The 72,089-nt window shown below is 31.3% G+C and overlaps 3 protein-coding genes across 8 annotated transcripts; all 3 read right to left on the minus strand.

Moving 5' to 3' along the window:
• Positions 1-21,004: 21,004 nt before the first annotated feature.
• Positions 21,005-31,522, minus strand: LOC114163121 (ATP-dependent zinc metalloprotease FTSH 11, chloroplastic/mitochondrial-like). Its single transcript, XM_028047219.1, has 17 exons — positions 30,833-31,522; positions 30,343-30,496; positions 29,719-29,811; positions 29,508-29,593; positions 29,298-29,421; positions 28,502-28,621; positions 28,088-28,138; positions 27,248-27,309; positions 26,513-26,570; positions 26,261-26,386; positions 26,095-26,175; positions 24,058-24,187; positions 23,812-23,960; positions 22,639-22,920; positions 22,297-22,386; positions 22,097-22,150; positions 21,005-21,621 (listed from the first exon to the last, which is right to left on the minus strand). Exons 1-17 carry the CDS (start codon positions 31,342-31,344, stop codon positions 21,466-21,468), a joined length of 2,328 nt encoding a protein of 775 aa, XP_027903020.1. The 5' UTR covers positions 31,345-31,522; the 3' UTR covers positions 21,005-21,465.
• Positions 31,523-43,773: 12,251 nt separating this feature from the next.
• On the minus strand, positions 43,774-49,495 carry LOC114163145 (polypyrimidine tract-binding protein homolog 2). Of its 5 annotated transcripts, none has more exons than XM_028047264.1 (11): positions 49,348-49,495; positions 48,636-48,878; positions 48,319-48,528; positions 47,250-47,312; positions 47,092-47,165; positions 46,629-46,724; positions 46,424-46,481; positions 46,086-46,190; positions 45,901-45,982; positions 44,866-44,978; positions 43,774-44,396 (listed from the first exon to the last, which is right to left on the minus strand). In XM_028047264.1, exons 2-11 carry the CDS (start codon positions 48,819-48,821, stop codon positions 44,091-44,093), a joined length of 1,293 nt encoding a protein of 430 aa, XP_027903065.1. In that variant the 5' UTR covers positions 48,822-48,878; positions 49,348-49,495; the 3' UTR covers positions 43,774-44,090. The 5 variants fall into 5 exon arrangements, with proteins under 5 accessions (XP_027903065.1, XP_027903068.1, XP_027903067.1 ...); XM_028047267.1 differs by lacking the exon at positions 49,348-49,495 and adding an exon at positions 48,125-48,182; XM_028047266.1 differs by lacking the exon at positions 49,348-49,495 and adding an exon at positions 48,125-48,185.
• Positions 49,496-58,380: 8,885 nt separating this feature from the next.
• On the minus strand, positions 58,381-60,299 carry LOC114163146. Of its 2 annotated transcripts, XM_028047271.1 has the most exons (4): positions 59,906-60,299; positions 59,272-59,523; positions 58,739-58,882; positions 58,381-58,533 (listed from the first exon to the last, which is right to left on the minus strand). In XM_028047271.1, the coding sequence occupies exons 1-4, from the start codon at positions 60,260-60,262 to the stop codon at positions 58,510-58,512; spliced, it is 777 nt and encodes a 258-aa protein (XP_027903072.1). In that variant the 5' UTR covers positions 60,263-60,299; the 3' UTR covers positions 58,381-58,509. The 2 variants fall into 2 exon arrangements, with proteins under 2 accessions (XP_027903072.1, XP_027903071.1); XM_028047270.1 differs by having other exon boundaries at positions 58,381-58,882.
• Positions 60,300-72,089: the final 11,790 nt, after the last annotated feature.

A 72,089-nucleotide genomic window follows, 5' to 3' on the forward strand; every position in this document is an offset into this window, starting at 1 on the left:
TTATGTCATGAAATTAATTTTGTGCTCGGTTACAAGTTGACTTTTGTGCATGTTTACATTAGGCCGTTGTAAACATGATTCTAGGTATAGTTGGCTTCATTAGGTATTAGGTATTTTATGAATGATTCTTTGTATCGTGTTTAGACGAGAAATTTTAACAATTTCGAGAAACTAAAATATCTAGTAATTGAATTATTAATAATTATTATTTTTTTATTTCTTAAAAGTTTAGTTTAGATGAAATAATTGAAGTATCTTATATTTCTTTTTTTTTTTTGTATAAAGAAATTTATTTTTATTTTACGACAAACTTAATCCTACTTTCGGGTCTAACTTAACTTAACTCGACCTTCAATTCGGTATAACTCGTCTTGACTTTTGGTTCAAGTTGACTTGAGTCGATTTGACCTCAACTGGTTCTACCTAAGCTGATTCGAATCGATTCGACCTCGGTACAATTCGAATGGATGAAACCTTCAACTAGGATAGATTGATTTAAACCTTATGTCTCGGTCAATTTGACTTGACCTTCGACCTGGACCGACCTAGCTCGAGCTTTAACAGGGTCGACTCAACTTAATCATCTCATCTAGACCTTTAACCCCTTCAACCTAGGTCAACTCGTCTATCTTTCGACTCAAATCGACTCAGCTCGACCTTCGGTCCAAACTAACTCAGTCAACCTATGACCCAAACCATCTTGACTCGACTTGAGGCCTAACACGACTCAGTTCGACCTACGGCCTAGGCCTACTCAACTCGAACTTTTGGTTCGAGCCGACTTGACCTGACCTAAGGCTCGGGCCGACTCTTCTCAACCTTGGTCCTAGGCTGGCTCGACACAACCTTTGTCCCGAGTAGGGGCAACACGACCTTTGTCCAGGGCCGGCACGACAATACCTTCATCTTGGGCAGGCTCGACTCAACCCTCATCCCAGACCAGCCTGGCTCGACCTTCAGCCCAACTCAACCTTTATCTCGGTTTGACTCTTCTAGTCCTTTGACCCAAACTGACTCGACTTGACCTTCTACCCGACCCGACTCGACTTTTTGGACCTATGAAATTTATATCTTCTACTAATGAGCAATTTCACAACTAGAGAATTTCAATATCCTTTTTTTTTTTTAATTTCAAATTCTACTGTTTTAGTTATTTAAAATACCTTCTTAAAATTTCTCAATTTGAATGTTCTTTTAATTTTCTCATTCAAACATGTCATTTTCCTTGAAAGAATTTCAAACTCTTCAAATAAATGAATTACTTTCTTAAATTATCTCACCCAAACACATCATTAGAGTTGTTCAAAGTGTTTCCCACACTATTTCTATAGTTACTTGAATTCGTTCAAGATCAGAATCCGATCTTTATTTTAAATTAAAAATAATTATAAAAGGTAAAACCTATGAAGAATTTTTTTTTTAATAAACTTAACAAACACTAAAGATCAAAAAGAAAGTATTAAAATAAACTTTGTGTCATCAACTTATTTTGTAATATTCTTATTTTTCACTTTTCATTACGGTACTCATATTTTTAACATCATTCTCTTTATTTATGTCTCTAGTAATTATAATCATATATTTTTTATTCAATCTTTTGATAAAAATAATTTATGTTTTATTGGAAACTGAATGTATTTGTTCTGAGTTGTTAATAAAAATAAAATCTTCAAACTTTATAGGTCTAAAATATGGATAATAATAAGAAAATAGTTTAATATTAATGAAGTATAAACAACAATTGATGAATGTTCACCTCCAAGTGCTACAGAGAATTTAATATAACCATTCCTTTTATCTAACAAACATACTGAGATCATGCTATAGTTTTAAGCAATAATTTATATACATTTTAGTTTTGTCCCCATTTATATATATATATATATATATATATATATATATATATATACTTTTATTACTAAAAAAACTTATATTTTTTACTAATTTTGTTTTGAATTTTTTTTTGTAAGAAATATTTATAAATTTTGTTATGAAAAAAAAATTGCAAGAAATTGTTGTCAATTTCTTTTAAAATATTTTGTATAAAACACTTTTCACAACAAATTTTGTAAGAAATACTTGCGAATTTTATAATTTTGTAGAAAATAATTACCCACGAAGGAATTACCTGCCAATTAAAATTCTTAGAAAAAATAGCAGGAAATAGTCTTTTCTTGCAAATTATTTTTAACAAATTTGCAAAAAAATTCTCATGTAATATATGAATTTTTAGTAGTGATATATATATATATATATATATATATATATATATATATTTCATCTCTCTTTTCTTATCATATTATAATTTATAAACTTATTATTTTTATTCTCACTCTCATTAATATACCTTTTTAATGTCCATGAATATTTTTCTATATCTTCAAGAGAGTAAATAAATTTGTCATTGAATAGTGTTTGTCTGTTTTTTCATATTCATAAAGAATACATGAATCAAGAATAAAACCAAAGAAACCAGCTCAAATTGCAATAACTCTAATATTTTTTTATCTATAAAGTCTATGAATAGTTATAAGGTATAATGTTTTCACGTATTTAATAAGTATTCAAACATTAATTAGCATTATTATAAACAATTAATGCAGGAAGATGTTGTTAGAGATCTCACATCAATAAAAGACGAGAAATTTATAATATATAAGTTGATGCAAATTTTATATTAAATTTTGTAAGGTTGATTTAAATTTAAAGTTTATATATCTTAAGATGATACTAAAATTGAAGCTTATATTAATGATATTTATTGTTCTATCATATCACTTGCTATCGGACTACTAGCCGATCATTCATTTATGTCTAATTCCATATTTGAGATAAATATTCTCAATATGAGAGAATGTGCTGATCAAATGAGTTTACATTATATTTATATAAGTGGTACAACTCTCACTTTAAAATTGATTTTGTAAGGTTAAATTAAATTTTAAAATCTACCTCTTAAAATATGTATAATATTGTTAATTAATTAAATTTAAAATTATAACTTACGAAATTGTTAAAGTATTAAGAATAGAACACATTAATATATTAAAAATTATTTCTAACAAATTAATATATTAAAATCATTTCAATTGAAATCAATTCTAAATATCATTATTTTTTCTTAAAAAATAAATAAACACAAATTTCTTATTTTTACTTTTATTTCTCACATGCTACTCCATTATGAAGGGAAAAAAGTAAGCCTTCTTGTTCCACTTAATACAAAATTATTAGTTTCATGTATTTTTTGTTTGGGTTAAGTATGTTTTTAGTCACTGAACTTTGGTCAAAAATTGGAATTCGTCCCTGGTTGAAACTTTGATAAATTTTGGTCCCTAAACTTTAAAAATGAATGAATATAGTCCTTTTAACTCAATTACGTTAACTTTTTTGAACATGTCGAATGTGTTTCATGTTAATATTGGAGTTGTTTATGCCGTTTGACACATTCTCGACTCAATATTTACTGAGAAATGCATTCAAAATCTAAAAGAAAAAGTTAACAAAATTGAGTTAAAAGGACTATATTCATTCATTTTTTAAAGTTTAGAGACCAAAATTTATCAAAGTTTTAGCCAGGGACGAATTTCAATTTTGGGTCAAACTACTAGAAAAATGCAATTTAGTCACCAATATTAGTCACCAAAATAATTTAGTCGCAAATTGTGACTGAAATAGCCACCGATTCATAGTAGTCGCAAATAACCACCGATTTAGCGACTGAAAAAATGTACAATAACTTTAATTCATATAGCGACCGAAACAGCGACCGACTATTTTTAGTCTCTAAATATTATGTTTTAGCCACCGATTTAGCGACCAAAATAAATCTTATTCTTTTTGTACTTTTTTATTATTTTTAAGGATTTAGAAGTTACTGTATGTAATTGATTAGTTGTGAAATATTTTATAATTTTGCATTAGTGAATGAATTTTATTATTATGTGTTATTTTTTTTTTACCTTGTTATTTGTTATGTGATTAACTTCAAATTATAGAATTTTGGGATGAAAATAGGAATCGAAGTAGGAGAACACTTAAACCATTCACAACAATAAAAATTAATTAATGAAAATAGGAATCTATAAATCTTTGTATTTATTTGTATCTTTAAATTTATATATGAACACTTTATTTTTAATATTTGTTACTCTTAATTATATATTATAAATTTTCTACAATTGTGGTGTTTTTTTTTAATTTAATGAGAAATTATAATATATTTAGAATCGACAAGGTAGGAAAAAATCAATATAATCAAAATTGTATCAGTAGTAACCTATAGATATATTAGCAAGTATTATCAATTGATTTATTAAATTAAATTAGTAACCTATAGATATATTAGCAACTATTTCACTGATTTGACCATCATTTAATTATTAAATTAGTCACCGATTTAGCCACCAATAATTATTTTAATTAAATTAAAAATTGTATCTATTAGTGACTGAATTAGCGACCGAAAATAGATTGATTAAATTAAAATTTGTCACTTTTAGCGACCGAATTAGAGACTGAAATTCTAGTGGCTAAATTGGTCTCCAATACTTTAAGGTGACCAAATTTTTAGTGACCGATTAGTGACCATAATTTCAGTGGCTATTTAGCGACCAAATTTCGATTCGATCGCTAAGTGGTTTGTGACTAGGGTTTTTGCCACTAGTTCTGTTTAGTCTCTATTTCTGTCACTAAACGATTTACGATCGATTTTTGGTCATTTAGCGACCAAAATGGGTGGTCACTAAAACACATCTTTTTTGTAGTGAAAATTCAGGGACTAAAAATATACTTAACCCTTTTTTTTTCTTATGATTCTTTTGTGTAATAATTTTTTATAAAAGAAAAAGTTAATTATTATGTGTTTTTCATAATCCATTTTTAATTGGAACTTGATTATCATACAATTTTCTTTTAATAATTACATATATTAATATTTAATTAGATTTAGATAGTTATTCTTTGGTTTTTAAATTTTGTTTAAATAAATATACTTATGAAGAATAAAATAATAGATTTATATATTTAAAGTGTTAAAAAGAAAATTATATGTAAAGATAACAATAACATATTCAATTTTTTAACTTATTTTAAAACATGATGGTAATGATTCAATTATTTGTTCTTCTAATAACAACAATTAAATATATAAAATTTAAATATATTATTTTGATTCTTTCAAAATTATTAGTCAAAATACGCTAATAATTTCGAGTCTAACTAGTACTTCTATAGTATCATTGAAGTATAAAATTATCGCAATTGTTCTATGCAAAATTCGAAATGTAAGAGAGAATAAATATATCTAATAAAAATATGGTTTTCCTTATTGAATTGGAAGAAATAGTGAACTTGAGTTGACTCGGAATAAAACAAATATGTTTCGTAACCTCTCAAATCAACATCCATGAACAAATCATTCTGTAAAGGCGAAAGAAAATGAATTACGGATATCTATGAAGAGGCTAGTTGAAATCATAAGAAATCATCTGCATGATAAAGAGAAAACGGTAAAAGCACCAAGGTAAATGACATTAAGCATCATAAATTTAGGTTAAAATATATATTTGTTCTCGATTTTTATTCGATTTTTTTCATTTTAATCTTAGTATTGTTTTTTTTTTCAATTATGTTTCAATTTTTGTCAATTTTGTTCAATTTAATCTTTTTTTGCTAATTTCATTTAAATAGTTAACGATAATGAACCATGATCGTCACATGTCAATTGTGACTTTTTTGGTTTTTTTTTTTTTTTTTTTTGAAAAAATGTCTACTTGTAACCCAATAAGGTGGCACATGTCTGAATCAATGCTATATATTCAATTTTTTTTTATATTCGTTATTTTTATTCAATTTAGTTCTAATTTTGTTTAAAATTGAGACAATTGTGTTCCTTTCATACCAAATCTAATTTTAATGTAAGAGTTATAATTTATTAAAATTCACATTCTTATTATATATTTTGGTTTAGGGTCACACTTAGGGATGACAACGGGTCGGGTACGGATAATGCCTACCCGCAACCCGACCCGCAAAAAAAAAATCCGTCCGTTTACCCGTCGGGTATCCGCTTAAAAAATATCCGCGGGTACCCGATACCCGCTTATATTTAAAAATATATATAATTTATAAATTTTTTAATATAAAATTATAAAAATAAAATATAAATTAAATTAAATTATAATTATAATTAAATATACCGTTAATTTTAATTTTAATTAAATTTAACTTAATAAAATATAAATTAAATTTTAATTTTAATTTTTTGCGGGTAACGGGTACCCACGGGTACGGATAGTATGATACCCGTACCCGACCCGTTTATAAGCGGGTATTAAAATACTCGCTACCCGTTACCCGTGGGTAATAAATACCTGCGAGTAGTAATTATCCGCCGCGGATTTTATCCGCGGATATCCGCGGGTGTGGGTATTTTTGTCATCCCTAGTCACACTAGTTTAAAATTAGAATGAATATTTAATTCTATATCAATGGTGTTAGTTCTGATCCTTAAAATTTTTGTTCTAATTTAAAACTAATCGTAACCTTAAACAAAAGATATTTAATAAAAATATCATTACAACATTTATATAAGAATTAAATTTGGTCTCGATTTGGAGATGGATAAAATTGCTCCATTTTAAACAAAATTGGGAGTAAATTGAACAAAAATAGTGAATATATAGATCAAATTGAATATAAAACATTGATTCAGACACGTGTCATGTCACTGGTTTGACATGTGGACATTTTTTCAAAAAACAAAATTAAAAAAAAAAGAGAGAGACACTTTATAGAAAAGATTAAAGAATAATTCTAATGTATTATTTTAAAGGCTTAAATACCTTTTTGGTCCTCATTTTCGTAGTGTTTGTTGCGAATGGTCCTCATTTTCACAGAATGTTTAAAATGATCCTCATTTTTACCGAATGTTTAGAATGGTCCTCATTTTCGCAATTCGTGTTTTATTTGGTCCTTTTCTGTAATGCCGTTTAAATCATTAACAGAGCATTGTACATGTGGCACGATTTGTATTAGGGTGTATTACGTGTACTGTACATGTGGCTTAATTAGATATTTAGGGATAAATAAGTGAGCTAGGGTTTTGGTAGGGAATGTTTGGGCAGTTGGTGAGTTTTGGCAATCTTGTTCCTCCATTCCCAATTGGTATTGCTGCAATCTTCTTCTTCCTGCAATCCCATTATATAGGTATGTTACGGTCCCAATCTTCTTCCTTTACCTCTGGTTGTAATCGTTGGAGGCAACCGTGTTGTATCACTTCGTGCACTATTGGTGGTTCAACGAGAAACAAATTAACCCCGATTTGTAGTTGCAGAGAGATGGCTGCTTTGAGGATGGCAAGAACTCCAAAGAATATTGGTAGAAAATTTTGGATACAATCTATTTTTATTTTTGTGTTAATAATAAATTGGTTTTAATTTTTGGTTTATTGATTTACAGAGTGGTGGTTCCAATAATGTGGGCTGCAACTTTTTTAAATGGTGGTGTTGATGAAAAGGATGTCATCATCATGACACAAATGAGGCAGATTAATGATTTGGAGAAGTCATTGAAGGTTGCTGAGAAGAGGCTGCAATTAGTAATAGGGTTCACTTGAGTTGTTATTGTATTATTCGTATTGTTATTGTGTGTAATCTTTTAAAGTCCAATCTGTTTTGTACTATTGTTAAATGAAGAAATGAATTAGTTTGATTATGTTGATATTAGTCCCAACATGTTCAAAATGACATCTTAATCTGAGCATTGAAGTAAGTGAAATTGATTTAAGTTTGGAAAAAATTAAATTGATATAAGTCTGGAAGAAGTTAAATTCATAACATTAATTCATCCTCATCAAAATGCACTACATCAATGTTTGGCAAAAGTGAAACTGAACGAAATTTAAGGAAAGTCAAAATGCAGTACATCAATAATGAATTCTACATCAGAAATTCTAAAAATTAACTAAGACGTTTGTAGCTGCTATCATGGCCTCCTCCTAATCTGTAATTTCATCCTAAACTGCTGAGATGGTTCTTCTGGTGTTGGTAGTGGTGTTGCTTGACTCTCCACTTCATTCCTTGGTGGTTGAGTTGTTTGAGTTTCAGCAGTTGGTGCATTCTCAGCAGTTTGTGCATCTGGTGCAGTCTCAGCAGGTGTTGCAGTCTGCTCATCCACAGGCTTATCTGGGCAATTGTTTCTGTTATGTCCAATCTGACGACATATGCTACATTTTTTTCTATGACCTCCTTTGCTGATTTGTGTGTTATCCTTTCTCAACTCTCACTCTTCCAACCTTCTTCTTTTCTTGGGTCTTCCTGGTAAAATTCTCTTATGTGGTGGATGGACGTCAGGGTAGGGAGTTCTTTCCCATAAGACTTCACCATTGACTGGAAAGATGATGGATTAATATATTTCTTCATAGGTGGATCTCCTGAAACATATTGGTATGAAGTCCTCAGCATTGACATTGATGAAATTCATTGCTGCAATAACATGGCAGCAAGGGATAGCAGTCAGAAGCCATTTCCTACAGCTTCACATTCACTGTGTACTTATCTCCAACAATGGATATGTGCCTCACTTCAAATATCTTTTCTCCTGACCAGCTGCAAATATCATTACACATATCAGTACACGAATAAGTTGATTGTCTTAAAAAAAGACAAAAACCTACCCTTGGGATCCAATATTTGGTTAACTCCTTTTCCTTATGTAGTCTGTCAAGGATCTTTAGGCAAATGTTTCCTTCAAAAGTTGTAACCTTTTTTATCTTGGTGATCCACATTTCCATTAAATAAATTCTGATTTTCTCGAGCATGGTGATTATGGGTTTGCCTCTTGCATCCACTATGACACTATTAAAAGCTTCACTCATATTGTTGACAATTGTGTCGCATATGGCTCGACCACTAAATCTAGACTTGGACCAGAACCTGCATAAATAATAGCATCAATATTGATATCAGGTATTTGTACAGAAATCAGGTATTTGTATAGAAATCAGGTATTTGTACAGTAGAGATACCTTGGAGGTATAGCAATAAGGTATCTGTAAGCATCAATATTTAACTCTTTAATTGTTAACATCACTCTTTCCCAAACTGCCTAGCAGCCTTCCACATGAGTATCTTTAATTTTTGGCCAGAGAATCTTTTTCTGAAATTTGCATACAGATGCCTCATGCAAAACCTGTGCTCAGCAGTGTCAGGTTTATAAGAGGGGGTTTCACTGGGGAGAACAATACCAATGAGATCTGAGCCTAACCACATAAGACACTGACACCACTCTCAACCCAAAACCTTAAGGCAATGGGTTTATGGGTCTTTATTCTTATATAGTACTCTACTTTCTCATTTCTGGTCAATGTGGGACTTAGACTCACACTTGTATTCCTAACAAGCAGTGGGTAATAGGTCCTGAATGACAGACACTAATCCTTGTGCAATGATAAGATTATTAGTACTTACAACATTAAACAAAAATTAATAAATTGAACATATATTAAACATACCTTTTGTTGGTCAGACATAAAGGTCATTGTCCTACACACGTCAATACCTCCAAGATCACCAATAAGCAATTCCAAGAACCATGTCCAAGTTTCTTTATTTTCAACTTCCACAACAGCATACGCTAAGGGCAGTAACTGATCATTAGCATCTCTACCCACAACACTCAACAACTCACCTCCGTATTTTCCTTTTAAAAAACAACCATCCAAACCTATGATGGGTCTACGGAAGACAAAGGAATCTTTACATGCTTTTAAACAGGAGTAAAACCTCTGAAAAATTGCTTCATCATTATCATTTTTCACTTTGATTTTTATAGTTGATCCAGGATTACATTTTAGTAATTCATGTGCATATTCGTAGATTCTTTTATATTGCTCTTTAAATGACCCATCTACTATATCTGCAGCCATTGCCCTTGCTTTACGAGCTGTTGATATTGACACATGTGTATTCCATTTTCTTAAAGCCCTTTGTCTTACGTCATTTATCTTTAGCTTTGGATTCTCTATTAGAGTTTGGTCCAAGGTTTCACTAAGCCACTTTGCTTTAATGATATTAATCTTGAACTCCCTGCTACAAGAATGAACATCAAGTAGTTTCCTCAAATGCCAAATCTTACGACTACGAACATAGGAACAATATGCGGACCATTGACATTTATTTTGTGCACCCAAACAACCAACCCTAACTCGCTTACTATCATTTTTCAAGAATTTCATATTTCTCCCTGCATGAATAGCATAAGCCCTAATGGCATCCTTGAAGTGGTTGTTGTCTAGAAAAACAGTTCCTACTTCCCATTTGTAATCCGCCATACTTTTTGGCATTACAAATGTCTGGAATGGACCACATCCTGTCCTTTCATCATTGTTTTCTTCATCCCCAACTGTTTCACTCTCGTTATCTGGCCTACTAAGTAATTCTTCTGAATGTCATTCATCATCAGATAACTCGATTAAATGACGTGCTCTATTTTCAAATTTACCTCTGCTAGAATCATCACTTTCAGGCATAGTTTCCACTTCAATTTCACCTTCCACTTCAACATCACTATTCAGACCACTGGCATCCCCAATCTCTACTTTAGTAGCCTCTTCATGGGCCTCTACTTCACCACCGTGGTGGACAATAACATTGAACCTATCATCACTCATTGCCCTAAAGTAAATTAAACAGATAAAAAAGATGTATTATTAAGCCTACTTTAACGCAATGGGGGACCACTGCTACAATCAATTACAAATAAAATAATGGGAACCATTACACCAACATCGACAACCGACAAACAAACCAACTAAAATAATACCCCACTGAACCCCACCTACAGACACAAACTACACAAAATCATGGAAGTAATTTAGAAACCATGCAGAACATCACAACAATCGAAAGACAAACAAACCCAAAAATAGAATTACGAAAACCCTAACCCACGAGCAAACACAACCCAGAAAACCCTGAACCCACTTACCTCGTTGATGATGATTAACTAGAAAATTGAAATGAAGAGTGCAACTGCAATCCAATGATGAAATGGCAAGTATTAGCTGCTTCCTCTGCACATCTGAACTCAAGAAAGACGAAGATAAAGAAATTTCCCTAATTGCAAAATTTCCCCTAAATTGAAAAATTAACATTAATTAGCCACCTGTACAGTACACGTAACACACCCTAATACAAAACGTGTCACTTGTACAATGTTCCGTTAATGATTTAAACGGCGTTACAGAAAAGGACCAAATAAAACACGAATTGCGAAAATGAGGACCATTCTAAACATTCGGTAAAAATGAGGACCATTTTAAACATTCTGTGAAAATGAGGACCATCCGCAACAAACACTACGAAAATGAGGACCAAAAAGGTATTTAAGCCTATTTCAAAGAATAGGGTACCATATATATATATATATATATATATAAGAGTGCTATAATTCCTCATCTATTAAAAAAATGAGTGATATTTGACATATCTTAACACCCCCACTCAAGTTGGTGCATGGATATCACACATTCCCAACTTGAATAAAGACTCATTAAACACTCTGTTGTAGTATTGAAATACATAAGAATGGTCGGTGTGAAGTTCTTGACTATTATAATCAATCTTTTGGGTTACTAAGAGTTATGATTCAGATGAGTATGAGTAGTCTAGTGCTATTTGTATACAGGGTGAAACCATAGGAGTCTTTAGTGAGAACATCAGCCAACTGCAATTTTGATCTTACAAAAAAGGAAAGGAAATTATTCCAGCTTCAAGTTTCTCTTTGATAAAATGTCTATCAATCTCCACATGCTTTGTTCTATCATGTTGCACCGGATTGTGAGCAATTGCTATAGCCGACGTATTATCATAGTACAAACTCATAGTTTCATTTTGTTTAAAGTCCAAATCTGATAACACATTTTTAATCCACAAAAGTTCACATACACCTAGTGCCATGCCTCTGAATTCTGCTTCAGCACTGAATCTTGCTACTAGAGGCTGCTTTTTACTCCTCCAAGTTACAAGATTCCCTCCTACAAAAGTAAAGTATCCAGAGATAGATCTTCTATCATCTTTTGAACCTGCCCAATCTGCATCAGTATACCCTTCTACTTTTAAGTTTCCATAATTTGAGAACAAAATTCCTTTTCCAGGAATGGACTTTAAATATCTCAAAATCCTCTCAACAACATCCATATGAAGCTTTCGTGGGTCATGCATAAATTGGCTAACCACATTCACTGCATAGGTAATATCTAGACGTGTATGAGACAAATAAATTAATTTTCCTACCAGCCTTTGGTATCTCCCTTTGTCTATGTTTGCTGAATTTGAGCATTGAAAGAGTTTATGATTCTGTTCATTTGGTGTATCAACGGGTTTACTTCCAAGAAGTCTAGTTTGTGATAGTAAATCAATAGTATATTTTCTTTGACATAGAAAAATACCATGTTTTGATCTAGCTACTTCAATACCCAAAAAATATTTGAGGTTTTCAAGTTGTTTCATCTCAAATTCAGATGCAAGGTATTGTTGTAAACTGGAAATCTCATCTTGATCATTTCTTGTAACAATCATGTCATCTACATATATAATCAAAGCTATAATTCTTCCTTTACCTCTCTTCAAAAATAAGGTATGATCAGAGTTATTAGCTCTATAGCCAAAAGCTTTCATAAACTTGGTAAACCTTCCAAACCATGCTCTTGGGGATTATTTTAATCCATATAGAGTCTTCTTTAATTTGTAAACCTTCATTCCAATTGAATTTGTCATACCTGGTAGAGAATCCATATAAATTTTTTCTGAAATTTCTCCATGTAGGAAAGCCTTTTTCACATCAAATTGTAGAAGAGGCCAATCTTTGTTTGCTGCTAGTGATAGAAGTATTCTCACAGTATTGAGCTTGGCTACTGGTGCGAACGTTTCTTGGTAATCTACACCATAAGATTGAGTGTAACCTTTAGTCACAAGTCGTGCTTTATACCTCTCAATAGTTCCATCAGCTCTATGCTTAATTGTAAATACCCATTTGCAGCCCACAATCTTCTTCCCTCTTGGTAAGGACACAAGATCCCAAATGTTATTTTTTTCTAAAGCTGCCATCTCATCAACCATTGCTTTGGTCCATCTAGGATCTGCCAAAGCTTCCTGTATATTACTAGGAATAGAAATTGAAGATAATTGAGATACAAATGATGCATATGACTGTGATAACCTGTAAGATGACACATATTTACTAATGGGATATTTAACTTTGGCTTGGAGGTCTGGTTCATATTTAACTGGAGGTTGACCACGGTTAGAACGGGGTGGAAGATTATACTGGACAATAGTAGACTCAATGTTTGGTGTGTTGGTGGTTTCATGCAGACAAGGATCAATTTCATGATCGGTTTCATCTAAATTAGTATTATCAAGGGTAGGATCAAGAGAAACAATTTCATGATTAGTTTCAACTACATTAGTATTATTAGAGATAGGATCAGAAGGTACATCTGAAAAGTCAAGTCGAACCTGTGGAGAAGATTGAGCCAATTGGTTAGGATCAGAAGACACTGTATTATCCAAAGGAGAAGTTTCCATATTTAGGATTGACTCACTTCCTGCAGAATGATCCTCACACGATAATTTATCTTAACAGTATAATTTTATATCTGGGATATCAAACATACTAACATCATGATTATGCACTTCACTTTCATTGTCGCCCTGAAGTGTAGAATCAACATAAAAAAAACTATGCTCATTAAATGTCACATCCATAAAGATATAAAATTTCTTTGATGGTGGATGGTAAGCACAATAGCCTTTTTGAGTTGATCCATACCCAACAAAAACACATTTTAAAGCTCGTTCTTCAAGTTTTGTACGTTGATGTGGGTGTAAGTGAACATATATAACACATCCAAAAATATGAGGCAATAAAAAGACTATGGAAGGAAGGATACAATGATCAGACAACACATCAAAAAGCCTTTGAAAGTTAAGCACACTAGAAGGTGTTGATTAATTAAATAAACTACAGATCTCACAGCCTCACCCCATAAATGAGATGGGACATTACCATCTATCGAAAGTGATTTTGTCACCTCTAATATATGTCTATTTTTTCTCTCAGCAACCCCATTTTGTTGTGGTGAATAAGGACATGTAGTTTGATGTAAGATGCCTTTGGAGTTCATGAACTCGATTAACTCAGTCTTAAAATATTCCCCTCCATTGTCTGATTGAATGACCTTAATGTGTCTATTAAATTGAGTAACTATACTATCATATGATGAAAGGAACGAAACACATTACACACATCACTTTTATGTTTAAGAAAATACACCCAAGTTACCCGAGTACAATCATAAACAACTGATAAACCATTTTTTCTCATTATGTGTAGATTGTGGGGCACAACACGATGACTTTTTGCCATTACACAAGTTTCATAAATAAAATAAAAAATATTGCATTTATGAAATAGTGATAGAAATAATTTTTTTACATAACCAAAAGAGGGATGTCCCAATCTTCTATGCCATAACCAAATTTTCTTTTTGTTTTTATTGTGTATGTGTTCATTCGCAAGACAAGCCAACGTTTCTTTATGGGTTTATTGTGAGACATTTTCAAGATAATACAATCCTTCTCTCTCTACCACTGCCAATCTTCTCCTTGGAATGGATGTTCTGAAAAAATAATGGGCCGAATAAAATAAGGCAACACAAGAATGTGATTTGGTTAACTTGCTGACAGAGAGAAGATTACAATTCAATGTAGGAACAAATAAAACATCTGAGATTGATAAGGAGGGAGAGAGGGATATAGTACCTACTCCTTCAATAGGAGATGAGATCCCATTGGCATTAACAATAGCAGTTTTAGAACAATTAGGGGAAAATTAATAAATTTATGTGAATCACAAGTCATATGATCGGTAGCACCTGAATCAATTATCCAATCATCACCCCTAGTAACAACAGAAAGATTAAGAGCAGAGTTAGATATACCTGACTTGGTCACAAATCCGGCAACAATAGAACTATGACTCTTGGGAATAGCATCTTGCATATAAGTAGCATCGTAAGTCCCAAAATCAAGTTTCTCCGATTGATTTTTATCGGAAGGAGCCATAATAAATATTCAAATAAAGAAGCACCACTACCTATATTGTAGAGGATGTCGGTGTTTGACTCTGATACCATATAAAAAAGATTAAAGAATAATTCTGATGCATTATTTCAAAGAATAGGGTACCATATATATACATACAAGAGTGCTATAATTCCTCATTTATTAAAGGAATGAGTGTACATATTTGCTCACAAATATAATAATGCCTAAATTATAGCTAATACAATATTTGACATATCTTAACACAAGTAATATGTGATCGTCAATGTTCATTATCATTAAATATTTAAACGATGTTAGAAAAAAATGACCAAATTAAAAGAAATTGACGAAATTTGGAACCTAATTAAAAAATATATATTATGACTAAAATAATAAAATTAAACAAAATTAGGAACCAAACATATTTTAACGTAAAATTTAAAATGATATATTTTTTATTGACATGATAAATAAATAATAAATGAATAAATTATACATCTTTTCAAATAATAATTTTTTCAAATGATATATTTATTACTTTTGATATTCAATTCTCCATCTTTAATAAGAGTTCTTTTATCTATATTAATTTTATTTATGGAGTTGGAATACAAAATCTTATTTAAAATATCTAAACTCACATACAAACAATGTATTAAAAGATATTATTTATATAAGTGAAAATGCATGTACTATATGAGTTCATTTTTTATAATAATAAAAAATAAATAAAATTATAATTATAAAGTAAATATCTAGTTTTATCTATTTTATAGATAATTTTTATTATAAATAATTATTTTAGTTTTAGTTTAAAAAATACCAAAGAAGTAAATCACCTTTATATAATGCTATAAATATCAAAAATTTATTTAATATATAACCTTATATTAAATTCCATTATTAATTTAAAAATGATGTTGTTATGAAATATAGAAGACAAATGAATGTACTCTAACTAATATTATTCAAATTCAACCCGATTTTGACAATAAATATTTGCATTTTGTAAGTACAAATATGAGTACCGGTTATATCTGATTTTTTTAAACTGAATTTGGAAATGCATTCTATTTTATACTTATTCTCATTCTGTCTCGTTCTTGTACATATTCTCATTTTAAATTATTAAAACATATTTAATTTATTTATTTATATAAAAAAATTATTTTAAGCTTTTTTAACTTAACTTATTTTTAAGACGTATATTTTATTATTTTTATTATTTCTATAATTATTTAATATTTATCCAATATTTATATTTAACTGTATTTGATATTAAACAATAAAAAATTATGTATCTTTTTTATATTGAATATTTTATAATATATATTTTTATTTTTATAAAAGAAGAATTCAATTAATATTTTGAAAAAATAAAAGTAAAGTAGAAACATGAATACTGATATAGTAGTTTATTAATGGAGATAAGAATGTAAGAAAGATTCGATACATGTTAAAATGTGATGAAGATGAACCTTTAGTTCAGAGACGGAATGGTGAAACACTTCGTGTTATCATCCCTAGCACTGAAAGAAGTTTTTTTCCTTTAATTTTGGTATAATTATTGCTTTAGTCATGATCATTTTAGTATTGATCGATTCAATTTAGTTCTTCAATTATTTAAAAATGTTAAATTTAATCATTTTTGTTAAATTAGAATTAACACCGTGTTCAACATGTGTGAAGCTGTAAAATTTTTATTAATTAATTTTTTTTTAAAATTTATATACTACCACGTATAAAGTTATGGTCGTATCATATGACAATTTACAATCTTGACATGTGAAAGTAGTAATAGTTATTTTCAATTTAATTTTTTGTTTAAATTTTTGGTTCAATTTAGTATTTTATTCTTTAAATGATCCAATTTTATCTTTCCTAAATTGAAATCAAATTATTAAATAAGTTTAATTACAACTTATATATATATATATATATATATATATGTTATAATAAATTTTTTGAATATATTCACTAAATCACTTTTCACTTAAATGCTCAAATTATTTTATCTTTTATATTTTTACTATTATAATTTTTACACTTAAAATTTTTCACATTAATAATAATTTAACGTATAAATTCAAAAACATTATTTTGAAGATGAACCTTTAGTTCAGATATGGAATGGTGAAACACTGTGTGTTGTCATCCGTAGCATAAAAGGAAGCTTTTTTGCTTTAATTTTCTTTCCTTAACTTTCTTACAATTATTTTTATTTTCTGACAGGTTTTTTTTTTATTCTCTCACTCTTTGTTCAAGTTTCATATTGGTTATTTTATATGTTTAATTACATCATTAACATAGATTATTTCTATTTCATATTAATTTTTTATTCATTATTAGGTTGTTACGGTAAAAATATATTTTCTTAATTAGTCTTTATTTTTTCCATAAAATATATTTCCACATTCCCTTTTAAGTTAATTACTATATATAAAAGTATAATTACTAATAAGTATTTTTGGGTCCATAAATCTGCTTAAGCCAATGTTAGTTTTGTTTTACAGCTCTTACAATAAAGTAAGTTTTTAAAGAAATTTATTATAAGTGAAACACGTAAATAGATAAAGTTCATGCTTTACCTTTTGATGATTTGTATGTCCAGATAAGTAGTTCAATTACTAGTTAATTTAAGGTTTAATTACTCGGATGGTACCCACTTTGGTAGGAGTGTGTCAATTTGGTACCCGCCGAAAAAAAAAAGTGTCAATTGCATCCCCACTTTTGAAAAAGTGCATCAATTAGGTCCCTTTCAGAAAAAAATAATTAACGCCGTTAACAGCAGGACACGTGTCACTCTCACGTTTTTTTAATATTTTTTCATTTTTATTTTAATTTATTTTAAAATTTTTTTTAAATTTTTTTTTGTAAAATTTTGTTGTTGCCACGTGTCAAGTCCCTGTTTTTACACGTGGCAATGTCAGTGCCACGTGGCAAGATAATGCCACGTGTGATAACTGTTATTGTACTGATTTCAATTTAGTACCCATATATACCTAATTGTTTCAATTTAGTCCCCATTTTTGTGCCTTTGGTTCAATTTTGTCCCAATTTTTTTTAATAATTGAGTTATATTTTTTAATTCATTTTTTTATAAGATTAATACTAATTAAGTATAAATATTTTTACAAAATTAAGTACTTATATTTATCTCAAAATTTAGTGGTCAAAGAATACATGGACAAGATATGGGTTAATAATATAAAATAACATAATATGCTAAAAAGTTTTTTTTAATAAAAAAATATTAGTATAACATTTATACAAATAATATATTTAGTCTTGAATTGGACAGAAACAATATTGTTTTAATTTGAAAAAAAAAAAAGTAGATGATTATATTGTTCTATTAGTATAACATTTTTTGTACAACTAAATTTTAATATAAATATCAGAGTACTTAATTTCGTAAAAATATTTATACTTAATTAGTATTAATCTTATAAAAAAATGACTTAAAAATCTTCTTCAATTATTTGAAAAAATTGGGATAAAATTGAACCAAAGGCACAAAAGTGGGGACTAAATTGAAACAATCCGGTATATATGGGTACTAAATTGAAATCAGTACAATAACAGTTGTCACACGTGGCATTATCTTGCCACGTGGCACTGACATTGCCACGTGTCAAAATAGGAACTTGACACGTGGCAACAAAAAAATTTTACAAAAAAAATTTAAAAAAAAATTAAAAAATTAAAAAAAAAAATTAAAAATTAAAAAATATTAAAAAAACGTGAGAGTGACACGTGTCCTGCCGTTAACGGCGTTAATTATTTTTTTCTGAAAGGGACCTGATTGATGCACTTTTTCAAAAGTGGGGACGCAATTGACACTTTTTTTTCGGCGGGTACCAAATTGACACACTCCTACTAAAATGGGTACCATCCGAGTAATTAAACCTTAATTTAAAATGCACCATTGATTCATTCATTCTTCCTTATTGCATATAAAATATAAACATTGAAATTTTTTACCATTTTCCTGAATTTGAATTTTTCATTTGGATAAAATAACTTAAGTTGATTGAATTTTATTTAATTTTATCTAAATAAATTATATCAATTATTACAAAATACAAAAATTTTATTTCAACTCTACACACGTGTGTGTATATATATATATATATATATATATATATATATATATATATATATATATATATATATTCTGCATTCATGCCGCTTTGTTCACACAAAACTTGTGCATGCTCTCATTTAGGATAACTTATCCTATATGAATTGTTGCTTGATGCTCCTCCACATGAATCATATGAACGATATGAACTTTTTATAAATGCATACTACCCATTAAAAAAAATGAGGAAAACAAGATGTTCCTCCATCATGAAGTAGACTAACATGTTCAACCGCCTAAAGCTTTAAAACAAATCAACACAATTGTCACTAATTACAACTTTACCATATAACTCTCCTTATCTATAAAGTAAAATTGTAACTACATATATGAAACCATTCAATAACCATGAATAAGTACACAAACTTCTAAAACTACGACACACTCAACTAAGTGTAATACAACCTCCTTTTCTTGCTGGTTAAAGTTTTTGGGTGTTGTTATCCAAACTACTAACTATTAAACTATGTACATCAAAACCCCAATTGTACATATGCAACTCATCTAAATTATCTAGCTTACTGAAAGATACATTGGTAACACCCCTAGACTTTATAGGAAAATAAAACACAGCAAAAATAATCAACATTCTTTTCTCTTTGAAATTTACTTTGACTTTTTGCATAATGATATAAACTGTTATATCCGGATTGGCATAGAGGTTTTGGCCATAGAGGCCATTGGTTGTGTAGTTTCCTCTTTCGTGGTTAGAGTTGTAGAATAGTGGAAGTCTTGTGAAGTTACATCATCAGCTTTGGCTGTAGCCATGAAAACCAGACAACAAAAAACTATATCGACGCCATCCTGGCCACCAGCAAAAGTAAAATCCTCGAGAAGGACGAGGATGAAAAGGAGGATGTTGTGTGATTGAATGTGTGGATGAAAATGAATTTCATTTGGAGTGAATTGAAATGGAAGAGGTTGGGTCAGAAATAACGATATAGAAACAATATTTAGAAATATATTTGTAAGAAAACATTTTGGACTGACATATCCAGATTGATTGCATCACTGGATTTGGAAATGTGTTTCGGATTGATCGATTCAAAAATCATACTTAAGTTCCAAAATGGAGAATTTAAAATGTATTAATAGATCCGGTTATGCATAAGGGATTCGTTAATCCAAAACTCGTATGATTTTCGGAATCTAATAATGCATTCCGAACACACCGATACGATATATTCCAATACACGCCAAAATATTCCGGAAGTCTTCCCACTAACCATTCAAACTCACCTTATGAAATTAGTGATGAGTGAGGAATTGGAGATGGCAGAAGCGTGAAGCCCAAGAAGGAGGGGCAGAGGAAAAAAGTGTATGTATTTTAATATATTTTAATATATTCTATTAAGGAGTAAAATGGGAATAATACATTTTATGGAGGTCCAGGAAGAAAAAATAATGGGTGCAGGAAGAAATGGCCCGAACTTTAACGTCAATAGCAGCAGGTAAAACTTGAAGGAATGCATAGCCCTCGACATTGGCGTTGTTCTGTAGTAAATGCACACAACAATCCAAGTCAATAATAAACCTTTCCCGGACAAAATGGATATTTTTTGTGTACAGAAAGCAGTTAATTAGCCACGTAATGAACTTTTTTCTAATTTGCAAACTACACTAAGATTGAGAAGTCATCAAGTATATTTCAAGAGGTAGAATTCACTGTTCTTTTGACAGGATATATACCTTTTTTGGTCATCATCACTTATCTTATATTCATCGCTTCCAATCCATTCAAAATAAAGACTAGACATCAAACATCGATCATATGCTTCAGGAACAATAATGCTTATACAGAATTGCCAAATTTACTCTACAAAAACATTAATTGACAACTTAACCACGTGAACAGATACTTGGATCTCCATAAATTATACAGTTTTAAAGCAACAAATAATGTTTAAATGTAGGCACAATTCTCAATATGTCTTTATACAAATTATAAATACTTCTCCAAAAAAAAGTTGCTCGCACTCCTAGCAAGAGCAATATCCTTCCTTCGTCATTGTGAACAGGACTGGTTGGTTCAGATCAACTCAAAGGAGTATCACTTCCTATCAGAATGGCCAGGATAGCATGCACAATGGAGTGAATCTGCAACAAATGGATCAAAAAATATACCTGTTGGAGTATTGGGTGACTAGGTATTCTGTACAAAGCGTCCCCTTATAGTCAGTTTAGTTAACAGACAGCAAACGGAAAGAATGTTTAGACCAACACGAGTTCCTCTTCTGCTGCCCCTTGTTCCTGTTTCTTAGGCACTTTTCCGTCCTGATATGGTCGCAGTACCCGCCTGATTTCTTCTGCACTAAGTGTCTCATACTCTAATAATGCATTTGCCAGAGCATGCAATGCCTTCTCATGCTGCAGAAACGTCGGAACTTACAGGGTTCAGAACTTATTCAGATGCTAGGTAGACCATAATAAATTCCATGCATGGCATAATTTTGGCCTTTGATTAATCAACACCATAGAAAGAGTCACGTACATACAAATTTATTAATTTATAAATCTCCATCCGTGTATATAGTGTTGCAAATGCATATAATGGTTTTTACCACTGTCACCTATTTTAAACCTAAGAAAAGTAGATTTTGGTTCAGACTTCAGCCTTATTAAGCTTCCAAAGGAACACTCTCATTGATTGAAAACTTAGTTTGGACACAAAGTACTATTTTATTTATTTCATTAAATAAATAACACTTTGCTGGTATTAGAACCTGTAAATTTATATTGAATATTAATATAAAGAAAATCAATACTTTTAACCAGCACAATAGATTATCTTGAAAGTGATAGAAATGACAGATTAAACACAAGCAAAAAGGGGTTGACAGACCTTCCTCAAAAGGGCTTTCACTCGATCATATGCTTCCCTAAGAAGCTTCACAACCTGCAGAACAAGAAATTCAAATCATAAACCAGATTTTATTTTTTATAAAATACTAATTCCTTAAAGAAAAAAATAACCCAAATATGACAATCTATCCAATATCTCAAGATTCAAAATGACAAAGGATATAGGTTCTATCCACTTGCCTCTGCATCAATACGGGACTGCATTTCGGAACTTGGTCTCTCCTTTATATGAATTGGCCCTATTGCATCACTCATCCCACAACTTGATACCTTGTGGAGAAACAAAAAATGAAAACAGAATTAATCCCTCATTTTAAAATAAAAAGATAGGTTCTAGTTGAGAATTCCAGTCAGAGGAAAGTTCCGAGTCCTTCTATGGTGACCTGTGACCGTTCCAAGTAGTTACAGAGAAAGAAGTATACCAGCACAGAAATTTTATATAGCTTCTGTGACAAAAAATAAACCCTATTTCCATAGATAAAGAAACTGCATTTGACCGTTAATCACAAAGCAAAAAATTACCATATATTGGGCAAGCTCAGTCGCCGTGTGAAGATCACTACTTGCCCCTGTTGTGATTTGATCCTGACCAAAGATAATTTCTTCTGCAACTCTTCCTCCCATACAAACATCAAGGCGAGCAAGTAACTGCTTCTTGCTGATTGATGTCTCGTCACCAGAGGGAAGCTGAGTGACCATTCCTAAAGCAGATCCACGAGGCATGATTGTTGCCTTGTGAATTGGTTGAGCACCCTCAGTGTTAATAGCAACAATTGCATGGCCACTCTCATGATAAGCAGTAAGCTGAAATTTTCACAAGCGATATTAAAATAGATAACTGTAAACCTACAAATGGTTAAATACTAAATATTTAATCAAATTTTAAACAAGAATTTATAAAATTTACAAATCATTACTTCAAGGGTCGATTTTGGAGTTTGGGATTAAAAACATCATGTTCAAATCAAAACAACAACAAATCTGATGATAAAAATACGGCCTTGTATTTCTATCATGCCATATTGGTATCCCTACAGAGAGAAGGGTATTGCATAAAACAAGTTGTTGAATATAGAAAAAATAGGATTTGAGATTAATTTCCCTTGTGTATAAACCACACATAGGATAATCTATTTATAATAGAGAGAGGTACAACTAAACCTAAAAATAAATAGAGTAAATAGAAGATATTGTTTGATATCGTGATTAAATATATCTAACAATATCTTAACAATATCAAACAATATCTAACACAAGCACAAGGTGATTTTAATATTACAGAATAAAGAGTAGACAGACCGAAAGATGCTTGTAACCTATGATGTAAGAATAGGTTTTGAGTCATCAATGTCAAAATATGAGTGACACTTTTAGGAAAAAAGTTACCAATATATCCAACTAACCAGCTTGTAGATAATTTCACTGCACTGCAAATGGAATGCTGAAAGATGAGTTCTTGGAATTTTTCAATTTTAAAGAAACTTTCAGGGTAATGGTTAGATTTTCGCAAACATTATAACATAATTGTGACTTATACAGGGACAAATATGTATTGCCAAATAAAACAACACAGTGCTAAACCATACATTGTTTAGGAGACACTAAGGTTAACAACGTAGTGACTTGCAACTATACATTAATCACATAGGCCACAATGGAGAATTTTAAGAGATAAACCAGATACTGTACACTTACCTTTTTTGACTCTTCGGATATGGACATTGTTTTCCGTTCGGTGCCCATAATTATTCTATCTTTGGCAAACTCCAACTGTGAAGCTGCCAATTTCTCTGCACCTTCAACAGCAGCTTTAATGGCAGCAATGTTTACAAGGTTTGCAAGATCTAGTTTAAAGGAATAGTTATGGATCACATCATGTAAATGAAAAATTTGAAACAGAAAGAAGGAGGTTCATTTCATATATGTTTAAAAATTATTCACCTGCCCCATTGAATCCTGGAGTTCCACGAGCAATTGATTTAGTATCTACATCGTCAGCCAATGGTTTATCTTGAAGGTAAAGCTCCAATATTTCTTGTCGACCACGTAAATCTGGATTTGGTACAATAATCTGGAATTGGGTTGGTTAGTTTTCCTATATTCTATAGCAAAATTACATATCATTCAGAAAATTAGTCAGATACAGTTTTTAAGTTAGGTCCAAGTGAGAGATCAATGTAATAATTTTGGAAAATGAAGGATAAATGATGTTTGTGGTCCCTATATTTTAAAACAAGTAATTTGAGTTCTCCAGTTTCTGAAACACGACGAGAGCAGTCACTCTCTACATGCTGAAGCACCTAATCGATTACCACATGGCAATTTGTATGACATGGATGCCGTGTAGAAAGTGTTGCATGTGTTATTTTAAGAGTATTTTTGAGTCCTTGTAAAATTGGTCTTGGTCCCTATATTTTAACACCAGTGGATTGAGCCCTCCAATTTCTGAAATACAGTGAAAATAGTCCCATTGATAACTGAAATGGAATGGTCGTTCTATTGACACATTTCATGCTCTAAGGATAGATAAGCGACCCCAAATACAAATGGAAGTGTCAAAACCTCGAATGCATGCTTCTTGCTTCTTGATACATTTCAATAACTAACAAAGTTTCACTACTTGGAACACCAACTAAACCTCAACAAAATTTGCTAATATTAGGGATAAGGTCTCATATTTCTTTGGTATTGACAAATTTCATGGTTAGACCGTTTTTCATTCAACCTTCAAAACACCTCAAAGATACCTTAAGAAGACACTCGGTACCCAAGTCAAGTTTAAGATTCTTCACTATTTAACAATGTCGAAGGATAACACACCTTTTTAACCTTCTTGAAGGATAACACGCCTTTTTAACCTTCTTGAGATGCTTTTTCCCGTAACTCTATGACCTAATAGAAAAAACTCTACCTATATTTACCTTGTTGTAATTAACAATGTGCAAAAGTGAGCATTGCCATTGAAATCTAGATATTGGTAAAGTTTCATGACTTTGTTTACTTAGAGCTCCAAATATTTGATCTTAATTGGGTACTAAAGGGTGTCAAGGAGCATGCGTTAGAAGTGTAAACATTTGATTTGGGTTCACTCATTTGTTGAGTAGGCCATGTGTCATTAGAGAAACATCCTAACGTAGTTAGTAATAGGGATTAGTCTCGTATTTTAGAAATTGGAGAACTCAAACTCTTGATTTTAAAAATAGGGAGCAAGACCAATTTTATAGACCAAAAAACACCATTTATCCAAAAATTAAATAATTTTATATTTATGCAACAAAAAACACCAACCTTTAAGACTGGTACAAGGTCGATGGACAAATTTTGTTTATTGTCTGGGAACATGTCGATTTATACATTCTTTGTGAAAGAATAAGTAATAAAGAGTAGAAATAAAGATGCACAAGAATATAATATCCTCCGAAGTACACCAGGTCACTAGGTCAGGTAGTGCTTTAATTTTGTCTGCTTCCAAAGTATCAACCAAAAAAGCCTGAGATATTTTTATGTAAAATGAAACCTAAAAATTCTAGATTTAGTAGATATGATGATAAGATCACTTAATCCAAAACAGAGAAAACAACATATTATTATCCTATAGAATTATAGCACCAAACAAATAATAAACATACTATATATCACCAGATAAAAATAGGTTCATGCGGCCCCTATACAGCAGATTAGCATTCTTTTATTAAAGAACGAAGTCTATTATCCTTCGGAAATGTTCTTGTTTTGCAGGTTTGTTATGTGAGCCAAATGCCAAAGTTTTCAACAGATAAGTCTTTTTCTTCCGCATTTTTCTTGCTACCTTATTCATTTCTGCCATAATTTTTCTGAGACTTTTCTTCAATGGGTTAACAAAGGGACTGGAGAACTTTTCTTACGTAAGCTTATTTTCTACTGTTCTAGAAGGATTTCTTATTCTCCATTTTCTCTTTATAAATTATTTTATTAAGGGGAAAAAACAATACGACTTACATGTCGATCAAATCTACCAGGTCTCGTTAAAGCCGGATCAAGAATATCAGGCAGGTTTGTTGCAGCAATTACTATTATTCCCTACAAGATAAAGATGTTAATAAATTAGGAAAAAATAGAGAGAAACTAATTAAACACTCACAAATGTTTAAAACTTCAAATATACTTCATTCTGCTCAAAACCATCCATTTCAACAAGTAGTTGATGCAATGTCTTCTTTGTATGACCCTCCCATTGTTTCCTAGTTGAACCAACAGCATCTATTTCATCAATGAAAATGATACAAGGAGCCTACATTAAGGATGGAGCGTAAAGAATGTTCCAAATTAGAAACAAATAAGGAAATTGTGTAAAGAAGTAATTTAGCAAAACCAGAATAGCAGACAGCTAAGAGTCTATTAACCAAAGGCAACAAACCTTCTTTTTTGCTGCTTGAAATAAGGATCTTACACGTCGAGCACCAACTCCAACGTACCTGAAGTGGAAAGGTGATACAAAATTTGAGCATCCCTAACACAGCATAAATTACCTTAATGTAACTGTTAGCAATCGATTGGGCCAAATTCAACTTCAAAAACTAGCTCAAAACCTCATTAAATGCATTCCATCATGCCCAAGATAAGACATCCGCAGGTGGTTGAATATCAAGTCTAAATGGGTTTTGATAAAAACCAACGCACCCCAGCCAAAAGGCAACTAGATGGGGGATGGGAGGGAGGGGGCATTTTCCAAGTCAATTAAGGAGTATGTGGTCCACATTTGTTAATGTGAGGCTTCTTAACCAAAGACAACCTATCAATTTCACAACTTACAACTGCCAAGACAAAACTAAATTTTGCATTTTGCCAAGCGATCACATGGAAAAGCTGTAAACTTCAATTTATCACGAAAGAGCGTCAAACCAAATAGATGTTCTCAATCTAACCAAAGTTGGCTACCGAAAACCTAATTTATGTTGTAGTGTATCCATATAATGAAGAACTAGTAGATTTTCTCTCTTTCTACAATAAAGAAGAACTAGTAGGAATCAATTTATGAAGTATCTATATTAAATTCAAGCAAAATGGATCATTATATCATGTTTCAAAATTTAAGACAATATATAATGCATTCCAAAGACACAAATTTAAGCTATCGAAAACAAAGACTTACATCTCCTCAAATTCTGATCCTGCACGATAGAAAAACGGAACACCAGCTTCTCCAGCAATAGCCTTCAAGGTCCCATATAAAGCAAACACTATCAGATCACAATACATTATCAATATCAATAGATTAATTCAAGAGGCAGATTATAACAAAGTAGTATTGCTTTTTCAATTGTATTTCCGAACCCTGAAGAATGATAGAGAAAATGTCAAGTGGCTGCGCTCTTCAGGCAGAAAAAAAAATAAAAAAAAAAGACCGCGTTCTTTCAAAAAGAAAAACTGAGTGTAAACTTACAGAAGTGAAACGCATTTATTAATGGGCCTACACATACCATCATGAAAGAAAAAGACATAAGCATAGAGACTTGTATATCGAGACTTTTCAAGAAATTTGGTACTGTACAGGTATGAGAAGGAAAATGGGAGCAAAAGTTGCTTTAGGCAAAATAAAAAATTGGATGATAATTTAATCAAAAACCAATCAGGTAGACAAAATAAACAGCTGCATGGAGGACAAACAAGGAAACAAAACAAAAATAGTTATTAATAATGATTGCATTCCCAAACAATTCACATGGGCAAAGAAAATAAACTTTACACTTACTGCTTAGAAGAACAAATTCTGGAAAGGATAATGGAGTAACAATGTCAATGCTATCAAATTGAAAGATGAGAACCAAAGCCTAGATTGTACATATGTACTTCCCGAAGCTTCATGTAAGAACGTAAAAGTGGAAATTCATAAAGCATGCAAGAGGCCAATAGGCTCAAGTTCTAAAATAAAGAACGTCATAAAATTTGTAAAACAAGTGTCTTAAGGTATGCAGATGATAAACAAGCTGACCTTGGCTAGAAGAGTTTTTCCAGTTCCAGGAGGTCCTGTTAAGAGAATCCCCTGAGAAAAGAAGTGTTTTCGGCTTACTTGATGAAAAAGAAACAAATAATTTCCAATGCACACTAAAAAGGAAAAACACATATTGTTGGACAAAGTAGATTTATCAGTATATCATGAAATGAAAACCAATAAAAAAAATCCATATCATTGTGATGACCAAAAGCTAGCAGTTTGTCACTGTAAAATGTAAACCAAAAAACAAATTGCATTTGGAAATAGTATAAACGTGTTATCATGTCATAAATTGGGAAGGAAACCTAGTCCTACAAGAAATGAGAAGCCAATTATATTTGAAAGTGAGGTCAGAAATATAACCAAGTGCAGTCAAGCAAAAAATTCAACAAATATGCAACTACTTCAGACCTTTGGCAACTTTCCTCCAAGGCGAGTAAATTTAGCTGGATTTTTCAGGTACTCCACAACTTCCTCAAGTTCTTGTTTAGCATCGTCACAACCTTTCACATCTTTGAATGTTTTGAAATTCTGCAGGAGGAAAAAAAAAGCTTATACAAGGTTGTTTGACACAATTTCTGATTTGTTGGCAACTTTGCACTCTCTCTCTCTCTCTATAATCTGCAAGAGAAACTGTTACCCCTAATCCCGGGAACTAATTCAGCTACTGAGAAAAAGACACATTCAGATATGGAGAGTAACTGAATAATTATAACATCCTTATCAACAAAAACAGCTCTCAGGAGTCAGAATGGCTTTGGGAGTAAGGAAAATGCTAATATTTAGAAGTTTTCTTTATAAGCCACAATAATAACAAAAATAAAAGAAAAAACCAGTGTACAGGAACAGAAACTAAAGTAAGAGGGATGCCAGACTGACTCCTCAAGAAGCTAATAACATGGAGTTCACTAACATTAAAGTGCCAAGATCAGTAGGGGGTGACTCCTGTAGATTGAGTGAAGAAACTCTGCAATTGCCTGATTCATAGAATCAGATCAGATGTACTTCAGAACAATGAAATATCATTTCTTGAATTATTGATAGACTAAGGATTGTTTTATTTTGATTAGAAAAAGACTGTGCATATATTTTATTATTCTTAATCAATTAACCAATTTCATTAATTCCCTTCTCATCCAAAATTCAATGACGATAGCACATTCATCAAATTTTCAAGAAATGCAAAAGGAACTATTAAAATGTTAACCTTTTCTGGCATCACTTCCTTATTTAGTTCCTTTGGGGCATATGTAGTACTTGAGCCAACACTTGAAGTTCCAATCCCACCCAAGCTTACTATAAATTTTTGAAGTGCAACCATACCCATAACCCTGAAAGACACATTTATATGACAATAAATGAAACTTTCAGGTATTATATAGAGAAGAGAACGAGAGTGGGAACTCGACGCTCATACCAGACTAGTCCCATAACAACAATAAACAAAATAGTTGACAAAACATCTTGTACAAAGCGTGACTTTTGTGATACTTTGGGGTCGACCTAAAGAAGGAAACAGATTCGTGAGATTCCAAAAACAAACAAACAAACACAGAATTTGGAGTTAAAATGCTAATCACTAAAAGCCATCAATCAAAAAGAACATTTTTTTTTGCAATAATTGTTACCACAACAACATGTAATGGCTGCCTCTCAGATGTTCCAGGGCTAAGAATAGGCTCATCCGATTTACCTGATGCTCGCTGTTTCAACTCTTGCAACTGAAAAAAAAAATGGTATCAGTTGCAGCATGATACATCCAACAGATGTAAATTATGAAATAAAAGATGTTAAAAGAAACTGTATGAAGGTGAAAACGCAGTTTATCAAGACAAAAGGAGTAGACGCAGAACACGGAATTTGTGATAAAAAAAAAAAAAAAAGAGTGCCATGCAGAAAATAAAAATAAATGAGTATAAAAAATAAAAACAGTGGAGAAGAACCTGCTTTTAGGCTCATTAATTCTACATATCGAAGAGAAAATGCAAATAAAATCATTTAGCCAGAAATATATATGGGAGAAAAAGTGCTTTAAAAGTGATTTAAGAATTATCCAAAACCACCGGTGTCAGTTTTAGATTACGGGAATCTACGACAGTTATAGTCAGAGGACAGGAACATATAATTAATCAACGACAAAATTTTCTAGCACATCGATGGCTCAAGACGCCTAGTAGACCCTTCTGCAAACGAAAATCGGATCAACACAGACCAAATAGCATTAAAAAAAATGAATTAGACAAAGTGACTACCAGGGTAGGAAGCCTGGAAGGTTTCCCATATTCCTCATTTGGAAGATATTCAGCAATAGCATTAGTAGCCACAAGAGCTCGAAGATACTCTACAACTCCTCTACTATCTACAGCACCCTCCCTTCCTTCAAAGTGCTTGATGACAGACTCGGGACTGGCAAAAATACATAAATAACAGAAGAACTTTGACGCAAACAGAAATCATCCAAACTGAAAACAAAAATATTCCACTCGCTAACCACATTATTCAACCATGCTATATATAGCCCTATTTTCAATTTTTCTTACCAAATTGGCGTTTGTTTTAAATTTTCTTCTTCTGTATTTTCTAAAAGGACAAAATTTATGCAGTTGTTTAGGTGAGTTGAGATTATCCATTGACAGAATTTTATATAATTTATTATAACTTGTAACGCCAATCTATGTTACACATATTTTGATCAGAACAGCATCTCAACTTCATCACTGTGCAATGCGATTCAATCCAAACCTGTGCTTATTAAGCTCAACAAGTAGAGTGGTTTGTTTGGCGACATCATTGGGATTCGCCTCGGCGTCAATAATTAACCTAGCCAAACGACGCTCCTGTTGCCAAAGCGGCAGCCAGTTCATGAACTGGGCGAAAGCCTTTTTGGAGCTCTCTCTCGCTCCCTCGAAGAGCGCCGCAATCGGCGACCTCTCCTCCTCTTTCGCACTCCCGCTCTGTTCCGCTCCGATTGAAGGATCGGATCCCTCGCCTTCGACGACAGTCGTCGAATTCTGAGCGGTTTCATTTGGAGGAAAAACAGAATCGGCGGCGGAGGGATTGGGTTGGGAAGCGACTTTGAGAGAGAGGGAAAAGGGAAGGCGCGGGAGAAATTGTGGCGGAGAGAGTTTGCATGGAGAGAGGGAGGTGAGAGAATGAGGGAACTTGCAGAGAAGAGAATGGTGGTGTTGACTGTGTGAGGCAAATGGGAGGGAAGTTCTGCAGAGAATGAGAAGCGAAGCTTGAAGTGTGGCCATAATAAGAATATAAGGGTAAGGTGCGGGTTGTTTCTTCCTCTTCTTCTTCTTCCTCCTCCTCTTGCAAATGTGAGAGAGAAGAGGAATGGATTGTGTGAAGTTCAGAGCAAGGGCGTAGAGTACCTTATCTGTTGTTGATTGGAATTGGTGCCGCCATCCGACAACGACTTCCGATTTTAAACATTATCAAGCTTTTTTATTATGGATAATGCCCAATCATCTATGGTGTTTTGCGTCTTCTCCTTTTCGCACTAAACTTGCTTTGCTTCTCACCAATATGTAAAATAAGACTTTTATTAAAAGATTGTTCAAGAATTTTCGATATGCATACACTAACAATAATAAAAATAATATTTTAAAACCCATATTTAAGTTTTTTTCTTTAATATAATTATATATAACTAAATCATTAACCACCTCATCTTTGTTTATTTACATGTTTGCCCATCATACAATGGGTTTTTCTATATTTATTGTTGTTCACAAAATTTATCAAAAACATTTGTATATTCTTTTCCATTGTCAAACATCATTATTTGCAACCTCCGATTACTTTGATTTTTCATACATGTTCTATATTTTTCAAAAAATACATGGAGACTTCATTCTTGGATTTAAAAATAATAAAACCAACAATATATGTTATAATCATATATAAGAATAATATAATAATAATAATAATAATAATTATTACTATTATTATTATTGTTATTATTATTAAAGACAATACTCTCTAAAGTCCATTCAACATTTGCTCAACATTTGTATGAACTAGTTTAAACTTTTGAAATGATTTCCAAGTAATTTGAGCAAGTTATCCACTCTACCAATTTGTCTTCAATCATTGAGTTTGAGACACCTTTGGCCAAAATGTGTTTCTACATATATAATGGTTATATAAGATAAAAATATCCTAGTCTTTTTTTATATAGATCAACATTGGTAATTGTGCTTAAAAAAACTACTTGCTCTTCCTTTACTAGATTTAGATCATATCTTTAAGATCTAATTTTTTCATTGAACACACTTTTGTCTTTTGCATCTTTGATCAAACACTAGTTATCTTCAAATATGACTAGAAGCTTCTTTCCACAAGTTGTTCAATACTGAGCAAATTTTGGTCGATGATAGGCATATATAAACATTAGAGGTATACTTCAAACTTGTCAAACTTGCAATAGAAATGGTCCATTTCCTTTTAATTGAGATGAAATCATCATTTTTTTAATTTTTACTTTAAAAGTGATGGCTTTGTGAAACACTCTAAATAGCATTCTATTGTTAATCATATGGTTTGTGAAACTGGTACGTATTAACCATGAGTCACTAGAAGTGTTGGTTGCAGCAAAACATCTTGCCTCTTCTAATTTATTGACTTGCAAATTCGCTTCACATGTCCCAAATCACCATATTTTCTTCATTTGTTAAAAATTGTAAAATTGCCATCGTGTTTTCTTTACAACATTGATTTTTTAACTTATTTGAGATATGTCGTGGAAGTCTTTTTTGCAATAGTGATTTGTCTTTTTACAATATGAACAAGGGAAAAAGTTCTCACCTTGTTGATTGTTGGAGTCTTTTCTCATTTGTTATAGACTTTATTGTTTCTCTTATTTTTGCTCTCCAAGCCTCTCCAAAAATATTCCACTTATGTATGGTTCCAAGGATTAGTCTCTCATTCACTTCGTGTGGTGCTATCCTCCTCCAAAATGGTCATAACTCATTCTACAAAATAAAAAACCAAACAAGAGGGCCAACTCAACTCAAGTCAAGTCAACACAAACTAAACCCTCATAAAAGAGAGAAGATTTAGAAGCTCCCCTTTTAAACATGTTTATTCTCCCTAAACACATGTCTCCATCCTTGGTAGGGGTTAGAGGTTCATCACGAGTTAAGTTTAGGGAAAGGGTAGAATGAGAAACTCATGCAAATGCTAAGTTTCTCCTTATGCTAATAGGAAAGTTAACATAAAGATATCAAAGAAGGAGATGGCAAAACCTGTTCAGAAGCAACACCAAGTTTATCATAAGCAGGTGAGGAGATATTCTGCATAACAAGTTTTGCTTCACTTAATAAAAGCCATAAATGATGAAGGTGGACATAAATTTTGGATGGCTATGCTAGAAAGTATTTCTGAGGCAAGTTGATTAATTCATGATGAGACCAACATCAACTACTAGGGATCAAGGGTTGCATATATGCTGAGAAATTTTTTCGAGACAATGATTGTGTGTGTATAGAAAAGTTAAATCCACCATTATTTTTCAATCTTTTCATGTAAAATAATAGATAGATATTAAAGGAATTTGTGTTTCAGTTCGCTATTTCTACTTGTGAATAGGTGATCATGTTTTGTCTTTGAAACCATATCAAAATTAAAAGCTTCGTCTTTGTGATTCAACAATAAACCAAAGTATATTAATTAAATTATCCAAAGTTTTTTACTAATAAAAAAAATACCATGTCAAAGGTGTTTGGTGCACTATACAATTCATGAATCATGAGACATAACCATACCTTTTCTTGAAGCTATAAAAGTTTATAATTGTTAATTAATTTAGTGGTTTAATTTCTTATAGAAAGGTGTAGAATAGTCAAAGATTATCAACAGTATCAGACATCCATAAAAGTTTTAAGCCCAGTCCAATTATGAAAGTCTATAAATTGAGGGTCTAACATAGTTAAAAAAAACACATTTGATATTTATACACTTGATGGCAGGAAGACATTTTGAAAGCTGAAGACATTCAATTTCATCATCAGTCTTGTGTTTAGTTTGTTTAGGAGTAATTAACTCTCTCATTCATCAGTCTTGTGTTCAGTTTGTCTAGGAGTAACTAACTCTCTCATTCAATTTCATCATCAGTCTATTCTTAATTCTCTGTGAATTCTTCATTCAATATAATTCTTTTTCATCATCTCTTATGTTTTATTCGTGTTTTAACTGCATAATCTATCAATTTTGCACATAAGGAGTCCATATTGATATAAAAGATAGTTTGGAAACTCATATTTTGATCTTTAATTGCATGTTCTAGATATGGTGCATATGTGGAAGTACCGACTGATCCGAAAGATAGTTTGGAAAACTTGAATAGGATAAAATAACTACTGATTTCACATGCTAAACATAGATGTGATCATTGGTCATTCTTAAGCACCAGCATATTGGTCATTAATGCAAACGTAATAGTAAAAATTGTTAAACATAGAGTTTTTATTATTGGCTTGTCTATGACCAAATCGAGACATGTTACAAATTATGTGAGTGCGAGAGACGAAAATATGAATATATTGTTTGTTGTTTTTACTTTGAATGAAATCATGAAACCCAATCCCAGTGAAACTTTTATCTTATATTTTTCTCTATCAAGTTATTTATTTCCATTATGCCAATTTTTTTTTATTCTTTACATTTTAGTTATGAATTTATTTTATATCTAAACCAAAAATGTTTTGTTATTCTTACCTTTTATCAGTAACCAATCAATTAATTTAAGCCACATTAATCTCTTTGGGGCACAATATCTAGACTTGTCCACTATATTACTTGTGCGATTTAGTACACTTGCCAATTTGGTAACACTTACCAACTTCATGGACCACTCTTCATTTATTGCCATTGATAATGATACATGTTTTCTTTTATATGTACAATTAATGCAATTTAACTTGTATTGAGAATATGTACAAGAATATCATTTAAAATGTGTCACCATTTACTTATAAATATGCATTCCGAAATCATGTTTTTCAACGAGATGGAGACCACAGAGAGGTGTAGTGTGGCACTACTTGTATTCTCATTGGCTTTCTTCATCATTGCATCAAGTTAGGAATCATCTTTTAACACGAACACGTTATTTTCAAAAACTTCTTTTATGTATGCCATTAATGTATTATTAAATCTTAATAATGTGTACACGGATATGAGTATGATATCTGAAGCAAGGGGACCCATTGTGCACACTTCTTGTGTTAGCGATCCAGATTGTTCACATCATCCTTGTGCATCATGTGGTTGCAAATGTATCAACCGTTGTTGTGCATGTCACTCAAACCCTTATTTTTCTGAAAATTTTTGTTGAGTAATAAGGTTTTCTCATGCAATCCCAAGAGATAATCACAACAATAAAGGATTGTAATTTCTTCTTAATTGTGTTTACAAATAAAGGTCCAGATTTTGACTTTATGTTTTGTAAAATTTATGCTTTATGTCCTTTTCTTAATTTTTATTATTACTCAACAAAATTATGGTAAAAGAAGCATAACTATTGTAAGGCAAGGAAAAGGAAACTTATCAAAATATTTGTACTGAGATATAAAATAATAATTTTTTAATAATTTATACGTGATATATATATAAGAATTCAAATGCAAATCGAAGGTGGGTTTAAAATTATGAATTCGATTATGACATGAATAAGAAAATATAATTGAAGTGCATTCATTTTAGCTATTCAAAAAGTGATGAAAGTGAAGCTTAAAATGAGAAAAAGATTATCAAAAGTGGTGAAAGGTGACATTGAAAAAAAAAAGAGCAAGTATTTGATATGCACATGTGATTAGTTACTATAGTGACCAATTTGAATACTAATTTATAAAGTAAAAAAATTATTGGTTACTAAAATAGTTACTATTATGAATAAGAAATTATAATTGGTCGCTAAATTGGCCACTAATTAATTAGAGATTAATTTAAAAATCAACTCCTTTGGTAGAAAAACCTTGATAGCTAATGTTTAATGATCAATTTCCTTTGGTAGTTAAAACCTTGGTAGCTAAATTTTAGAAATCAATTTAGAGTTCAATATAATTTTTTATTCATAATAGTAACTATTTTAGTAACTAATAAGTTTTTTATTTTGCAAATTGATATCTAAATTGAAAATTATAGTGACTAACAACTTTTGATTACTAAAATTAGTTGTTAATAAGACATTTTCTTGTAGTGAAAAGAAATGATTTGTTTTTAATATTTTTTTTAAGACTTTGATAAGAGAATAATACTTTATCACAATACTAAATACTCTGATCACTATAAAAAAAGTGTATGTGAGAAGATGTACATGTTTATATAAATGATAAACTAGAGAGATAATAAGTTATTGATGTATTGTGCGAGTATTAAGTTACACACTTGATAGGTATTTTACATGATAATTATGAGTAATAGAACATTTAATATACAACAAATCAAAATAAAAGTTTTCACTTGATGCTTAAACGACTAGTCCAGCACTCAAATATAAATTTAACATACATTTAAAATCAATTAAAGCATTTAACAAAAAAATACATAATATTAAAGTATTACAATATTAATTTCAAACAATTAGCATAAGTCAACGCATTCAAATTTAATGACACACACAAAATAAATTCTATAACATAGTCGACACTTTATATGTCCTTATTTCTTTGGCATCTAACTTAGGATTACAACATGCAAATACATAAAAAAACAAAGTTACAATAATAAAAAATGTATATTTTTTTGGTGTGGTACAATACTTAATAACATAAAAAATATAGTCTTTATAGGTTTTAAATTCTCATATCTTATATTTTTATTGATATTGTACATGGGTTGGGTTGAGGTATCCTAAATGTCTAATTTAATCTAATAAACTCTAACAATACACATGTGGAGACAAGTCCCACATTGATAAGAGATAAAACTAATTGACAAATGTAAGTCACACTTTACAATTCAGTGTTGTAAGGTTAAGTTTAAAATTCACTTCTTAACATGATATCAGAGTTATGGATTATAGCCTATTGTAGCGAATTCTAATAAGATTTGTTATTTATTAGGTTTATTGTTCCACTCGCTATCGGGTCGTTACCAATCCCACACAATATATATATATATATATATATATATATATATATATATAAACCTCACCTTACAAACTGATGTAGTAAGTTTTAGTTAAACTTAAATTCACACTTCGTAACAATAAGGATATGCATAATCCCAATAAAATCCTTAATCAAATATTCTTATAAAATTTAATATCATCATAAAATACTTCTCAAAGATTTATATATACCTTATGCATATTTCTAAATTTTCTTCCACTTATACTATTTTTGTTTCATTTATCGCAACATCTATGCTCATAGTATTTCTCTCAACCTTTTCTTCAATTAAATCGATCAACTATAGAATAGATAATTAATCAATATCTAACACTAAAAAAAATGATTTTTCCCATAGACAAAATTTGTATGTAATGCACAAATAGAGATGGCAAATAAACCCGTCCCCGTGGGTATTGCCCGAACCCGTCCCCGTTTTGACGGGGAATCCCCGCATTGACTGGGTATGGGTATGGGTATGGGGAATCCCCGACTTTTTCAGTTGGGTATGGGGATGGGTATGTGGATGTACATATACCCACCATAATACCCGTCCCCGCCATATCTCCATTCTCGTTTAAATTATTAAAATATTCACAATTAATCAAGTAACCCCTATATATATATATTTTTTTTCTATTTTTTATTTCTTTTAATTATTTCATTTGTCATGAAACTCATTCTCATCTCCAATATATTTTTTATCTTATCATAACCTTTATGTAATTATGTTAAAATGATGTATGTTAATTAAAAAAAAAAATTATGCCTCACATTTGAATATTTATATTATTTTTTAATATTTTTATTTATTATAAATTTTTCTTTCACATGAGAATGTTTATACTCTCAATTTAAGATAATATAAAAAAATTCTTTACTTATTATTATTATTAATTTTTGTTTAATTTGAAGAACTCTTTTGTTTCATTAAAATAATTTTCGTTATTTTTCAACCATTAATTATATGTTAATATTTGAAAAGTTTTCTTAATTCTCTAAGATATTTTTCGTCTTATCATACCTTAGTTATACATTTGATTTCCTTTGTGTGATTTTTTTCGATAGTCTCTCAAATTATTTCTAAAACACACATTTGTTAGTTTTTTAATATTTTTATTTATTTTTTTTATTTTCATCATGTAGAATAATATTTCGATATATTCTATCTAATTATTTTTTATTTTATAACTCATTATTAATCATAATGTAATTTTTTCACTTTAAATTCTGTTTGAAGTGGTTAAAATTTTATATATATATATATATATATATATATATATATATAATGATATTTAGGAATAGTATATGATAATTCACTACAAGAAAAACATGAAATGGTGACTGATTTAGTCAGTAACCCATATCAGTCACTATTTTTCGTCATTGGTGGTAGTAGTTGATTTATTGTCTGAATCAATGACTAAATTAGTGACCGATTCAATGATCGAATCTGTACTTGATTTAGTGACCAATTTAATTACTAATTTATATGTAATTTAATGACAAATTTTTTGGTCACTAATGATATTTCTATTTAATTTTAACCACTTCAAACATAATTTAATAATTAGTTCTGTAAGGTATTTTTCATTTTATCATACCTTAATTATACATTTGATTTCCTTTGTGCGATTTCTTTCGATAGTCTCTCAAATTATTTCTAAAACACACATTTGTTAGTCTTTTAATATTTTTATTTATTGTTTATTTTCATCATGTAGAATAATATTTCGATATATTCTATCTAATTATTTGTTATTTTATAACTCACTATTAATCATACTGTAATTTTTTCCACTTTAATTGTATAAATAACTTTTATTTACTATAATATAAAAATTTAATGTAATTGCTATGAATATTTTTTTGTCACTATCCAACATATATTGAAGTTCAAAAGATACAAAATCTATGTCAAAATTTTATTATTATGTTTATTATTTGTTCTTTGTGTCATTTTGATCAAGTGATGTATTATAACTTTTATTAGTGTATAAAAAAGAGATTCATTATAATTTAAAAAATTGAAGTAAACAAACATTTAAAATATATTTTAATTTGAATATTTGTTTTCCTTTTATTATTATGTTTATTATTTATTCTTTGTGTCATTTTGATCAAGTGATATATTATAACTTTTATTAGTGTATAAAAAAGATATTCATTAGAATTTAAAAAATTGAAGTAAACAAACATTTAAAATATATTTTAATTTAAATATTTGTTTTCCTTTTATATTTTTTTGAAATATTTTTTAATTTTATCAACTAAGTTCATCAATGTTGTAGTTTGCAAATTTAACAAATGTTTTGGTTCACATGAAATTTTATTTGGTATTCTAATATAAAATGTAAACAATTATAATTTATTTTAAGGTATTTGGCATCGAAGAAAATCCTCCTAATATTGAATATTTCATAATATTATGTTCTCTTTACCGTAATTTTTTTTCTTTTATAAAAATTAATATTGAAGTAGTTAGAACACGGGTACGGGTATGGGTACGAGATTATACCCGTTACCCGGTGGGGATGGGGATGGAAAAAAAGTTTGATACCCGTTGGGTTTGGGTATGGGGATGGGGATGAATTTTTTATGCGGGATGGGTATGGGATAGCAAAATCCGTCCCCGCCCCGCCCCGTTGCCATCCCTATGCACAAAGTCCATTAGTAATTGAACATTATCCACGAATTACATACAAATTTATATATAAAAAAAATTGTTAATAACGTTATATACATAAATATTCGTAAATAATGGAATTCATATAAAATTACATATATATTCCATAGATAAACAGATAAATTAGATACAAAATAATTAATAATTCATATATATATATATATATATATATATATATATATATATATATATATATATATATATATATATATAAGTTACATATGGAATAATATGTAGGTTAGATGAATACATAATATACAAATTACATATAGAATAATTTGTAGATAATGTTGGATGAATTATTTCATATTTAAATTTGTGTGATATGTATCCTTCAAAATTAAAAAGTCTATTTTGTTTTTTTTTTCAAACTTTTTATATTTGCTATTAATTGCAAAGAAATTTAAATTAAACGAAATAAAATTTTACTAACACATCATTGACACTAAAATTGGATACCAACATTCTAGTTAATCCAAATTCAAGTTAGAAGCAGCATAAAATCCAAATTAAAAGTAACAACATCTAATCTAGAAAAAAAAGAAAAAACATGATAATCCAAATTGAAGCTCTAAAATAATATAGGTCAAAATATAGTGTAAAAGTGCTAACAAAATCTAGAAGTATAAAATTTTAAATGTCTAATGTTTAGAATGGTTATGTCCATATTGGTGTTGGTCTTGATATTTTGTTGTTGGTTATTTTATTGTGGTTACTCTTATTCTTATTGAAGTTGACATGTTATAAACGTTTGGTTAACATTCTTCTATGTAAAGACAATTGCAAAAGCAATTTCAAAAAAAAATGTTAGAGCTTTAAATATATATATATATATATATATATATATATATATATTCAAGACAAATCGTGATTACTTAATGTTAAAATCTATAAATTATAAAATATATACTTAATTTGAACGCTCTTCTTGACTCTGCAAAAGCAAATCCAATTCCAACCATTAAAATTCACATTCAACAAAATCTGGACCTTTATTTTTTAAAACTTTCCCGTTCCAACACGTCAAACTTACTTACGATTTATTTTTATAAAAATAATGATATTTTGACTATTAAATTTTAATAATTTTTTTTTATAATATGAAGTGGTATTTTCTAAGTAATTTTGAAATATTAAGAATGAGAAAATAAAAAAATAAAAAATTACTTAAAAAATATACCTAAAGTTGTAAGAGAAAATTATCAAAATTTAATAGTAAAAAAATCATTTTTCCTTTTACATATAGGTTTCTTCAAATCAGTTCAATATTACAAACAATACATGTTATTAAGAAAATGTAAATATATCTATTTATCCAATAAGTATGTATCCAAATGAAGAAAATCTAAAGATTTGTGGAACAAAAGAAATACAAAAATAATTTCTTTATAAAAAATGTGATTTGATCTTGAAAATGATGGAACAATTTTAGAAGAAAAAAATTAGAGAGGAGTAAAGAGAAAAGGAGAACTGTATAGAAAGGGGTAACAAGGTTCTTACTTCGATCATTTCACTATTTTTAATAAAACAAAAATAACATACACATGCATTATGCAACATTCTCAACAATGTAGAGTTTTTAAAAACTTATCAAGAAATAACAGCAGAAATCTACTGCACCGGATTTAAGTGTTAAAGAAAATAAACTTTAAAAAGAAAAGTAAGAAAATGAAATCATATTCGATATGGCAAAAATATAAAAAATTAAAATCACATGAAGTTATTTTTAGTAAACGTATGCACAATCTTCCGTCATATTCTAATAGAGGCTAATTTTGGAGCTACAAAACAACTTATTTGACCATTGAACTATTAATATGAGTTTATTTCAATTACATATTTTTAAATATTTTTTAAAATATATTAATAATTATTTATTGAAGTTTTATTTGTTTTTTATGGTTATTTATTTTAAAATACTGTGCATATTTTCTTTGCAAATGACCGGTAAGTTACGTATTAAAAGAATTTACGTATTAAAAGAATTAGTATTTGAAATTAAGAGAAAGTAAAAAAAATTAGTTAATATTATATTATAAATTATAATAACAAAACAGAGAGGTGTTTACAAATATTTAATATAATATATTTAATAGATAATAAACAACGCCTATTTAAACATCAAAGACATACTACTATCACTGCCATTTTGTAATTAATAGTTAAATTTTATTTAACACTTTCTCTATATCTTTTTAAATGTTGGATTTCTGTAAAAAAAAAAAAAATTGCTTCCATTTAACGTTTTTTTATTTAAATAAAGTCATTATAGACATCAATGTAAATTTTGACATCTTAGTTGACACTCTAAAATTCATCAATAATCATTTGTCATCACATACTAAAGTTATAATAAAAAGTATGTTTCACGAAACAGAAACAAACTAGAACTATTATGAAAAAAATCCAAATAAATATACATAAATCAAACATTAAAGCACTTATGTTATTTTGTATGAATGAAAACTAAATTAGTTAATTTATCTGCATAATGATTTTCTGAAGAAATAAAAAACTTTGGCTTGCATATGTATACAAAAATGTAATCATTAACGCTATTTTTCTCTAAGATTCCAAAGAAGTGTTTGTTAATAAAAATAAATCATAATAGACTAAAGAAAAATCACTTTCTAACCAAAGCGTGTGAATATTCTATTTTCAAGCATGCTCAAAAACATAAATGCTTTTCATAAGCTCAACATAAATAAAAGTATGTACTCCTATAAAAACTGAAAAACTATCTACATAATCATCCTGATTTTCTCTAAAAATACTAGTACATGAAGATAAATCCGAAAACTTCTACTTACACCGTCAACTATTCACCTTAAGTCAATAAATATATTATGAAACATATTATATTGTTCGTAGATGAAACCATCTATCCTCTCTATTTTGAATGTCGAAAAATTTAACACAAAAACATCAGAATCATCTTTCATAATTCAAAATATCAGTCAATAATTGCTTTTAAACTATTTTTTTCACTGATCTTTACTTTCTATACCTAAATAACAGTCGTTTCAAAGTTCTTTTTTTCTAAATAAAGAAAAATATTTAATTCTTTTGTTTTCAATACAACTGGTCTATGTTCCGTGCGCACATACACAGCCTTTTTTTTTACTTTTAAAAAAAAATATATATATTTATATATATATATATATATATATATAATTATTATTGTATTTTCTAAATAAAATTAAGAAATATATCTTTAACTATTATAATTATTCATATGGGTATTTTATAGAAATAAAAAGATAGCTCATGTAAAAGAAATAATTAATTATATTGTTATATATTAAAATATTTAGAGAAATCATCTAAAAGGGATAATTAATTATATTAGTATATAATAATATATATTAAAATATTTTGTATGTAAATATTTTGTATATTAGTGCATGATTAGGAATTTAAAAATTGTTTTATATAATATTTAAATAAATAAGACTTAATTATATGTTTGGTCTTTAACTTGGTTAAGAAGTATACTAACCATACAAATATTAGTTATAGACAAAAACATATAAAAAGTTCTCATTAAAGTAAAATTCTAAACATATTGTGAAATGTAAAATCAATGTTAAAATTTATAATAATAAAAACCCAAAATAATAATAATAATTATTATAGTTGATAATAAAAATGACATAAGTAATCATAATACAAATATGACTGATAACACTAATTCTATTCAAAATTTAATTATATCTAAATATTTTTTAATATAACATATACTTCCTAACATAAAAAATATACTCAAAAAATCAACCCAATCCAATCCAAATGCGCTTTTAAAACTAGTTATCATTCCTATACTGTAAATAGTTTTAGTTCAGATACAACCGAAAGCTTAAGATACTTGTAAAACATTATACAAAACCGATTATGCTGGATTGCTTTTCTAATATCACTTTCAAACACAGATCAATTAAAACAGAACATTGTTTCAAACTAAGACATTCAAAAGTTGTTGACCAATTGCTTACAGACTTTCCATATTCAATATTCAACATCTGGAAAACAATAAAAGGGAAAGATGGGGAAGTGACCCATTTGAGGTTCAGAATAACTTGGTCAACAAATGGAGACCAATGTCACCAGATGGAACCCTAATTTAAATGACAGTCCTCGTACTCTTGCATAAGCCAGCTGAGTTTGTTAACGAATGTAGATCTATTTTAGATGCATGCTATTGAGCACGATCAGATCCATATGCGGGCAATGTTGTTGTAGGTTGTGATGAGTTGTGACTTGGAAATTGCATTCCTGGGGCCATTTGTTGTGGCATGCTTCCAGGTGGCATATAAACATTATTGTGCATCTGCATTGGCATAGATTGAACCACTGCTGCTGGACCTGTCCCCCATCCACTCTGAGACCCATTGTACGGTTGGCCAGGCGGGCCCACAATAGGAACAGATTGTTGCCCTAAAATTGAGGGTTGGGCGTTGGGCGTATTAGGAATAGTATAGTCTCTGCTCCTATCATTATTCACCTGTTAACACAAATAATATATGGAGTTAAAATTAAAAAATAGACATGTAATATAGGTATTCAGTACCACCCATCAAAATAACCAAAAGAAAAAATCAACGCTGCACAGCAAATATAAAATTTCGATAAAGGATCCTTGTATAACATTTTTATAATTAGGGCTTCAAAGGTTCAAAAAGAAAGGGGTGATAGAAGAAAACTATATCCAAGTAAAATTTGACAAGGTTCAATAGAAGGATTTTCAGTGGATGGATGGTAAAAAAACTAACATCATCCATTCTCAGAAAAGTAAAAACTAAAGATCAATATAAGATTATCAAGTTTAGTAGATTCAACCATCTATATCCATGAATAAGAATGAACTTAGCTAGCTTGTATAACAACTGAACACTTGTATTTATACGATGCATCTTCAACTCAGTTTTCAATCAATTTCAATGTTCAATCTAGAGATAGTGTTGGCTGTTTACCTTTATACTAAGATCAGTATGTCGTGAATATGATATGTGAAGCTTGCAAAACCCTCCATCATATATGCAATGGCCTTCCAAGGCTTCCTTGGCAACAACGGCTGTCTGAGTATCTGTAAATCATAACAGGTCACTCCCAAGCTTATATTGTCAGTATAAAACAAAACAAGGTAAACTATCAGTAAAAATCGAAGTTTTCCACAATGACACTAATTGCATCTATAGCACATTCCAATTATCAATATTACACTATCAAGGATAAGTAAGTCTGTGCCATCTGAGAAAATCTCCAGCAGCAACCAAGAACAGAAATATTGGGAGAACGAGAAAAGTGCAGCTAGAAGTATTAATTATATCTATCCAAAATGAATCAATGTCAACAATGGGCCACGTATATTTTTAGGACTGTTAGACCATGAGGGGCATGACCTCCAAGATAATGCAAACAATGGGATTAATCTGAGATAGCAACTGGCCTAAGTGTTGGGGGACTTTACCTCTTCTTTAAAGCAAAAGTTCGCTCAAACACAATTTCAAAGATCTAGACAGCACTCTTTTTAAAGAAAACACCAAAAATAAAAGGAGCCTCAACACGGACTAATTGGAGGAAATTCTATTTCCAGAGAATAAAATATCCTGCCTAGGTGCATAGACGAGGACAGAAGTTAACACTTGCCCCTTCCCTCACCAAATTTCAGACCATAAGTACTTGTTTTTCGCAGAAGCAGGCAACAACTTGCAGAAATACACTTGACATAGATAGGAAAAAAATGAGTCCGACATGAGAACTAAGAACAACTGAGAGAGCCGAATTTGAACAAGGTTGCAAAGTTTGAATAAATGATTTTGAATGGTAATCAGGTGTTCTGGTCACACAACTCAACATGTAACCCAATCACATATTCCTAGATCCTGAGTATGATTGGTGATTCCACTCTGATCCCACTCATCAATGCACAAGAACATGTGATTCTAAAATCTTTAACCACATTTCTTTACAGGATTTAAAAAGGTAAAATTTATCAAATAATTAACCTGGATATTGAATGAGAGCCTGCAAACCACCATTCTTATCAAACATTGCAATTTTTTGAACAGGCCCAAAAGCAGAGAAAACCTGTAACAAAAGTTAAAAAATAAATAAATGGTATGATGTTATCAAGTAAACTATATTGTCTATTAATAATTAAAAAAGGATGGCTGGTCATGATTTGAAGTACCATGTGTAAGACATCCAATGTCACAGCATATTGCATGTTCTCAATAGATGCAAGAAGAACATTGCTCTCAGTCTCTAGTCTTTTCCCATCCAAACCAACCATAGCCTGCAAAAAATATCTGACTATTTAGAATAGAGAAAAAAATCCTTAAGCAAATCAGCATGCATGCCATCCCCTCAGCAGAAGGTGCAGATACCTAACTAATGCACAAAACATAAACATTCAATTTAAAACAAGCAACGTGCAAATCTTTCATTGAAAATAAAAACTGGTCGCATGATAAGAGACACATTATTACTCTAGTAAAACAAGCAAATGTTGACTGACAAAAACAATACCTGTCCACTTCCCTCCACAGCTGATGGAGCAACAGGAAGGTAAGGATTAGTATAGTCCCTGGATAAAGAAAAATAATCAATTATAAATTGAAAAACTATTATCACAAAGAAAAAAGGGAACTAAGCGAAAAACCAACAGGAAAAAATATTGATAAATAAAAGAAAAAGGTGCTGCAAAACTTGGGATCCTGTAATTCAGCAATACCTGCTCCTGTGACTTTGAAACTTCACACTTAAATCTGAATGTCCAGAATACGTGATCCTAAGGGTACATGGTCCCATATGCTCAGGAAGAAGATACCTGATACCAAGCCAAGGCTAAAGATCAATAAACACAAACAACACAAGTTGGGAAATGCTAAAAATTACCTACTGTTATAATACCTATTAATTTGCAGTTTAAGCATTTTTTTTTTTGAAGATCAGTTCAGTTGGAACAGTGGTTTGTGTAGACACGTAATGAACCATAAAATTACAAACAAGTGGAAAAACAGAGTCTATAAACTCCAAAACGAGTTAAATACAAAAAGAATTGCCAAAGTGTAAATATATAACATAGTCCAACAGTTGATTGCAGAAAAATCTGAGATAACAAATGCACGATCTAGTGCCACATGATCCACAACAGTTAAACTAAATTGCTACTCAAACAAATAATACAGTTTTACCTAGGTATGCTTCTTCCATCCAAAGCATCTTTCGCAGAAGTGGCAGTCTCTGCATCTGAGAATTGAACCAGTGCCTGCAAAGTGACGGATTTACAGATGAGTTATCTCATGTTAATAGGATATTAAAAATGTGACAACATATGCTGGCCTATCATTACCTGAAATCCTGCCGTCTTCTCAAAGGTAGTAATCTTATGCACAAATCCAAAGGCTGAAAAAACCTGCACAGATGAATAATAAACTTTTAGGATGATATTGCTAAAGTAAATTCTAATAATAGAACACAAACTAGAAGTTCAGCATCTTAGTGGGTAAATGTGTCACCCAACAAAAAAACTTGCAAGATTAACAAACAATACCATTACAAATCTTAAATAACAATAAGCAAGTTTAAAGCTCTAAGCAAATAAATATATGTCTTGTGAAGCTACAAGAACAATGCTTTTGTTGCCTATGCCGGTGCCAAAAGAGCTAAAACATTGTAAGTGAAAAGCAACACAAATGAAACATTAAGAAACTATCAAAATAATTGCCAGACATTTCTCATTAAGATCTGGTATAACTGTAAAAAATGAGGGAAATAGATCAGGTCACAGTTGTCTTATATGAATCATCACCTAGAATATATATAACTACAATAAACTTAGAAGAACTTGATGTTCATGGTATCATTCACTTTGATACTAGAATAATTGACTCAAAATAAAGGATTCGAGAAGTAACTTGCCTCCTCAACTATAATTATGTGAAAACTCAGCATTCAGTTGCCAAGTTCAGAAGGAAAATTTTGGTGTACTTTCAGATATGACTTCAAAAGCACAACCAAATAATAGTTGGAACACAGAAAATAACTGAACAGCACAGAATCCGGTGGCTAAATCTAAATGGCTATGCAGATGACGAGTCAATAAAGCACAGATGCACAGTAGAAAAAAAAAATGGAAATGCCCTAAACTACAAGAATGGCAGGAGTTGAGGGGGAAAAAGGAAGAGAGAGGTAGTGTTAAGGAAAGGAGAAAGGAGACAAACACACAAGCGCTATTTCTCCCAAAGCACTAAGCTGCCATTGAAGATATTGCCTTGTCATGGGCCTGCTGATTCATTCACATACATGTCAACAATTTTTCCATAGCCTGACAAAGAAAAACCTAATCATAAAACTAAATGACCAGCATCCTCTTGATTACAGTGTTAGCATATAACTAATACACACAAGCAATCGCTTACCAAATGCAAGACATCAATGCTGACAAGACGTGCATCTGCACCCTCAATCGTTACCAACAATACATTCCCAGGAACATCTGCTGCAGTTTTGTTATTCACTATTTCTTGCCTGTTTGAATACTGTAGGTATACAGTTTTTCCTCGTACTTGAGCAGGCTCTGATGATGAGGCATAGTATGATATCATTGCAATGGCCTGATTTAAATCCGCCTGCAGGTTGCGGTTGCAACATATAATATTTAACCAACAATCAGTAACTTTATGTGAAAATAAAAGCAAGATAGAGAGGTAGAAAATGGACAGCAAAGTACACTCACAAATTCAATAAAAGCTTGATTTCTATTTGCCCCAACATTGCATTTTGTGTTCACAACTTTTCCAAACGGCTTCCCAAGTTCAATCAGTTCCTCCTCGGTGCACTCCCAGGGCAAGTTTCTCAAATGAAGCACCTTTGACGGTGGCTGAGTGTAACGGAACTGTGGCTGACTAGATACCGATGCCATTTCAGACAGTAACCCTAAATCTGTCGAAAAGAACCAGAAAATCCGCAGCCCCTTGGACTACAACACACATTTTACAATTAGGTATACCATTATAAATCCACAAGCACACTACATAACTACTTGTCTCAAAATAACTTCCAACAGAGGACATCCATTGACTGATACTTTAGCCATGCTACCTAAAGATCCAACAACCATGGCCGTAAAATTGGCACAATGCAACTCAACTTAATAAATTTCTAGATACCATTATGCAATTAAAATATGGTGGGTCGGAAATCAATAATATATAACGAAGTTTTGGGGGTAACAGCAAAGTGCAGATGAAATTGCAATTCAAGACATTCAGATTTCACAAATTGACAAATCCCAATTGAAAGAAAACGACAGTCAAAGGATTTAATCTGTTACGCCCAATTTTGGTGCTAGCTATTATACGGAAACAGGGTGGTGTTGGTTATCGGGATCCACAGCGATAAAGCGGAAGAAGGCATAGAAAAAGAGTACATCAAAGCAAAGCAATTACCTGAGAGAATTGAGAGAAGGAGAAGAGCTCTGGTTTGTACGAGTTGAAGGGATTAGGGTTCTCAAACTAAGGGTAAAGGTGAAGAAGGAATTTCTCCGTTATCAACTATTGATTCTGGCACCGCGGGCAAAAACAAGACCTTTAACGCTGAACCGTAACCATATATTTATATTTATATCTATATAAATGAGATAAGATTTTTATTTAAAAATTCTTAAGTGTTTGTAATTTATTTTTATAAAAATAAATAAAGATTAAATATGCATATAAAGTTGATGTAAAATTATAATTTCTTCACTTTTCAAACATTGATATACTTTAACCTCACATTAAGATATAATTATCTTAATTCATTGATATCAATATTATAACAATTTAAATATATTTATCAAGTGAAAGAAATTAATATTATAACAATTTAAATATATTTACTAAGTAAAACTAAATAATATAATTCGATAGAGTTGAATTCAAGTTTTGTGATAAAAACATACTTAATCTAAACAATTAAATGTTTAAACCTTTTAGTTTTTAATATTATTACTGAGAAATACGTGAATATATTTTATATTTTATTGTATACCTTGAAAATACATGAATTATGTGTATTAATTTTTTATTTTTTATAACGATAAAATTATAAAATTATAAATATAAATATAAATATAGAAATTTTTTACATTGCATATAAATTTTATTTATTTTATAGATTTTTTATATATATTTATTTTAAGAAAAGGTTAAAATTAAAAAAACAAAAGTAAATTGAAGGATAAAATTGAAAAAATAAAATCTGTCAAATTGTTTTTTAATTATACAATCAGTTTCATTTGTGGATTAAGTATTTAATAATCTTATATATTTAAATATTGGATTTAATCCCTTATATTTAAAAAAAAATTCCTGTGTTTATTAAAATTAACCTTATTAGTAACTTAAATAAATTGACGATTAAACATAATCATCAAATAACATACTTTTCTTAAATGTTTTTATTCTACACTAGTAAAAATACATGCATACATGTGTATCGACTCTTTTTAAAATAATAAAATTATTATTATTAGTGGTTTTTATTTATTTTGTAAAAAGATATTTAGTGTAAATAGTTATTTATTTTTAAAAAATAGATAAATAATAAAAAATATATAAAAAGTAAATATAGATAAATTTAATAATTTTATTGTAAGTTGTAACATCCTATTTTAATACTTATGATATTAAATCAATTTTTTCTTCAAAGGACAAGTTACTTATGACATCGCTATATTAGGGGTCTCCTTCCTAATCTCGTTATAAGAACCCCCGTCCAACTCTCACCACCTAAACCACGACACTCTGAATGAGCTTGTAAACCTAGTAGAGTATAGGATAGCTTTTGACCAACATATATCCCTAGCCAATACATAACAATATACTAGAAAGGATTTACACTTCTTCCCTAAAACACAACCCTTATACAACAAACAATTCAAATCAACTTTTCTCATCTCATTCCATTAAGTTTCCCTTTAACTCTCTTACAACCATCACACTTCCTTATAACACAATTTACAAATCTTTTCACCAATATTTCCACTTCATACACTACTCATATTCATAATATAACTTTCCCGGAATGAGTTTACGAACACCATAATAAGACTCCACAAATTATAAATTAAATCATTTCATTACCTTAGCATGTCTTACTCGGCATATCATACACATTCATCATTCTTATAACACGTACTTTAATATCATGATCAACCCAAGACTACAACACTACCTAAGAACCTACTAACTCATCAAATAGAAATACCCTTCATAAAAGAAAAACTTAACGTAATAGCACAAACATGAGAAATTAATTGGTTTAACTACATACCTCAAATCAAATATCCCACTGATCAAAGTGAAGAATCATGTGTCTAGGATCAGTTGTCAAAATTTCAGCTAGGTCTGACGGTTAACGAAGTGAGAATCTTCATTTTACCAAAATGACACAAATCAGAAAAATAGGATGGCACAAGCATGAAATGTCAATGGATTTGGCACAAACATGATCATTAGAGATGGTGACCAAATAAAAAAGTTGTTTACTCTTGACATTAGTGACCCTTTGCATGCAACATTTCTCAACGAAGGCAATAACCTCAATGTCATCGAAAACGGTGCATCATGTAGAGGTGAAGCGGCTCTCCTTCTTGTGCTTTTGTTTGAAGAAGAAACACAATGCTTTTGTTTTAAAATAATAATAATAATAATAATAATAATAATAATAATAATAATAATAATAATAATAATAATAATGATGGTAGCAGTAGCAATAATAATGATTATAAATAATATTTTTAAATAATTATATTTTATTTGATACTAATGTGAATTATAAGGAAAAATTATAATCTTATATTTTAATCTATTCAAACATTTTTTTATCCATCACATTCATTGATAAACTTTCACAAACATGTTATTCAAATGTCTTCACTTTCACTTCTCTATCCCTGAAACAAACAACACTAAAGGTAATGTAGTTTTGTGTTGGTGGCTCATAATCCAAGTAAGGGAAACTTATTATTTTTATTGGTTCAATTCTTGATTTGCTTTATGACATGTGGATTGGTAGGATTGAATTATTTTTTAGTAGTTTTATGTTCTATTAATGCAAATTACTTGTTATGCTCATATTTGTGTGTGACATCCCTGTGACTAAAATGGTTATGTGAAATAAGAATGAGTTGGAGAGTTTTTACGAATTTGCATGGTGAATGGATATATGTTGGTAGGTTTGAAAAATATTAAAGTTATGTATACTTTGATTGTGAAATCTATGATTGTTGGATTTATTGGAGTTAATGATTCTATGTACCTAATGGTAGCATTTGTGATGATGAAGGAATTGGAAAATTTTAGTATATAAGGTTCTTTTGTTTTGTTTTAAATTTTGACAGTGAATTCTTTATAATTAAAATTGGCTTGAATAATTCGTTCTAGTTGAGATATCTATTTGGTAGGTTGGTGTTATCTAAGATTGTTTTGAACTAAAATAAGAGTCTCTTTTTGTATTATAAAATAGTTAAATTGCTTATATAGAACTAATAATCAGTTAGATACCTCAAATCAAATGTAGGAAACTTTGCTATGGCGACGGGTGGTGTATCAATGTGTTATTGCTACATGGAAAACAATGTTGTTGTGTATTTACTTTAGACGTCTAGTATTATTTACAGGTTTATGTTGCACTTTATCTCGTTATTGATAACGTTGTTTTTTACCTTTTATTGATGTTAAGTTTTATGAATAAAATCAACTCCTACCTAACTTTTATCTTATTTAATCCTCTAGTTTATGTTGTTTTTACATTGTTTCACATTTTAGTTGTTTTATGTTTTTTTACTTCTAATCTCTATTATGAGTGTGTGAAATAAAACAATAGGAAACAATTATGGTGGAGGAAAACAAGTTGAAACTCAAGGAAGCATGATTGGACATGAAAGATTGACTTTTACATAAATACCCATGTGAAGGGGCACCGAGATCAAGTCCAGCACTGCAAACATCGAGAAAGGACTCACCTATATGTATATACTGCCTTGAACCAACCTTGGAAGGCCAAAAAATGACCATTGGGCGTCAGGGTCACTCGCTGGGCGAGCTGGTAGCTCGTTGGGCGAAAATGAAAGACCAGAACTGCAGTATTTGAGTCGCTGGGCGAGAATATCGACCCCAATACACGAATATGGTTATTTAATCATGTTTCTACAAGAGTATTAGGGGATTCCTCATTTTTCACAAATAGAAACACCTTGGGTGCTTGGGAGAGACTCTTGGAGGCTATTAGGGGTGTTGGGAAGCCCTCCTTTCTCCTTCTTGGGTTTCCTTATTCATCCATTGAGGTTTTACCCCTTTTGGGTTGGAGAGGATGATAGGCTACGAAATTGAAGGCGGAGATGCGAATGGGAGGCGCAATTGAACCATGAGCAGTATTCAAGAACCTTGGGAGAGGGATTGTTTCTACTTTATGGTTTCAAAATTTCTTCCCTATTCTTCAATTTTGTAAAACCCTAGGTTCTCCACCATGGAGAGCAATTTCTATTTGTTGAGATTAGATGTAAAACATTGCATTCTTGTGTAAAATTGTGTTGTTAATTTATATGCTTTTCTAATTCATGTTAGTATTTGATTTCCATGCTTAATGCTTGTTGTGGTTTAATCACCCATGCTTGATTTGTGATTCTTGAGGTGTTGAGAAACATCTTTAGAATCTAGATTTGAAATTAAATACCTAATGGATGCTTGTATCTAGGAATAGAACTTGGTTCATTAGTAATTTTAGATTTTTGAAACTAATGCATGATTTCACTTGTTGAGGATTCAAGGAATTGAAACTTGATGAGTAATCATAGGCTCAAAGGCTCTAGGAATAGGATTTGAGTATTCTTGTGAATTGATTTTAACATGAATATGGAATTGGGATAATTTAGAATGCATGAGAATGAAATGGTTGAAGTCTAATCTTGACAAATTGTAAATACACTATGTTAAGTAATTTCTTATTGCACACCAACTGTTTCATAAAATACAAAAGAGTTTCTTAGTATTTTTATGAACTTTGTGTCTAATTGAGTTGTGAATTGCGAGAGTTGTCATGCGTTGCACAAGTCCTTTGGGAGAAAACGATAAAATACTTATTACTTGCTATGTGCGACCGGTGCACTTGCCGTGTTGGTTTTTCACTAACAGTTATCTTGTTCTTTGTCTAATTAATGCATAGAAAAGTAAAAACATAGTTTTAAAATTTAATGATGGTTTCATTGTATAAACTCAAAAATTCACTTTGTCATACTCCATTGTATGTTTTTCATTAATAGTGTACACTTAAATAAGCATTGAATATTTGGAAAGAGGTTTATAGAACTACATTCATAATCGTTCAATTAAATCTAATATCTAATATAATATACAATTTCAAAGCTAACAAAGAACAAGTTTTTAATATAATACTATATTACTCAAACAAACAATTTCAAATTTCAAAAAAATATATTTACAAAAGGAAATATTCCTCCAAAAGCGACATATGTCATCTCCTAGTTTTTTCTAATCAATAAATTAAAAACATAAATATGATAACACCACACGTACACGCACATCCAACCCACACGCACATTCACACACACACACACACACACACACACACACACACATATATATATATATATATATATATATATATATATATATATATATATATATATATATATATATATATATAAACCTAAACATATGAACCCTCAAAACATAAATCTTTCATCTTTCTCTTTCTCTCTCGTCTTCTCTTTCTCTTCTCTCGTCTTTCTCTTCTCTTTTTTATTTGCTTCTTTCTACCTTCTCTTTTATCAACCCTCACAACTCACAACTTCAAACCTCTAAAAAACTTTCTCTTCTCTGAACACAGTCATCGAAACACATGCACAATAAAATAGTAAGATTTTATCCGCATGTGTTTTTAATTTACCTTATTTTCTCTTCACATCCATGACTTTTACTCTTTCAGTGTTTGATTTTCAGTTTACTTCTTTTTTCCTTTCCTCTTTTCTTTCCGGTGCCTCTGATGACAAGTTATTTTTTGTGATGATGACAACTACCTTTGATTTTTAAAAGGTTTGATTGTTTAAAAGCACTATTTTCTTGTGTTTTTTTTTTTTTTGTGTTTATGGTTATCTATTTTAACTTTGATTTTGTTTTAAAGATGCAAAAAATATCAGAGATGCAGGTGGTGCAATAGATGTGCCTCAAGAAGGAAATTTTTTGTGTTTATGGTTCTATATTTTAATTTTGTTTTTGTTTAAATGCAACAAAAATATTAGAGATGCATATAGAAAACATTGGAGATGCAAATGTTCCTCGAGAAGGAAAAGATGGAAGAGCTTTTAAAGGTCAGAGACACATCAAGAAGGAATATATTTGATTTTTAAAAATAATCTTCCAACTCATCTTAGCTGCACACTTCTCTTCCAACTTTTCTTCACTGCATAGGTAATATTTCTTTTGCCCAAAAAACATACTACTCTTCATACTATTCTTCTTTTTCAGATCATTTTCTGATGACATGTATGTTCTTCATTTTTCCATCATATTATTCTGATTATTCTTCTTATCCATGAAAAAACTAAACTTATCTTTACCAAAATGACCTTTTTTTACAAGTTACGTGAGCTTCATGAATTGGAGGAACGAGTATTTTTTTTTCAAGATTGAGTGTGGATATTAAAGTTATTTATAATTTGTAATTTGGAATATGTTTTGTGAGAACAATTTTTGTTCCTGAACTATTATTTGTGTTAAGAACGATAAATATGCTGGAATTATGGAGAACATTTTTTATTGCTTTCTATTCATGTTCTTGTAATTTTTATTTTTTATACTTATTTATGAATTTCTTTATTCAAATTATTTATTATGTATTTCTATTTGAAACCAATTTTATGAAAAATTTAGTTGATGTTTATAAATTTAGAAATAAAGAATTAACTTTAATTGATTAAAAACTTCTACAAATAAACATAATTTTTAACTTGGCTTTTTGAAGAAGTTTTTACAACTTGAAAAAGTTACTTTTAACACATTTTGTTTTCTAATTTTGATAGTACTAATTATGAACAACTTTTAACTTTGCATGTTCCTAAATAAATGAATTAATAACTTCTTAGAATATGAAATAATAGTTATACCAATAGTTGTGTCGCCAAAAATAAATTTAGAGGTTTTGTAAAACCAATATAATTTACCTATTCTAACATGCTTGCATGAATAATTATTACATTAAATATCAACACTATCAGTGATATTTTGTGACACTCAATGCACCCGTAAAAATATTGCACTGTTATCTAGAGGTTCATATTCAAAATTTTACCAAATTCATCCGGATATAATATAGTTTAAATATTTCTACAACCTAATTACTTTAATGTATTATAACTTATAATTAATATTAACTTAGTTTCTTTTTAATTCAAGTGTAAACATTTTAAAACTTCTCAAATTGTCATACTAAGTTCTCATCTTACACCAACACCATCACCTAATGTGCATTTTTCAAAAGGTAATAGTTGCATTTGTGCACAAATATGATTTCAATTTCATTATCCATTTGGTTTTAGGATTTTTAATCATGCAAACCTTTCTACCATTTTCATATCACCAACAAAATGGATTATGTAATTGGGCTTACTATGTACACTTTTACCAAATTCGTTAGTAAGAATGACATATGTATTATGTTTAGAATTCAAATTTTGAAACACCATCGGCCCACAAAAAGGTACAAGTTCATCTTTACAAAACCATTTTGTTTGATTATTTTTGTTCAAACATTAGGATTTTGAATTTTTTTTCTCATTTTGTGTAAAATGTCATGTTAGTTGTGATTATTATTTAATTATTGAATTATTAGTTTATAATGTCCATGGTTGAAATACCGCATATCACCCTTATATTTGATTTTTAATTATTTATTTATTTATAAATAAAATGTCTATTTTCCCAGCTTATTATAAAGATAATAATTTTCAATTTTTAAATATTTTTTATAGTTCTTACCGTGAAGATCATTATAACTTTTTAGAGAAAATATCTGAATTATATTGTTCTTTCTTAACATGTTATTCGGTATTTTTCTTTCAAAATTTATTAATAATTGTGTCTGCAGTTAAATATTTTTATCAATTTTTCTTTTATATTAATTTAGTCATAAATTTACTAATATTTGGCTTGAATAAAGCTTACAAACATCGTATGTATAAAAAAGTAATTACTTATATTTTAAGAAATAGACGTAACTGTTACTAGCAAACATACAGATATTATTGCGTTTGTGTATCCACATTTTTTTTATTTTATAAGATTAATAATATTTATTTTTAAATATATAATAAATTTTAAAATAGTTGTTAAATAAAATAAAATAACCGTTAAAAAAATTTTTAGAATAACGATCAAAACAAAAAAATAAAAAAAAACACTTAAAAATAAACTAATTATAAAATAATTAATTTTTAAAATATTAATTAAGGGTAAAATTGGAAAATGAGAAATGGACACAAAAAGGAAAAATTCCCTTTATATATTTTTAAAATATTAATTAAGGGTAAAATTGGAAAATGAGAAATTGACACAAAAAGGAGAAATCCCCTTTATATATTAATTAATAGGTAAAATTGGAAAATGAAAAATGGACACAAAAATGGACACAAAATCCCTTTATATATTATTATAGATATGTTTCTATAATTTATTTCAAAATTCATTATAAATTCATAAACTTATTAGTGTTATTCGAAAAAAAGTTTTAAAATTGTATATTTAAAGAAGTACATGTATACTATAATTTATCTTCTTTAAACATGCTTCTTTTATTAAAGTATTGACAGTACTGCCTATGTAATTAACATTCAAAAATATCGAAATATAAATATTTTGGATAAGATTTGGTATCAATTATGTCTCAAAATAATCACCCTATTTTTTAAATGTTATTTACATAACTTCACTCTCAATAAATATTATTTTATCTACTAAAAGAAGAAGTATTGATGCAATTTATTTGAGAAAAAAAAAAAAGGAATGACAAGGTTAATAATTCATTTAAAATTGAAACTCTAAATATCATATAGTAAAAATATTTTTCAATGTGTATATTCAACCCCCCTCTCAATTAGTGTTCCGTGGCTGCTTATCATCAATTAGCCAAGCACTTAATGAAATAATATAAGAGTTTTATATCCATCAGTTCGAATTAGTTACCCATTTGTTGGGGTCTAATATCAAACAGTTTTCTTTCTTTGTTATAGTTTGTTTCCTCTCTCCAAGTCTTCAGTGACAGTTTTCCTATTGTATGCTTGCTACATAATATGATATTCTCTTTCCTGTGTTTCATGTGTTTGATCCATCTTGAAGTCATTCTCTATCACGTTGAAGCCTGTTCAGGAACGTGTGCATGGGGAAATGCAGAATGTAATACTTCATTTAAGGAACACAATTGAGTAGAGAAGGTACGATAGTGTCATTAGAAGTTATAGTCTAAGAAAAGAGTCTCTGCTTGTTTTGCTTGTTTTGAAACTTGAATCTTGCTTGCTATCTATCTATGGCCTGATCAAGAAGCTTCTACATATATTATAGTAACAAAGAAAGCTCCCCCTGATTAAAAAAGAAAACACAAATGAGGAGCATAAAAGGGGAGTGGAGACAGCATCAATCATGACTTAGTACTACCAATAAGGACATCTTTATAAGGAGTAGGAGTAGGCATAGGAATAGGTAAAGTAATTTTGGTCTCTTGAGGTTCATGGCTTATAGTTTGTGGTTCAATGATCAGGGGAACATGTCCTTCTCTTGAACTCACCAGACGCTCGTGTGCTCCACCTCGTAGTTTCTCCAGTCTAATTCCATTCATTTGTTGCATCTTGAACACTTTGATTAAATTTGTCAACCCACCAATAAGTAACAGTAGGCTTCCGAAGATGCCTAGCCAGATCCAAGTGCTACCCTGTATCAATCATCAACATTACCCTCATTAGTACTCATAGTAATTAACAAGCACTGCCTCTATGTAGGAGTATACTTCTCCTACTGCTAAAGATGAATGAATGAGATCACTTGTAATGTATCATTTTTTGATCTGTTTGAACTGTTTTCTTTTTTCCCTTGCTTGTAACATACAGTACTTCTTGTAAGTTATTGATATTATTAATTAACCTTTCTGATTGACTGATAAAAGTAAATATCAAACATGACAATATTAACTAGGCCAACTCATAGCTATGCAGGTCACTTGTTGTTCAGTACTCATTCGCCTCACTCGCATAAAATTAGCTGACCAACTGACACCAAATTAAGATCTGAATTGTCGTTCAATATATGTAGTAGACCACTTACAAGTAAGTGAGTGCCATGGTGAGTCCCTTTAGATTTCTCCCTATGATTGAGAATCGCACTGATCATAAATAACAAACTCCCCGTAAAAAATGGAATACACACACACTGCTGCAAGATTTGGACATGACCGTCCGCTTTCTCATAAATTTGGCATGAGTTATGAATTGATCCTATCACCCACAATACAGGACCAGCAACAAGCATGTTAAGAGCATGCCTCTCCAGTTTGGAGTACCCATATCCTTTCTCCTCCTGTGTTTTGGTTTACACACACCAAAAAAGATGATGTCCAATTTAGATTAGCACATATAACTTTATAAACAAGTAATCCAAGCACGTGAGACATTATTAAAAGACACAAATGCAAACATCAATATAGACAAACATCAAGAATCCATATGTATGAAATTTTTAATCATCAATCAACACATTCATCTAAACTCTACCAATTTAGGTATTTATTCTTAACAACTAGCAATTTGGATATTCACTCATAACAACTAGATAGCCAAAAGTTTCATGTGAGAAATCACATAAAAGAAATGAATAATTATACATTATGAATTATGATCTGGCTAAGAAAACGTAGCAACCAAACAAACATATTTTACGCAGTAAGAGTGCAATAGGATACCTGAAGAAAAAGGAACAAGACTCCGACTAAGGAAAGAAGCGTTCCGAGCATCTGAACGACGGGAACGGCGAATTCGACGAAGGCGAGTTGAAGGTCGAAGGAGAACAAGTGTAACTGGAAATCGATGCCAGCGAGATGGGCGAAGAGGTCATGGAGATTAATGAGGAAGATGAAGCCGAAGGCGGCGATGATGAGGACGAGGCCCGATCGCGCTTCGGCGGAAAACTGAGCGGTGATGCCGGAAAGTAGGAGGATGGAGGCAATGAGGTAGAGCCCAGCGTTGATGTACTCGAGGCGGTTTTTGGCGAGGCCCGAGCCGTAGGTGCGGAAGTCCCTTGCAGATGCTAGCTTCACCATTTCTAAATTTGTTTTGGTGTCACACCAGTGGGATTCGGATCCTTACCCCAACACAAAAAGGTTGGCGCTCAGATTTGATTTGGACACGTGGCGACGTGCATGGGGTTCTGTTTGTTAGTCTTCACGTTCTGCTGTGACGCGTGGCGTCACGGAGAATAAGCTACCGATGGTGCTGCACATTCCACTCCCATTTCTCTAATTTTGCCTCACCCAAACTTTTCTCTAAGCTCACCCAATTGGTTTTTTGGGCCTTTTTATGTGCCTATCAACAAGAGGGCTTTTACTTCCTGCACCCCACCATTTTTTTGCACACCTATAAAACTTTCAAAATGACCATTTTGCTCTAGGAGAAAAAGTTTTCTTGAATCAAACTTTTCGGAATTCTCAAAATAACATTTTTGAAACAAATTTCCTAGAACGTGATTTTTGTAACAGAATTTTATGAAATGTGTTTTAAAATAAATTTTCTAAAATAAGTTTTTTGAAAAAATATCATAATTTTTTTAGGATGAGTTTTCTGAAATAACTATAGATTAAATATATTTTTATTTTTGAAAATAATGAAATATATTCTGGAAAAACCTTTTCGAAATAAGTTTTTTTTCCTGCACTTTCTCTCTCTTTTCTCTCATTCTTATTTCTACTGCAGCGGTGTAATAGTGACAGTAATGAAAATGGTGGCGGCAGTGAAAACGGTGACAATGGTGATATAATGTGATGTAATAGTAAAGGATGTTTGAGTCTTTTCAGTATCTTATGGAATGTAGTTAGTTATTGTGGAGGTACAAGAAGCAATTGCCTAACAAGAGCCTGTTTCTTCAATCAACTCTAAACGCCTATGGGCCGGGTGGACAACAAAAACAAAAACGACATTCCTTTCAAGTAACTTTGGCGCCTTCTCCTTGCACCTCCAAGACTTCTTCTGTACCCCCAAAAAAGACCGTTATACCCTCATTTATAAGAGTGGGTGAAATTCGTTGGGACGCAGTAAATCTCATTTACTGCGTCACCAACCTCATGCACCCTCAAAACTTGACTCTCTTAGTATTTTTCTCTTCTCGCGTTTCGTCGTTCTTCATTCCAATTGCTCTCGTTCTCTTCTCCCTGGTCCCTTTCTGTCCTTCATTCATTCAGTGGTCCATTCATAAAAGTTTGTAAATTTTTTTAGGAAACGGATTACAGAATCCGTTTCATAAAAAAATTTGCAAATTTTTTAATGAAACGGATTACAGAATCCGTTTCACAGTGTATGAAACGGATTCTGTAATCCGTTTCCTAAAAAAATTTGCAAATAACCATGGATTTCAGAATCCGTTTCTAAAAAAAAAAATAAAAAAAAATAGGAAACGGATTACACAATCCGTTTCCAAAAAAAAAAAAACCAAACGGATTTCACAATCCGTTTAAAAAAAAAAAAGGAAACGGATTACACAATCCGTTTCCAAAAAAAAACACCAAACATAGTCTTCATCTCAGCTACAATCAGATGCCTTTCTCATCCCAGTGCGCATGTTCGTGCTCTGAGTATATCAGTTCTTCGTGACATTTTGCAAATAACCATGGATTTCAGAATCCGTTTCTAAAAAGAAAAAAAAAAGGAAACGGATTACACAATCCGTTTCCAAAAAAAAAAAAAACCAAACGGATTTCACAATCCGTTTTAAAAAAAAAAGAAACGGATTACACAATCCGTTTTCAAAAAAAATACCAAACGGATTTCACAATCCGTTTTTTAAAAAAAAAAAAATAGGAAACGGATTACACAATCCGTTTCCAAAAAAAAAAAAAAAAAAACCAAACGGATTTCACAATCCGTTTTTAAAAAAAAATAAATAAATAAAAGGAAACGGATTACACAATCCGTTTCCTAAAAAAAAAAAAGAAGAGGGGGGGACGTGGGTGGTGCTGTGTTGTGTGTGTGGGAGAAGAGAGAGAAGGGGGAGAAGAGGGAGGAGACGTGTGGGTGCTGTGTTGTGTGTGTGGGAGAAGAGAGAGAAGAGGGAGAAGAGGTGTGCAGGGTGCAGAGGAGGGAATCTGCTTTTGGGGGTGCAGTGCGGTGAATCACGGGGTATTTGGAGTGCAGTGCAGTAAAAAATAATAACTCATTTTTTAACCATGGACAAAGACGGAATTAAGATAAATTTTGGGGGTACAGGAGAAATCATCGGAGGTGCAGGGAGAAGCCCCCGTAACTTTTCTCAAAATTTCAGCATTTAGATCTTTCATATCATTTTTATTAAATAGTATTGACTTACAAAAGCAATTGTGTTATAAATGCTATTAGGTTGATTTATAATTTATTAGTTGATGACATAAAAAAGTTACAATGCTGAGTATGAAAAGGTAATGTCTAAATTTAAAAAAAATAATAATAATTTCATACATAATTTACATAAAACAGAAAATTACATGGATTTTTTGAAAAATGTACATATATCTTTCACACGTGTTCGTCTTATGTAATCATCTATCTATCTATCTACAAGTATAGTTAGAAAATTGAGCAAAAGTACAAAATGTTCATTAATAAAACAACAAAATACCCTGCTAAGTAGAATTTTATCGGTCTTTGTGCCTCTGATGCATCTTATATTATGCAGTTGATTGACAGTGTGTCGTAAGAGTTAATTTTTGTCTAACCTTCTTCTTTCACTGTATAGTTGGTAATGATTTGTAAGACGAAAATAGGTATTGTTTTTACAATGTCTCTTCAGATTGACCTGGTCTCCATTTTCTTTAACCGAACATCGTTGGTTGTAACGTCTAACTTGATGTAACACTTACGTGATGTACAAAGCGATAGCAGATATTTTACGTGACAATGTTAACAAAATCAACCACACCTACATAAGCGAAGTTCTCGTGTTCTGTAAAATATTATTTATCAAATTTAAAAGTTTTACTAAAATGTAATTATGACAAATTTATAATTTTAAAAAGTTTTAGTTCATAAATTTAAACATAAAATTCAAATTTATTTGTGTTTTTAAACTTTAATACAAACTCATTTTAAAAAATTTAAAATAAATGAATATAATCTTTGATCTAATTGTGTTAATTATTTTGAATTGTTAAATGATATTTTAAGTTAATATTAAACTATTTATATTATTTTACAGATTCTAATTTAAATATTAATTTGAAATACATTTTAACACATAAATACAAATTAAGGATTAAAATTGATGAATTTCAATTTCGTGTTTAAGTTTAGAGACAAAAATATATGATATCATTTAAAAAAATATAAAGTTCATTAATAAAAAATGTATATTTTAAATTCATATCTAAAACATACCAATTTTAAATTATAAATTTTAAATTCATTAAAATTAATTCAAATTAAGTTTATAAAATATAAATTATAAATGATAAGATGATTTAGTGTCAAATGAGAAAGAAGAGACAGAAAGGTTGTGAGATTTACGGTTACTAAAAATTGGAAGAAATAAAGTTGATTTAGTGTTCAATATAATTTTAATAATTTTTTCTTTTACCTTAAAACTTCATCTAATAATTAACATAGATAAACAAAATAAAATACATAAAGAATTTAAATAGAAACATAAAATGTTATAGGTTAAATTATTTCTCCCCATTTTCGTATCAAAATATCAATTAGGTCCCTCAATTTTTTTTATCACAATTTGGTCCCTATTTTGGGAAATTTTATGCAATCAAGTACTTTCCATTAGTGGTGTAGTAACGGTATGAAATGGGGTGCCACGTGTCAATTTCTGGATTTTTGATTTTTTTTTATTATTTTTGAATATTTTTTATTTTTATTTTTTTTAAATTAAAAAAATTAAAAAGTTGCCACGTGGCCGTGATAGTGCCACGTGTCACAATTATGCCAGGTGTCATTTTCTCATTCTCAATTTGGTCCTTGTATTTTAATTTTTGTCTCAATTTAATTCCAATATTTGTAAAAATTATGCAATTTCGTCCCCCTCCAAATTGAAACAAAAGTTAACTTTAATATAAATATTATACAAATATTTTTATTAAATTTGATTTTTTTATTCAAATTGATATTTTTATTATATATTTTTAACAAAACTAAGTTTATTTAAATTTGTTTCACATTCAATTTTATTTAAAATTGTTTTCAAATTTTAAATTTATTTGTTTTTTATTATTACATAAACTAGTTAATTTTTCTTAAATTAATATAATTATTCTTTTTACACCAACTAAAACATTTGTATAGAAATTACTGAATTTTACACATTTTAAATATATGTTGTGATACCCCTTTCTGAATTTCCTAAAAACAGAAGCCTTGCTTCCCTTCCTTCTCACTTTCTCAACTTCTCTACAACCCAACAACCTCCCATCCTCTCTTCTCTGCTGCTACCATCTCACTGATTCAACCTTTCTATACTCAGATTCTAGAAGGACCAACCTATAGGAACCTCAGCGGCTTCCTCCCTCAGCTTCTAGTCTCCTAGGTAGGTCTCTTTTTAAAAATTGGGTTCAATTCCAGCTAGAATTCGCTAGTTAATCTCTGAATTTTGAGTCTGATCGTGTAATTCTTCCTTCTCCATGTTGTGGTGATGGATTCTCCTAGGTTAAACTGAAAACTCCGCTGTCTTGCAAATTGCTTGATTCCACCAACTAAATTATTGGCAAAAAGGTAAGGGAAGCTAACTTTTCTCCAAATTTCATATGAAATGTGTTCATGAGTGATTGAATTGCTTGATTGTGCGTTCAATTCGTGTTTGAAACTGCTTGTGTGTGAAATTGGGTGTTGGATGATTCTGAGCGAGCCTGCATGTGAAGAAGAGAGGGAATTTCCTGGTAGTTTCGTCCAGGCGAGCAGCTCTCGCCTGAGCGAAAATACCAGAAGATCACCTCTGTCACTGCGTGAAATCTCGCCTAGGCGAGCTGGAGTCGCCTGAGCGAGATAACTTCTCGTCTAGGCAAGTCAGTTTAGCCTGAGCGAGATTTCGCCCAGGATTTTCATTTTGCCACTGTAAGAGGTCTCGCCCAGGCGAGAGCAGCTCGCCTAAGCGAGACAAACTCTCTAGCTTAGGCAAGACCCCCTAACATAAGCGAGACTCCCTGCAGAAGTTAGCTCCCTCACTGTTTTTTTTGACTAATTGATGTTATATTAATTGCCTTAATATGATAATGGTTGGTCTTGTATGTGATCCTTATGCATGATAGTCCGTGTGTGGGAATTGAGTGTGAATTTGGTATGAATGAGAATGTGTTAGAGTTAGGATTTCAAGGGAAATTCTAAGAAAATGATTTTAGTAAATGTAAGGGCATGAGAACTCATATTGGTGGCATCCTGACGCTCCTAGTAACCATTAAGACTCATGTAGAGTATGATGGATTACGTCGGGGGGAGTAGTAGGAGGTCCTGGTCTATGAACCCGATTCGTCATAAAGGTGATGGGATTTACCTTGGGAGTGGTTGGGTGAATACCCCTTGTGCCTAAAACTCTGCAGAGTTTGGGAACCGTCCCAAGTGCAAGCCACCGAGAGCCCCAATGTCACTTACATAATCCGGATATCGAGTCTAGAATGGTGTATAATGTTATGGTTGGGATTAATTGGATGATTTTGATAATTGTGTGATAAATTCTGATTTCTGCCTAAGTATAGAAATTGCATAAATTGCTCTTGGTTCAAGTTAGCTTACCCTTCTTGTATGCTGTGTGTTCCTTGTGTCTTCTATTTTTGCAATGATCGTCCCTATTGAATGGCGTGGGTAGATATAGGTGCAGGTGAGGATACACCACTCCTGGACAGGAGATGAGTGGGTTCTAGGACGTTTTCAGTAGTTGTTGTCATCTGTTTTTCCTCATAGATGCTAGGGTGTTTTGCATCCCTTTTGTTTAGCATAGGCCGTATGTATGGACAGTATATGTATAGTTATTTTGAGGATGACTGTATTGTACTTCATGTATTGGCATGTTCCTATCAACCGCTTTTGAATCATTAAAAATTTAATGTTTTTTTTAATAGTATAACAACTATAAAAACGGGATGTTACATATGCAATTATTTAAAATATATATCCAAATAAAAAACAATATTAAAGTATTAAGAGAAACTGAAGGGGTATGTCCAATCACCATGTGGTAATGGATTGTGGACGACGCAAATTGATATTCCCAGAAACTGAAGGGGTAAACTTGATCTCATCACAAGAAGCTATGAAAGAACTGAGAGAGGGAGCTACTTGTTACATGATGATAGCTTAGTCAGAGAAAAAGAGTAGTGAAGAACAGATCCGCGACATATCAGTGGTGGCTGATTTTGCGGATGTGTTTCCTGACGAAGTTCCTGGATTACCACCAAGCAGGGATGTGGATTTCACTATCGACCTCATCCTTGGGGCAGGTTCGGTGTCTGTCGCCCCTTACAGAATGGCGTCAGCTGAATTAACAGAACTCAAAAAGCAGATAGAAGATTTGTTAGGGAAGAAATTTATCAGGCCTAGTGCATCTCCATGGGGAGCCCCAGTATTACTGGTTAAGAAGAAGGATGGAAGTTCTAGACTATGTGTCGACTATTGTCAGTTAAACAAACTCACAATTAAGAACAAGTACTCGTTACCACGAATAGATGATCTATTGGATCAGCTGCGAGGGGCTGGGGTGTTCTCAAAGATTGACTTGAGATCTGGGTATCATCAGATTTTGGTCAAGCTTGAGGATGTACAAAAGACGACATTCCGGTCTCGTTATGGACATTATGAATATGTCGTGATGCCGTTTGGGGTGACAAATGATCCAGCGATATTCATAGATTATATGAATCGGATATTCTGATAGTGTCTGGATAAATTTGTTGTTGTGTTTATCGATGACATCCTCATTTACTCCAGAGATCGAGATGAGCACGCTGAGCATCTGAGGGTGGTGTTGGAAATACTCAAGGAACATCAATTATATGGGAAATTATCAAAATGTGAATTCTGGCTGAGCGAGGTCCAATTTCTTGGGCATGTAATCTCGGCTCATGGTATCACAGTCGACCCTGCAAAAATAGAAGTCGTGTTGAAATGGGAACGGCCGCAGACGGTGACAGAGGTGAGGAGTTTTCTGGGATTGGCCGGGTACTACCGGCGATTTATAGAAGGGTTCTCCAAAATGGTAAGTCCTTTAATGCAACTCACGCGAAAGGACAAACCTTTCTCATGGACGAACCAATGCGAGGCATGTTTTGAAGATATGAAGAAGAGACTGACCACGGCTCCAGTATTGGCTATTCCCGATACAACTCAAGCATTTGAAGTGTACTGCGATGCATCATACCAGGGGTTGGGATGTGTGTTAATGCAAGAGAAAAGGGCGGTAGCGTATGCTTCTCGACAGTTGAAGATCCACGAGAAGAATTATCCCACCCATGATCTGGAACTGGCTGCAGTAGTTTTTGCTCTTAAGACTTGGAGACATTACTTATATGGCTCCCAATTCCGAGTCTTTAGCGATCATAAGAGCTTAAGGTATTTATTTGATCAGAAAGAACTTAATATGAGGCAAAGGAGATGGATGGAGTACCTTAAAGACTACGATTTTGAACTCCTCTACCATCTAGGCAAGGCTAATGTGGTAGCCGATGCCTTGAGCAGGAAACAGGTGCATATGTCTTCACTAATGATGAAAGAATTGGAACTGATAGAGAAATTGCGCGATATGAATTTGGGTTTACAACTGGATTTTGATCATATCCGGTGCAGTATGTTAACAGTTACAAACACCTTCCTTGAGGAGATCCGAGAGGGACAGGTGCATGATGCTGAATTACAACGGATTGTTGGATGGTTGGGTATAGAGAAAGGAAAGGAATTCAAGATGGGGGTTGATGGCATCTTAAGATTTCGAGATCGGGTTTGTGTGCCAGGGAATTGGAGGATGAGAAGGAGAGTTCTGGATGAAGGACATAAGAGCCGCCTCAGTATCCATCCGGGTATGACGAAAATGTACAAGGATCTTAAGGAGTCATTCTGGTGGCCTGGGATGAAAACTGATGTGGCGGATTTTGTGGCAGCCTGTTTAGTGTGTCAGAAGGCTAAAATTGAGCACCAAAGGCCAGGAGGTACCCTAGAACCACTGGAGATACCCCAGTGGAAGTGGGATGGTATCTCTATGGATTTTGTGACTCACCTACCTCGATCTGTAAAAGGACATGATGCCCTTTGGGTAATAGTTGACAGACTCACCAAGTGTGCGCACTTTTTACCAATCAATCTGAGGATGTCAATGGATAAACTCGCAGAGTTATACATCCGGGAGATTGTAAGATTACATGGGGTTCCAGCAAGTATAGTGTCAGATCGTGACCCGAGATTCACCTCGTGGTTCTGGCAATGTTTACAGGCAGCGCTGGGAACTCAACTGAGAATGAGTTCTGCATATCATCCTCAATCGGATGGTCAATCAGAAAGAACGATTCAGTCACTAGAAGATCTGCTTCGGGCATGTGTATTGGATCATTTGGGTAGTTGGAGTGAAGTACTTCCCTTGGTAGAATTTACTTACAATAACAGTTACCACTCAAGCATTAGAATGGCGCCCTACGAGGCATTATATGGGAGGAGGTGTAGAACCCCACTATGTTGGTATAAGGATGGAGAGTCAGTGACCATTGGGTCAGAGTTGTTGCAACGGACGACAGAAAAAGTCAAACTGATTCAGGACAGGATGCGTGCGACTTAGAGTAGATAGAAGTCGTATGCAGATAAAAGAATGAGGCTGCTAGAATTTCAAGCGGGGGATCATGTGTTCTTACGGGTCACCCCGACTACAGGCATTGGGAGGGCAATCAAATCCAGGAAATTAACGCCGAAGTTTATAGGGCCATATCAGATCAACAGGAGGATCGAACCGATGGCATATGAGATTGCGTTGCCACCACATCTAGCCAACTTACACAATGTGTTTCACGTGTCTCAGTTGCGTAAATACATTGCGGATCGCAGCCATGTGTTAGAGACCGATGATGTCCAGTTCAGGGATGATCTGACATTGGACGTGAGACCGGTGAGGATAGTGGACTCTCAAGTCAAGAAACTGAGAAGGAAGGAGGTCCGAGCGGTAAAGGTCCTTTGGGATGAGGCAACATAAGAAGCAACATGGGAAATGGAGGAACTCATGAAGGAATCATATCCATATTTATTTCTTGGTAAGTAAAATTTTCGAGGACGAAAATTCTTTTGAGTTGGGAGTAATGTGAGATCCAGGAAATTCATAAAAATAAATAATTAAAAGAATATAAGAAATGAAGGGTTGGGACTACCTTAGGAGAGTTCTTTGATAAATCCTAGACAAGAAACAACGTGAACCTAAGTGGTTTAGAGCATGTCATTAGTAGATTTATTTAATTTTGTTTTACTTTGCTACTATATTGTGAATGTGAAAGCATGATTTAAGTTCATACGAATGAGTAAATTGACAAGGAACATGAATTAGTTTGGTGGTTGTGCATGAACTTGGTAGTTAAGAGGTCATGGGTTCGAACCTTGGGTTAAAGGAAATGGACTTTATCTATATTTTTGTTTTTGCCAGGTGATGGAAAATCTGAAAAACTATAGGAATTCCATGAGAAAACAGAGGGGTGTCAGTTTAGGTGCACTAAACAAGAATAATGGTTATAAAACTTAAAAAATAAATTTAATTCATTTTTCTTTTAATTTATTAAATTGGGCTGAGTTGGGGAGGGGGAAAGGAGTGTGTGAGAAGGCCAAGAGTGAGAGTGAGTGATAGCAAAGGAAAACAAAGAAGAGGTTGGGAATTTTCGTGTTCTAGAGGGTGTGAGTGATGGTTGAAGGAATTGAAGAAGATACCTATAGAGGGGGCCTTGGACAACAAGCACAATTCGTTAAATTTCAATTGGAGCGAGGATCAGAGGTAAGGGGAGCTTATTGTGTTTCTTTCGTATGAATTTCTTTTATTATTAATGTATATTAGTAGCAACTTGTAATTGTGAGATTGGTGTTTTGTTATTTTTATGCTTTGATAAGGTTAAGAAATTAGTGGTTTATGATTTCGTGTGCTGTATATGGGTAATATGTTATTTTCGATTGTAAGATTTTTCGTTGATTGTCAAATGCAAAGATAAAGTATCTTTGTTTAATCGCTTCACGGCAATGGCAATCAATAGATACCATACGAAAGTGGTGTGTGTAGAAAATCTTGGGATTGGCTATATTAGATTATTGGTTTATCTTATATTATTATATATGGTTGGATATCCTTTCAAAAGCATGCAGATTATAATGTATACTATAGCGTAAAAGTGGAAATTTTGTAAAATATTATATAATATATGGTATACATTGAATAACATATGAACGATACAGTGTTTTCTATTAAGTGGCATAATACAAATACCTTTAAAGTACATGACAACTTTGGGTTTTGATAATTTAGAGTGAGAATATTTGTATCAAATATATATATGTATGTGTGTGTCACGGATGGCAATTGAGGTTTTGTTTTTATGTTATAACTTATCAGAATAATAATAGTATATTGGGTAAATAGTATTGTTATTTTTAGTTAAAGTTAATACGATGGAAAAAAAATGTATGTGTTATTTTTATGAGAATATAATGTTTTAGTGAAGCGATTGTGCAGCTGCTTGTTTTACAGGGAGTAATCTATATATCATGTATCTTTGTGGTTAAAGTGCAGGTTGTCCTTTCTTTAATATAAAGCTATTAATGGTTGAAGGTATATGGTATGTAAATTTGTATGAGATATGTTTTTGGTAGTTTCTTTACATATAGGTATGAAAGTTAAGCCTTGTAGTCGTATAAAAATATTAACAGGATGCAGATGTATGGACCTTTGCATAGGAGAGTGGTATAATATATAAATATTATTAATTCTTTAATAAGAAAACACAATTTTGGGTGGTTTTGATATTATATGCATATAAAAGGTAAAAGGTTTGATTTTATATTATTGTGATAAAAATTATATCATATTATATAACTTGTTGGAAGTTTGAATAACAGGTATTTATTTTACAATTCAGACATTATACACGTTAATTTTCTTTTACATTAGGATAATGTATAATTTAATTAAATAATATTATTTTATTGCTAACATATAATTATATTATGTTAATTATTTAACGTTAACACATGGATGTTATAATTGTGGTTTTGTGTATTAATCTCTTGTTTAAGTCAAGTTGTGAATTTATGTATGGATGCAGGATGAGGTAGAATGCTAAATATTGGTTTTGTTGTGTGCTTGTGATGATTATTGTGTTAGGATCAATTCTACAGTGCCTGAACCAGTAGATTCATTTTACTGGTGTGGCGCCTGGCAGCGGATATGCTTCCGCTAGGTGATAAGCCACAAATATAGGGGTCACTAGCGCGTGGCGTTTGGCGGCTTAGGATTATTGTCAGGGGTCTGGAGTACCATTTCGCTTAGGCAATGCCAAGCGATAGTGCTGGGGCATGGGTCCATTGCAGATGGATTTGCATGGATGTGTTTGATGGCTTGGTCAGGGATATGCTGGATTAGTTACGAGCGGGAAGGTTAGTAACGGAGATTTGAGATGCGTGATTGATGCGGGTGGGGAGGTCCGTATCTGTTGTACTCTTGTGTGAGGATACGAGCAGGGAGGTTCGTATGTTCCGTGCTCACACTTGAGGCTACTATGAGCGGGGAGGTTCATAGTAGGTGTTCACGCGTGTTGGACTACGAGTGGGCAGGTTCGTAGAATTGGACTACAGGCGGGGAGGTCCGTAGAGTTGGACCACGAGCGGGCAGGTTCGTGGGAGCATGATAATCTCTAAGGACCAAGGTTGTGAATGGATCTTTCTCATATAGGTTATGAGATTAGGGTA

Source organism: Vigna unguiculata, chromosome 9 (genome assembly GCF_004118075.2).
Source record: "Vigna unguiculata cultivar IT97K-499-35 chromosome 9, ASM411807v1, whole genome shotgun sequence".
NCBI lineage: Eukaryota > Viridiplantae > Streptophyta > Magnoliopsida > Fabales > Fabaceae > Vigna > Vigna unguiculata.

Coding starts and splice junctions, on each gene's coding strand:
- LOC114163146 (XM_028047270.1), bottom strand. CDS start 60,262: ATGGTGAAGCTAGCATCTGCAAGGGACTTCCGCACCTACGGCTCGGGC. Junction 59,524..59,905: donor TCTTGTTCCTTTTTCTTCAG/GTATCCTATTGC, acceptor ACCAAAACACAG/GAGGAGAAAGGATATGGGTA. Junction 58,883..59,271: donor ACCATGGCACTCACTTACTT/GTAAGTGGTCTA, acceptor TGATTGATACAG/GGTAGCACTTGGATCTGGCT.
- LOC114163121 (XM_028047219.1), bottom strand. CDS start 31,344: ATGGCCACACTTCAAGCTTCGCTTCTCATTCTCTGCAGAACTTCCCTC. Junction 24,188..26,094: donor CTGGTAGATTTGATCGACAT/GTAAGTCGTATT, acceptor ACCCAATTCCAG/ATTATTGTACCAAATCCAGA. Junction 21,622..22,096: donor TGAAAGCCCTTTTGAGGAAG/GTCTGTCAACCC, acceptor ACGTTTCTGCAG/CATGAGAAGGCATTGCATGC.
- LOC114163145 (XM_028047264.1), bottom strand. CDS start 48,821: ATGGCATCGGTATCTAGTCAGCCACAGTTCCGTTACACTCAGCCACCG. Junction 47,166..47,249: donor AGAAGACGGCAGGATTTCAG/GTAATGATAGGC, acceptor GTCACTTTGCAG/GCACTGGTTCAATTCTCAGA. Junction 46,725..47,091: donor GATGGAAGAAGCATACCTAG/GTAAAACTGTAT, acceptor GCTTGGTATCAG/GTATCTTCTTCCTGAGCATA.